We start from the raw sequence: 72089 nt of genomic DNA, 5'->3' as shown, positions 1-72089 counted from the left end.
TTTAATCTTGTTCAATCTGTGTCTGGTCCCACACAAGAACGGGGACACACACTTGATCTTGTCTTATCATATGGTTTGCCCATTCTTAACCTAGAGATATGTGACGCAGTGTTTTCTGACCATATGCCTGTATTATTCGAGGCTGTTCTTGCCTGTGAGACATTTAAACCTCGCGCTGCTGCTCGGAGCTGTCGCATTATTAACCCTTCCACTGCTGTTCAGTTCTCGGCCGCTTTCAATCAGAACTCCATCATTCCTGAGTCTGTGTGCAACACGGAGGAGCTTAGCTCATGGTTTCACTCCACCTGCCAAACTGTTTTAGACACTGTGGCTCCATTAAAAAACAGGCAGCCTAAAACTAAATCTGAGCCCTGGCTAAATGACACGACTCATGCTGTCAGACGTGAGTGCCGTAGAGCTGAGCGCAAGTGGAAGAAGGACAAACTGCAGGTGTCTTTTCAAATGTTACGGGACTGCTGGCGTCATTATCAGGAAACTGTAAAAGATGCTAAAAGAAAACACTTCTCTGATATTATCCTGTCAAACTGTCACAAGCCTCGTGTTTTGTTTAACACTATTAACTCAGTTCTTAATGCCCCGCAGACTGTCTGTATAGAGGCCTCCCCTGCTGTGTGTGAAAATTTCCTTCATTTTTTTATTGATAAGGTTTCCTCTATTAGGGCCATTATCAATCTCTCAATCTCTGTCCCCTGCTCTGTTGTCTTGGACCAGTTTGAGCCTGTGACTCTGTCCTTTTTACAGGAGATTGTTGGTCACTTGAAGCCCTCAGGTTCCCCAAATGATGCTGTCCCTCCTCGACTATTTAAAGAGGTTTTTCCCACTGTTGGGCCATCTGTTATTGCAGTCATTAATAGCAGTCTGTCCTCAGGTGTGGTCCCTGAAAATTTTAAACATGCAGTAGTACAACCTCTGATTAAAAAACCTGGTCTAGATTCTGCAGTTCTTGCTAATTTCAGGCCTATCTCCAAACTGTCATTTCTTTCAAAAACCCTGGAGAAGATCGTGCACAGTCAAGTAATGGCCTTCCGAGAAGAGCATAATATTCTAGAGGTTTTCCAATCTGGTTTTAAAACCCTGCACAGCACTGAATCAGCTCTTTTAAGAGTTTTTAATGATATCTTTTTAGCTACTGACTCTGGTGACTGTGTTATCCTTGTGCTTTTAGACTTAACTGCTGCATTTGACACAGTGGACCATGAAATATTGATCTCACATTTGGAGCAGTGGGTGGGCATCAGGGGCATAGCACTGGAGTGGTTCAGGTCGTACTTGGCTGATCGAACGTTCTGTGTCAGCCTTGGTGACTCTGTGTCCTCCTCTGCTCCTCTCTCGTGTGGAGTCCCACAGGGCTCAGTTCTTGGCCCTCTCCTCTTCTCTCTCTATTTGCTCCCGCTTGGTTCCATACTTAGGAAGCACGGCATTTCATTTCACTGTTATGCGGACGACAGTCAGATTTATGTGCCTCTTAAAAAGAAAGATGAATACGATGTCAGGCTGTTACATAAGTGTCTCGACGACATAAAGGCCTGGATGGCAAATAACTTTTTAAAATTTAATGATAAAAAGACGGAAGTGATGGTTTTTGGTGGCACCACAACTATCTTTGTGTTTTATATGTAATTTTGGGCCTCATTATTTATTCTTCTGTACAGCACTTTGGTCAACTTTGGTTGTGTTAAAGTGCTTAACAAATAAAGTTGGATTGGATTGGTGTCCTGCAGTCGTTACACTGCAGAGTGTGGTGAGTTTTATCTGGACCTGAAGTGAACCAGCCGGCTCATCGAGGGAAAAACACAGCAGCAGACTCATCAGTGTGATATTCAGTGTTGTATCATCACTGAAGTGGACAAACAGGCTTCTTCTTCTTCACTCTACAAACACAGCAGCTCGTTTACTGTCATTATATCACAGTTCTACTTCTGTTCTGGTTTATTGTTCATACTTTACATATTAAAGGAGCAGTCTGTAGCTGTGGTGAAGAAATGTTAACGAGCAGAACTAAATAATCAAACTCTCTTTGTGTTCATGACTGAATAAACTGAACAAACAAACTGACCTTAAAGGACAAAAACACAGTTTATACTGTTTACTGTGTTTATATGTGGCGGACCCTGCCACCTTTCTAGTTCTTTAGTGCTACAACTGTCTGGATGTGGCCGAGACACAACAAGTGTCCCAAGCAGACGCAGAGACAGATTACTGAGTGCGGTTCAGTTTAATCCCAACTGGAGATGAAAAATACAGCGAGCAGAGACCAACACAACAAATCATACTGAGGAGGAAGAGAACATAACCTGAGGACCTCCAAAGAAACCAAGTAACACAGACTGACCTCCCTCACTAACATGGACAGGAGAACACACACCCCATACACATCATGCATAGTGTCACAGTGATGGAAAGAGACACACACCTGCCATACAACATGACCACAGTTATAACAGAGCCCCTTTCCTGTGCCTGTACGCACTGACATGTTCATATACCCTCACTTTAATGCACCACACCAGCAGCTCAGACTGACACAAACACAGGTTGTGAACTTGATTCAATAAGCACCTCACAGTTTTGCAGGGTGCACATACAACTCTGGCACAAACAATGCTTGTCACATAGATATTCAGACCGGTGACTCAGTACATAGCTGAAGTGGGTTTGGAGAGTTTCTGCCACTCCTCTCCTCAGATCCTCTGAAGCCGTCAGGTTGGATGAGACGACCTCTCAGCGGAGACGTTTGCTTGGGTTCGAGGTCGCTCACAGATTTGTCCCTGAGCCACTCCCGCGGTGTCTCGGCTGTGTGCTCGGGGTCATTGTGCCGTTGGAAGGTGAACCTGTAGCCCAGTCTCAGGTCATGAGTGCTTGAACCCTGACCAGTCCTCCAGCGTCTGATGTTGAAAACCCCCCACATCATGATGCTGCCGCCCCGTCCTTCAGTGTTAAGATGAGCAGGTGATGACACTTGGAGCTGAGGTCAGCAGTTCAGTCCACAACAGAGAATCTGGATTCCTTTCACAAACCTACAGGAGGCTTTTCCTGTGTCGTTAGAGGAGAGGCTTCCACCTGGACACTCTGCCATGAAGCCCAGATTGGTGGTGCTGCAGTTGTTCTTACAGAAGTTTCTCTCATGTCCACACAGGCTCTCTTAAGCTCAGCCAGAGAGTCAGCAGAAAGTCTGAATACTTGTGTAATGTGACATTTCAGAGTCTTTATGATACATTTGCAAAAATGTCTAAGATCCTGTTTTCACCTCGTCATGATGGCGCACTGTGCAGATTGATGAGGAAAAGATCATCTGAACTATTTGAACATAACAACATGTGATAAAAGTCTGACTGCTTTCTGAACGCACCGTACAACCTGAAGAAATCAAGACACCGAGTCACAATGAATAATCTCACTCACTAACACAGATACAAAAAGAGAAAAGAAAACAGGGTTAACAAAAACTGGCAACCCATCCTTGTTTCCTCCAGAAGAGAGGCATGTTGGCCCTGTGCACTGGTGGTGCCAGTTGTTTAACCATAGAACAAGTCTGTCCACATACATGCACACGCCCAGTGTCACATCGTACTTTCATACTGACGACCTGAAACACAACATGACCACAGTCCTGACAAGCCCTCTTTCCCAACAATGAAACACCACCCTATAATGTCACAGTCACACGCACGCACGCACGCACGCACGCACACACACACACACACACACACACACACACACACACACACACACACACACACACACACACACACACACACACACACACACACACACCAAAGAAACAGACTCACTCAAAGATTTGTTTCAAAGCAGCTGACTGATGGGAAACGACCCTCATCAGTCAACAGAGAAAGCCCCGAGACGTGAAAGGTTTTAAAGAGCATCTACTGAGTTAAATCTGAATCACACCCACAGCTGGCACATCTGCGACACTGAGAGCAGCGACTTAGTGTAAGTGTTGGTTATAATAAAGCAGCAGCAGCAGCAGAGATAGGCGCCCTCAACAAACCATTCATCAACAAACTTCTGGTTGGCAGTTTTATCAATATCTCTAACTTTTTGCCGACAAGATCATTTGTCGTAAATACAGTTTAGGGGCAGTTTAAAGCGGCAGCTATTAGAGTCAACTCAGGAAAGGTGGGACTAACGCTGTGCGTCTGGAGCTGATGCATGTGAAGATGTAGGTGAAGATGCAGGTGAAGATGCAGGTGAAGATGCAGGTGAAGATGCAGTGGGTGAACCTGTTTCAATTAGAAGATGCTCGACACTGCGATACAGAGCTTACAAGGCAAACGCCCATAATACGTTGATTAGTTCATCGGGGTCGTACCTGTATTATCGGCAGAGACCGGTTCAGGGTTCACGCCAGCGTCCACCGCTTGAGCATCAGCGACCGCTGCAGCTGGTGTGTACAGCTCCACCGCTCTTAAGATGAACTCATTAATTGCGTTTTTCTGTCGGGCAATTATGGATTTTGTCAGGGGACACTCGATTCCAAGTGACCTGCCAACCAGAAGAAAGATTGTGAAGGCAGACACCAGTGACTGTTATAAGCTGCCTGGGAGGGGCTGGGAGGGGCTGGGAGGGGACTCATGTGTCCTCATGTGTCCTCATGTGACGTCTTTACGACTAGTGGTGTGCGGTACTGCAAGATCTGGTATCGATTGGATACCAAGTAAATACAGGGCCAGTATCGCTGATACCGATACTTTTTAATAATTAAGGTGGATGCATCATCAAATTGCTAAATCTGAATGAATTTTCATGACCTTGAAGTGTTTTTGTGACTTTTCCTTTGGATTATTAATTAGTTAAAACCCAGGACAGAGTTTGGAGGTAAATAGAAAATACTTTATTATCATAATGAAGGTTTTTGTTCAGAAACAACAGAACAGGAACAAAACAATTGTTCCCCGTACATCGTCATGTCTGGATCTTTTTCTTAAATAAACAAAGTGCACAGAATTATCACTCCAGAACAAATGTTATAAACATGTAAAACATGTTTTTTCTTTCGCATGATTTTTCATATGCTTGTATACATTTGTTGTTACTTTTCTTCATTAGTTGTTCCTTCTTGTTATTTCAGCAAATGTTCTGCATGAACTTCTTTCTGTCTTTGAGTAGAAACATGGAGTCTGTTTGTCTCACTGATGTTTATTTGAATATGGAGCAGGAAGTGACATCTGATCCCAGGTGGTCACTCAGGACAGGTGTGAATGGATGTTCCTGCTGCTGTGGACTGAAGGTGTCCTCTGTGCTCTGATGCCACTCTGCCCTCTAGTGGTGTCCTGCAGTCGTTACACTGCAGAGTGTGGTGAGTTTTATCTGGACCTGAAGTGAACCAGCCGGCTCATCGAGGGAAAAACACAGCAGCTGTTTATTATCATTAACGAGCAGAACTAAATAATCAAACTCTCTTTGTGTTCATGACTGAATAAACTGAACAAACAAACTGACCTTAAAGGACAAAAACACAGTTTATACTGTTTGCTGTGTTTATATGTGGCGGACCCTGCCACCTTTCTAGCTTCAAACAGTGTTCTGGGACCTTATTTTCCTCTGAGAGCAGCTGGTTTATTCACTGATGGAGAAAGTGTTTGTATTATTACCTCATTAATATTGTGAATATTAAAATTCTTCTACAAAACTACGTAGTGTCCCTTTAAAGTTACAACAGTTCATCTATATGAACCTCGCCACTATTTACACTTTATAAGTATGATGCTAAACTGTATTTTGTTGTACTTGTACTTTGTGTAGTGACAATAATCTAAAGTAATCCACACAACTAAAAATCAAGTGTTACATTTCAGTGCTACAGCTGTCTAGATGTGGCGGACCCTGCCACCTTTCTAGCTCCAAACAGTGTTCTGGGACCTCATTTTCCTCTGAGAGCAGCTGGTTTATTCCCTGATGGAGACAGAGTTTATATTATTACCTCATTAATATTGTGAATATTAAAATCCTGACACAACAAGTGTCCCAAGCAGACGCAGAGACAGATTACTGAGTGCGGTTCAGTTTAATCCCAACTGGAGATGAAAAATACAGCGAGCAGAGACCAACACAACAAATCATACTGAGGAGGAAGAGAACATAACCTGAGGACCTCCAAAGAAACCAAGTAACACAGACTGACCTCCCTCACTAACATGGACAGGAGAACACACACCCCATACACATCATGCATAGTGTCAAAGTGATGGAAAGAGACACACACCTGCCATACAACATGACCACAGTTATAACAGAGCCCCTTTCCTGTGCCTGTACGCACTGACATGTTCATATACCCTCACTTTAATGCACCACACCAGCAGCTCAGACTGACACAAACACAGGTTGTGAACTTGATTCAATAAGCACCTCACAGTTTTGCACATACAACTCTGGCACAAACAATGCTTGTCACATAGATATTCAGACCGGTGACTCAGTACATAGCTGAAGTGGGTTTGGAGAGTTTCTGCCACTCCTCTCCTCAGATCCTCTGAAGCCGTCAGGTTGGATGAGATGACCTCTCAGCGGAGACGTTTGCTTGGGTTCGAGGTCGCTCACAGATTTGTCCCTGAGCCACTCCCGCGGTGTCTCGGCTGTGTGCTCGGGGTCATTGTGCCGTTGGAAGGTGAACCTGTAGCCCAGTCTCAGGTCCTGAGTGCTTGAACCCTGACCAGTCCTCCAGCGTCTGATGTTGAAAACCCCCCACATCATGATGCTGCCGCCCCGTCCTTCAGTGTTAAGATGAGCAGGTGATGACACTTGGAGCTGAGGTCAGCAGTTCAGTCCACAACAGAGAATCTGGATTCCTTTCACAAACCTACAGGAGGCTTTTCCTGTGTCGTTAGAGGAGAGGCTTCCACCTGGACACTCTGCCATGAAGCCCAGATTGGTGGTGCTGCAGTTGTTCTTACAGAAGTTTCTCTCATGTCCACACAGGCTCTCTTAAGCTCAGCCAGAGAGTCAGCAGAAAGTCTGAATACTTGTGTAATGTGACATTTCAGAGTCTTTATGATACATTTGCAAAAATGTCTAAGATCCTGTTTTCACCTCGTCATGATGGCGCACTGTGCAGATTGATGAGGAAAAGATCATCTGAACTATTTGAACATAACAACATGTGATAAAAGTCTGACTGCTTTCTGAACGCACCGTACAACCTGAAGAAATCAAGACACCGAGTCACAATGAATAATCTCACTCACTAACACAGATACAAAAAGAGAAAAGAGAAAAGAAAACAGGGTTAACAAAAACTGGCAACCCATCCTTGTTTCCTCCAGAAGAGAGGCATGTTGGCCCTGTGCACTGGTGGTGCCAGTTGTTTAACCATAGAACAAGTCTGTCCACATACATGCACACGCCCAGTGTCACATCGTACTTTCATACTGACGACCTGAAACACAACATGACCACAGCCCTGACAAGCCCTCTTTCCCAACAATGAAACACCACCCTATAATGTCACACACACGCACACAAACACCAAAGAAACAGACTCACTCAAAGATTTGTTTCAAAGCAGCTGACTGATGGGAAACGACCCTCATCAGTCAACAGAGAACGCCCCGAGACGTAAAAGGTTTTAAAGAGCATCTACTGAGTTAAATCTGAATCACACCCACAACTGGCACATCTGCAACACTGAGAGCAGCGACTTAGTGTAAGTGTTGGTTATAATAAAGCAGCAGCAGCAGCAGAGATAGGCGCCCTCAACAAACCATTCATCAACAAACTTCTGGTTGGCAGTTTTATCAATATCTCATAACTTTTTGCCAACAAGATCATACTTATGTCGTGAATACAGTTTAGGGGCAGTTTAAAGCGGCAGCTATTAGAGTCAACTCAGGAAAGGTGGGACCAACGTTGTGCGTCTGTAGCTGATGCATGTGGAGATGCAGGTGAAGATGTAGGTGGGTGAACCTCTTTCAATTAGAAGATGCACAATACTGCGATACAGAGCTTACAAGGCCAGCGCCCATAATACGTTGATTAGTTCATCGGACTCATCGGTCGTACCTGTATTATCAGCAGAGACCGGTTCAGGGTTCACGCCTGTCAGGCCTGGACTAAAATGAGGACTCAGATGCAGAGGATATCACGTACAAGCACACTTTATTGATTTCAGATCCTTCTTTGAGGAGTGACAAACAATTGGGCTATGAAAAACTCACTTAACTAGACTAAGGCCTGGCAAGATGACTCACGGAAGAAAACTTCCTAATAGGGGAAATCTCCAAAAAGGAGAGACAAAAAAACACACTAGAATAAGGAAAAACCCTAAAACATAAATCGCTCCCGAAAGAGGAAAAACCAAAACTAGACTAAAAATCAAAACGCTCCCGAAGGAGGAAAACCAAAACTACTGATAAACAGGACAAAAGAAAAAGGCTCACCTAAACAGGAGACAACTACTACAACTATCTAATACTATCTAAACACAAAATCACTCCAAAAGGGAGGACAGAAAACAGTTTACAAAACAATACAAAACAGACACTAAACTTGAAAACTTTAACAAACGAAAAATCACTCTCAAAGGAGGAAACAGAAAACAACTTAGGTGGCGAATCAACACTCTTGGCAAAACTGACTATGACTGTGGTAAAGGGCTTGGGTGCACGGACCAGGACGAAACACTTTGGCACAAGACAAAGGGAAGACGCAGACTATAAGCACATGAGGGTAATGGGGAACAGGTGGAAACAATCAGGGATCAGGTGAGACAATCAGTCCGGTGACACATGAGGAAGGGCAAGTGACCTGAAACGAGAGGAGAGTTAGATTTCAAAATAAAACAGGAAGTTACGAGACAAAAAACCCAAGACAAGACAAACCTCACCGCGGTGTGACAGTACCCCCGCCCCCTCTAGGGCCGACTCTTGACGGCCCAGGCTGGTCAGGGTGGTCCCTGTGGAAGTCCGTGATGAGCGTAGGGTCTACAATGTAGCGAGGGGGAACCCACTGCCTCTCCTCAGGACCATATCCTACCCAGTCCACCAAATATTGTTTACCTCGGGCCCGGTTACGAACTGCCAGCAACTGCTTGACCTTGTACACCAGACCGCCGTCTATCACTTCTGGGGGCGGCGGAGGGGCAGCGGCTGGGACCATCGGACTCTCCTTGGCGGGCTTGACCCGGCTTACGTGGAAGGTCGGGTGAACACGGAGGGATCGGGGCAGGCGAAGGCGAACTGCTGCAGGACCGATGAGCTTGGTGATGGGAAACGGACCGACAAACCGCGGTGCCAGCTTCTTGGAAGGAACTTTGAGGTGTAGGTCCTTGGCGGAGAGCCATACTCTTTGTTCTGGCTGGTAGGCGGGGGCGGGCCGTCTCTTGCGGTCCGCAGTTTCCTTGACCCGGTCACCTTAACGAATCAATACCTGCGTGGTGGCTGCCCAGATGCGGTGGCAGCGGCGAACCATGGCATGGGTGGAGGGGACAGACACCTCCAGCTTGTTGTCTGCGAAAACAGGAGGCTGGTAACCAAACACACACTTGAACGGTGAAATACCTGTGGCTGAGGTGGGCAGTAGGTTGTGGGCATACTCAACCCAGACCAGGTGTTTGCTCCATGTCGAGGGATTCTGAGAGACCAGACACCGGAGGCCGGTTTCCAGTTGCTGGTTGAGGCGTTCGGTCTGGCCGTTGGCCTCTGGGTGGTAACCCGAAGTCAGGCTGGCCTTCGCTCCGATGAGCCGGCAGAACTCCCTCCAGAACCGGGAGACGAACTGGGGACCCCGGTCTGAGACAATGTCTTTGGGAAATCCGTGAACCTTAAAAACATTGGTCATCATGATCTCCGCCGTTTCTTTGGTGGAGGGCAGTTTTGGCAGAGCAATGAATCTAGCCATCTTGGAGAATCTGTCCACCACTGTGAGAACAGTGGTGTTACCTTGGGAGACCGGAAGCCCCGTGACAAAGTCCACCGAGATGTCGGACCACGGTCTGGAGGGGATGGGAAGTGGCTGCAGGAGACCCATGCGTGACCCGGACGATGTCTTGTTTCGGGCGCAGACCGAACATGCCTCTACGTACTCCCGGACCTCCGGCTCCATGGAGGGCCACCAGAACCTCCGGGAGATAGCGAACATTGTTCTTCGAACTCCCGGATGGCAGGAAAACAGTGAGGTGTGGGCCCAGTGGATCACCTGTGGGCACAAATCAACCAGGACAAACAAACGATTCTCTGGGCACCCACTAGGTGATGGAGCCTCACCATTAGCCTGCTTAACCTCCTTTTCTATCTGCCAGGTCAGTGCTCCAACCACACAGGTAGGTGGGAGGATCGTTTCTGAGTCCTTGGCAACAGGTTCGGGGTCGAAGAGACGAGACAGTGCGTCTGGCTTGACGTTTTGGGACCCCGGCCTGTAGGAGAGAGAAAAAGAGAATCGGTTAAAAAATAGCGCCCACCTGGCCTGGCGAGAATTGAGTCTTTTGGCTTTCTTGATGTATTCTAGATTCTTATGATCGGTCCAGACAATGAATGGATGGTCAGCCAGTGTCTCCACTCCTCCAAAGCGAGTTTGACCGCCAGCAACTCCCAGTTACCAACGTCGTAGTTCCGCTCCGCCTTGGATAGCCGCCGTGATAGGAAGGCACAAGGGTGCATTTTACCATCCTGCTCTGACTGCTGTGAGAGGATGGCCCCGACCCCTTCGTTGGAGGCGTCCACCTCGACCACAAACTGTCGTTGAGGGTCTGGCAGGGTGAGGATGGGGGCCGAGGTAAAGCATTGCTTGAGGATCCGAAAGGCAGCATCCGCTTCTGGAGACCAGTGGAACTGCACCTGTGTGGAGGTAAGAGCATGGAGAGGAGCAGCTATTGCGCTAAAGCCTCTGATGAACCGCCTGTAAAAGTTAGCAAACCCAAGGAACTGCTGAACCTTTTTGCGGCTATCAGGTGTGGGCCACTCGACCACAGCGCTAATTTTAGCCGGGTCCATCTGTATTCTTCCAGGAGCTACAATGAAGCCCAGGAAGGAGACAGTGTCGGCATGGAATTCACTCTTTTCTGCTTTGACATAGTTTGTTTTCTAGCAGTCTTTTCAGTACCTGAGTTACATGGTCTTGGTGTTTAGTCAGGTCAGGGGAGTAGATAAGTATATCGTCCAAATAAACATACACAAAGTGGTCGAGAAAGTCTCTTAGCACATCATTAATCATGGCCTGGAATACGGCAGGAGCATTTGTGAGACCAAACGGCATGACTTTGTACTCATAGTGTCCACTAGGGGTATTAAACCCGGTCTTCCACTTGTCACCTTCTCTTATCCGCACCAAGTGATAGGCGTTGCGAAGATCCAACTTGGTGAAGACCTTGGCCTGTTGGAGCTGGTCAAACACAGATGACATAAGACGAAGTGGGTAGCTGGTGATGATGAGGGGCGAATCAGCCCTGCTTTCAGGTAGGTCTCAATGTACTCCCGCATGGCCTTCCTCTGTGGCCCAGAAACCGCGTACAGGCGGCCTTTGGAAATGGTGGAGCCTGGAATCAGCTCAATGGCACAATCATAGGGTCGGTGAGGAGGGAGTGATAGGGCTTTGGCTTTTTTAAAAACCTCTTTGAGGTGGTGGTAGTAGGAAGGCACGGAGCTCAGGTCCGGGTAATTGGGATCTGTGGCTGGATTAACAGAAACCAAATTAATACCTGTGACTTCCTCCTCCCGCACCGAGAGCTTCAGACAGTCGCTCACACAGTCCCCTCCCCAGCCCAGGATCTCTCCTGATCTCCAATTTATATGGGGATTGTGACGATGTAACCATGGCTGTCCCAAAATTAGAGTCTGGGAAGGTGACTTGAATACATAAAAGCGAATGTTCTCCTGGTGATTGTTAATGCACAATTTGAGAGGTGCTGTGATGTGTGATCGTGAAAAGTTCCTGTCCATTAAGGGCTTTAGCTCTGATGGGCTTAGCTAAAAGTTCTGTGTTAAGGCCCAGCTGTTCTGCTAGTTCCCAGTCTATCAAGCTTTCATCAGCCCCCAAGTCTATGAGCGCCTTGAGTTCAGTAGTGGTGTGATGCTTTACCTGGACTGTTGTGAGAGTACGTGAGGTGATGCCTGAAACCTTGAATTCACTCACCACCATAGTCCTTTTGGCAGTGCAGTAGGCGACGAGATGACCGGGTTCACCGCAGTAGAAGCAGCGGCCCTCCTGTAGACGTCTCTGTCGCTCCTTGGGTGTTAGTCGGGCTCTCCCCAGCTGCATGGGCTCTCCCTCTCCTTCTGGAGGGGAATAATGACGCTGCTCTGGTGGTGATCAACGGTTGGTTGACCATCCTGGAGCTTGAGTGCGTAGGGGTCTCTCCATCGTTGTGGGTCTCGTGATGCGTTGCTGCCTGAGTTGGCGGGTTCGGTTATCTGTCCGGATTGTGAGTGCGATGAGTGAGTCGAGGTCTGTGGGTAGGTCCAAGGGAACCAGAATATGGAGTTATAATTGTTGCAAAACTATTTGCAAATGCGTATCTCAATCTGTGTGTGTGTAGTCAGATCTTTGTGTGCGTGCTTTATCATTTGTGTGTGTGTAATCTGATCTGTGTGTGCGTGTTCAGATCTGTGTGTGCGTATTCAGATCTGTGTGTGCGTGTTCAGATCTGTGTGTGCGTGTTCAGATCTGTGTGTGCGTGTTCAGATCTGTGTGTGTGTAAAAACAATCCGCATGTCTGTATTCTGTAGTCTGTAAATGTGTATATAGATCTGTAAATGTCTGTCATCAGTTACAACTCAGGCAGGAGCTCTCGATTGGCTGTCTTTTTACACGTGACTTTTGCTACACTTCTCCCGTGGCAGGAAACAGAAAACAACTTACGTGGCGAATCAACACTCTTGGCAAAACTGACTATGACTGTGGTAAAGGGCTTGGGTGCACAGACCAGGACGAAACACTTTGGCACAAGACAAAGGGAAGACGCAGACTATAAGCACATGAGGGTAATGGGGAACAGGTGGAAACAATCAGGGATCAGGTGAGACAATCAGTCCGGTGACACATGAGGAAGGGCAAGTGACCTGAAACGAGAGGAGAGTTAGATTTCAAAATAAAACAGGAAGTTACGAGACAAAAAACCCAAGACAAGACAAACCTCACCGCGGTATGACAGCCAGCGTCCACCGCTTGAGCATCAGCGACCGCTGCAGCTGGTGTGTACAGCTCCACCGCTCTTAAGATGAACTCATTAATTGCGTTTTTCTGTCGGGCAATTATGGATTTTGTCAGGGGACACTCGATTCGAAAATATTCAGCCATTTCGTCCATCTCATTATTTCTGAAAGTATCCATTTGACCCTTAGGATCGGCGAGAAATGTGGCTGCTGAAAAAGGCATAATTATTCCTCTTTAAAACCAAGTGACCTGCCAACCAGAAGAAAGATTTGTGAAGGCAGACACCAGTGACTGTTATAAGCTGCCTGGGAGGGGACTCATCTGTCCTCATGTGTCCTCATGCTGTTGTGGACTGAAGGTGTCCTCTGTGCTCTGATGCCACTCTGCCCTCTAGTGATCTTGCACGTCTCTAAGGTGAGGGAACAAGATGGCGCCAGTGTGTGTGGCCTGCCGTCTGTCACTACCAGTGCTGTGTGTGTTTATGCTGTTCGTTTCGTTTCTTGCTCTGGATGTTGACTCTCTACTGGTGTATGATCACTTAACACTGCTGGATATTCGACTTTCTGCAGAAGATGTAGTAAAATTGGATGATGGTGGACGTGAAACTTTGCCCCCGCTCTTGGTGAGGGTCCCGGCTCACCTTTGCCACGTCCCAGCTCCACCTCCTCGGCGTAAGCGCCCCCACCACCGGGGAAAACGCAGCGGCCGGCTGGTGAAGCTGAAGGCCCGTCTCGCGCGCTTTTCTACGCCTTCTTGATCTGAGATTGGAGCCGTGCCTGGCCTCGTTATTCCTCGACGCTCGCTGGACCCTGTTGACGCCTGGCTGGTACCTGTCATCGGCCCGGAAGAATTGTTCCAGCCCCGCGGCCCCTGCTTTCCTCGTCCCCGCTGTCGCAGGATGAATCACCGCAACTTGCGGCCTCTGTGTCGGGCTCCCCGGACAGCCAACGCCGCGGACCCGCCGGTTCCTGCCAGGATTGGCCTGGTAAATGCTAGATCGCTAGCGAACAAAACTTTTGTCTTGAAGGATTTCTTCACGTCCCGAGGATTGGATTTCCTCTGTGTGTCTGAGACATGGCTGAAGACATGGCTTTTACCACATGATTGCTGCTATTTTAACTCCCCGTGGACGTCGGGCCGAGGAGGAGGAATGGCGACTGTCTATAAGAGTCATTATAAATGTAAGCAGCTATTGCTTTCATCCTCTTTCACCAGCTTTGAACTGAGCTTATTTGAGCTGGGTCGCTCCCACACAGTGTTGTGTGCTGTGGTTTATTGGCCTCCCAAGTACAATAAGGACTTTTTAAATGACTTTTCGGATTTCCTGGCTGAAATCATGCCTAAATATGACCGTGTTCTTATTGTTGGGGATTTTAATGTTCATGTGTGTTGTCCTGATAAGCCAATGGCAAAGGACTTTTTAAACCTCATTGATTCTTTTAATCTTGTTCAATCTGTGTCTGGTCCCACACAAGAACGCGGACACACACTTGATCTTGTCTTATCATATGGTTTGCCCGTTCTTAACCTAGAGATATGTGACGCAGTGTTTTCTGACCATATGCCTGTATTATTTGAGGCTGTTCTTGCCTGTGAGACATTTAAACCTCGCGCTGCTGCTCGGAGCTGTCGCATTATTAACCCTTCCACTGCTGTTCAGTTCTCGGCCGCTTTCAATCAGAACTCCATCATTCCTGAGTCTGTGTGCAACACGGAGGAGCTTAGCTCATGGTTTCACTCCACCTGCCAAACTGTTTTAGACACTGTGGCTCCATTAAAAAACAGGCAGCCTAAAACTAAATCTGAGCCCTGGCTAAATGACACGACTCATGCTGTCAGACGTGAGTGCCGTAGAGCTGAGCGCAAGTGGAAGAAGGACAAACTGCAGGTGTCTTTTCAAATGTTACGGGACTGCTGGCGTCATTATCAGGAAACTGTAAAAGATGCTAAAAGAAAACACTTCTCTGATATTATCCTGTCAAACTGTCACAAGCCTCGTGTTTTGTTTAACACTATTAACTCAGTTCTTAATGCCCCGCAGACTGTCTGTATAGAGGCCTCCCCTGCTGTGTGTGAAAATTTCCTTCATTTTTTTATTGATAAGGTTTCCTCTATTAGGGCCATTATCGCACCTTCGGCTTATGACCCCTCAATCTCTGTCCCCTGCTCTGTTGTCTTGGACCAGTTTGAGCCTGTGACTCTTTCCTTCTTACAGGAGATTGTTGGTCACTTGAAGCCCTCAGGTTCCCCAAATGATGCTGTCCCTCCTCGACTATTTAAAGAGGTTTTTCCCACTGTTGGGCCATCTGTTATTGCAGTCATTAATAGCAGTCTGTCCTCAGGTGTGGTCCCCGAAAATTTTAAACATGCAGTAGTACAACCTCTGATTAAAAAACCTGGTCTAGATTCTGCAGTTCTTGCTAATTTCAGGCCTATCTCCAAACTGTCATTTCTTTCAAAAACCCTGGAGAAGATCGTGCACAGTCAAGTAATGGCCTTCCTGGAAGAACATAATATTCTAGAGGTTTTCCAATCTGGTTTTAAAACCCTGCACAGCACTGAATCAGCTCTTTTAAGAGTTTTTAATGATATCTTTTTAGCTACTGACTCTGGTGACTGTGTTATCCTTGTGCTTTTAGACTTAACTGCTGCATTTGACACAGTGGACCATGAAATATTGATCTCACGTTTGGAGCAGTGGGTGGGCATCAGGGGCATAGCACTGGAGTGGTTCAGGTCGTACTTGGCTGATCGAACGTTCTGTGTCAGCCTTGGTGACTCTGTGTCCTCCTCTGCTCCTCTCTCGTGTGGAGTCCCACAGGGCTCAGTTCTTGGCCCTCTCCTCTTCTCTCTCTAGTTGCTCCCGCTTGGTTCCATACTTAGGAAGCACAGCATTTCATTTCACTGTTATGCGGACGACAGTCAGATTTATGTGCCTCTTAAAAAGAAAGATGAATACGATGTCAGGCTGTTACTTAAGTGTCTCGACGACATAAAGGCCTGGATGGCAAATAACTTTTTAAAATTTAATGATAAAAAGACGGAAGTGATGGTTTTTGGTGGCACCACAACTATCTTTGTGTTTTATATGTAATTTTGGGCCTCATTATTTATTCTTCTGTACAGCACTTTGGTCAACTTTGGTTGTGTTAAAGTGCTTAACAAATAAAGTTGGATTGGATTGGTGTCCTGCAGTCGTTACACTGCAGAGTGTGGTGAGTTTTATCTGGACCTGAAGTGAACCAGCCGGCTCATCGAGGGAAAAACACAGCAGCAGACTCATCAGTGTGATATTCAGTGTTGTATAATCACTGAAGTGGACAAACAGGCTTCTTCCTCTTCACTCTACAAACACAGCAGCTCGTTTACTGTCATTATATCACAGTTCTACTTCTGTGTTCTGGTTTATTGTTCGTACTTTACATATTAAAGGAGCAGTCTGTAGCTGTGGTGAAGAAATGTTAACGAGCAGAACTAAATAATCAAACTCTCTTTGTGTTCATGACTGAATAAACTGAATAAACAAACTGACCTTAAAGGACAAAAACACAGTTTATACTGTTTACTGTGTTTATATGTGGCGGACCCTGCCACCTTTCTAGCTTCAAACAGCGTTCTGGGACCTTATTTTCCTCTGAGAGCAGCTGGTTTATTCACTGATGGAGACAGAGTTTATATTATTACCTCATTAATATTGTGAATATTAAAATCCTGACACAACAAGTGTCCCAAGCAGACGCAGAGACAGATTACTGAGTGCGGTTCAGTTTAATCCCAACTGGAGATGAAAAATACAGCGAGCAGAGACCAACACAACAAATCATACTGAGGAGGAAGAGAACATAACCTGAGGACCTCCAAAGAAACCAAGTAACACAGACTGACCTCCCTCACTAACATGGACAGGAGAACACACACCCCATACACATCATGCATAGTGTCACAGTGATGGAAAGAGACACACACCTGCCATACAACATGACCACAGTTATAACAGAGCCCCTTTCCTGTGCCTGTACGCACTGACATGTTCATATACCCTCACTTTAATGCACCACACCAGCAGCTCAGACCGACACAAACACAGGTTGTGAACTTGATGTTACGCTGTGTGGTGCTTGGTAGGACCTGAAAGTGGACAACGAGGCAGGAGTGGAGATTTACACAAGAAATATGCAGGTGAAGAAGAGACTCTGTCGGAGAGGAGAGAGGTGCTGGAGGAGAGGTTGCTCGCAGTGGCACTGGTGGATAGTTATACTGGTGGCTCGTGGAGGCTCAGGTCAGCTCAGGGCGAGGGTGTTGACTGCAGAGGTGCTGAGCTGGGTTGCGGGGTGCGTAGCCACTGGTAGCAGGTGATCGCTGGAGGTAGAACACACGACAATAAGATCTCAAAGAGAAAACACGAAAACACTGACAAGAGGCTTCGTGAAGCGACTTAGCAGGAGCCATACACCACGCTGACCTGACGAAATCATCTGGCAGCAGGTAGCGTGGAGACCAGGGCTTTTCAGCCAACCTGCCGCAGGTGTGTGTGTGTGTGTGTGTGAGAGAGAGAGAGAGAGGGAGAGAGAGAGAGAGAGTGTGTGAATCTGTAAGCACACACTGATCATTTCAGGGGTGAAAAAATGGCATCTTTTGAGGGATGTGTTTCGTGTTTCAACAAAGCAGAAACAACTGTCACTGTGTTTATGCACCTGTATTTCACACACAAAGATCACTCTCGGGGCCCCTGGTAGTCACACGGCTCCATAATATAACTGGCAGTGTTGGGGAGACTTAAACTACATGTAGTTGAGCTACATAGCTTAACTACAATTTGCTGTAACTTGGCATCTAGTTCTGGTGCCAAAGTGTTAGAGCCTCTGAAGCTCCTGTGGTGTTGACCAAACATGTCAGCTTTGGTTCTTTAAAAAATAAAACTTGAGTTGAGAGGCATATTTCTGCATGTGAAGTTTTTGTAGCCTATTATATTTTGTTTCATATACACCATATGTTGATTTATTTAACGCTGAGTTAAATGAGTATAATGAGTATAAGTAGTTGCTAAAGCTACTTTTTTTAGCAGTAGTTTTACAAAGTACATTTCTCCAGGGGTAGAAATGTACTTTGTTCAAACTACTGCCAGGCTGAACTACATGTAGTTTTACAAGTTACGCTTGCAAAGTAGCTTCCCAACACTGACAACTGGACAAGAATACGAGGATTTCATGCCTCGGCCTACAATGGGAACATGGTTGAATCTGGTGGAAAACAGTAAAAATGTCAAATATCACTGCTTTTCTTCAAAGTGAAACGCTGACATTAGGTAATGCACGGTTTTATACTGTAATGGCAGTGAGTATCTGTCAACACATACAAAATACTAATGCAATCTAATCAATGTTGCTGCTAATCTTTGACATTTCCAAGACTCTAATCACCACCAGAGCCCATCTCCCTACTATTTATTACATGGAAAATCATCACGTTTTTGTGTTTTTTGAAATGAAATAATTCAAATAATTAAACTGGCATTTATCCTGAAAATGATTGAATGTTTGGTAGTTTTGAATAAGTTTGAAGTTGTTTAAGACATTTATGAAAAAAAAGCAGAAAAAAATATTGATGTATGAGGATTTTATAGCGGTTTTTAGAGTCAACTCACAGAAAGGTGGGACTAACGCAGGGAGTCTTCATCCGCCACAGGTGGAGGTGCAGCTGGAGATGCAGCTGGAGGTGCAGCTGGAGATGCAGGTGGAGGTGCAGCTGGAGATGCAGCTGGAGGTGCAGCTGGAGATGCAGCTGGAGGTGCAGCTGGAGATGCAGGTGGAGGTGCAGTGGATGAACCTGGACCAATTTCAAGAACCGCGGTCCTGCGACACAGAACTTCCAATTCCAGTTCAGGGTTCCCTGTTTGAGCAGCAGCTTCCACTGCAGCTGGTTGGTACAGGTTCAACGCTATTTTGATGAACTCATCAATTAACTCTCTCCTTAGGGGCTCTCGTCTGCGTTCTTCAGACAAGGTGATTCCATACGATCGAGCCAAATCTCTCAACTTTTGACATGAGCATTTTTTAAGTTCCTCTTGAGGATTTCTGCGAAATTTAATTTCTGAAAACGGCATAATTCTTCTTCTCTCAAAACAAAGTGAACTGCAGACCAGAAGGAAAAGTGTGAAGGCAGACACCAGTGACTGTTATAAGCTGCCTGGGAGGGGCCTCGTGTGGCCTCATGTGACCTCATCTGTCCTCATGTGTCCTCATGTGACGTCTTTTCGACTAGTGGTGTGCGATACTGCAAGATCTGGTATCGATTGGATACCACGTAAATACAGGGCCAGTATCGCCGATACTGATACTTTTTAATAATTAAGGTGGATGCATCATCAAATTGCTAAATCTGAATGAATTTTCATGACCTTGAAGTGTTTTTGTGACTTTTCCTTTGGATTATTAATTAGTTAAAACCCAGGACAGAGTTTGGGGAAAGTTTAGAGGTAAATAGAAAATACTTTATTATCATAATGAAGGTTTTTGTTCAGAAACAACAGAACAGGAACAAAACAATTGTTCCCCGTACATCGTCATGTCTGGATCTTTTTCTTAAATAAACAAAGTGCACAGAATTATCACTCCAGAACAAATGTTATAAACATGTAAAACATGTTTTTTCTTTCGCATGATTTTTCATATGCTTGTATACATTTGTTGTTACTTTTCTTCATTAGTTGTTCCTTCTTGTTATTTCAGCAAATGTTCTGCATGAACTTCTTTCTGTCTTTGAGTAGAAACATGGAGTCTGTTTGTCTCACTGATGTTTATTTGAATATGGAGCAGGAAGTGACATCTGATCCCAGGTGGTCACTCAGGACAGGTGTGAATGGATGTTCCTGCTGCTGTGGACTGAAGGTGTCCTCTGTGCTCTGATGCCACTCTGCCCTCTAGTGGTGTCCTGCAGTCGTTACACTGCAGAGTGTGGTGAGTTGTATCTGGACCTGAAGTGAACCAGCCGGCTCATCGAGGGAAAAACACAGCAGCAGACTCATCAGTGTGATATTCAGTGTTGTATCATCACTGAAGTGGACAAACAGGCTTCTTCTTCTTCACTCTCCACCACAGCAGCTCGTTTACTGTCATTATATCACAGTTCTACTTCTGTGTTCTGGTTTATTGTTCGTACTTTACATATTAAAGGAGCAGTCTGTAGCTGTGGTGAAGAAATGTTAACGAGCAGAACTAAATAATCAAACTCTCTTTGTGTTCATGACTGAATAAACTGAACAAACAAACTGACCTTAAAGGACAAAAACACAGTTTATACTGTTTACTGTCTTTATATGTGGCGGACCCTGCCACCTTTCTAGCTCCAAACAGTGTTCTGGGACCTTATTTTCCTCTGAGAGCAGCTGGTTTATTCACTGATGGAGACAGAGTTTATATTATTACCTCATTAATATTGTGAATATTAAAATTCTGACTTTGAATTTCTTCTACAAAACTACGTAGTGTCCCTTTAAAGTTACAACAGTTCATCTATATGAACCTCGCCACTATTTACACTTTATAAGTATGATGCTAAACTGTATTTTGTTGTACTGGTACTTTGTGTAGTGACAATAATCTAAAGTAATCCACACAACTAAAAATCAAGTGTTACATTTCAGTGCTACAGCTGTCTAGATGTGGCGGACCCTGCCACCTTTCTAGCTCCAAACAGCGTTCTGGGACCTCATTTTCCTCTGAGAGCAGCTGGTTTATTCACTGATGGAGACAGAGTTTATATTATTACCTCATTAATGTTGTGAATATTAAAATTCTGACACAACAAGTGTCCCAAGCAGACGCAGAGACAGATTACTGAGTGCGGTTCAGTTTAATCCCAACTGGAGATGAAAAATACAGCGAGCAGAGACCAACACAACAAATCATACTGAGGAGGAAGAGAACATAACCTGAGGACCTCCAAAGAAACCAAGTAACACAGACTGACCTCCCTCACTAACATGGACAGGAGAACACACACCCCATACACATCATGCATAGTGTCACAGTGATGGAAAGAGACACACACCTGCCATACAACATGACCACAGTTATAACAGAGCCCCTTTCCTGTGCCTGTACGCACTGACATGTTCATATACCCTCACTTTAATGCACCACACCAGCAGCTCAGACTGACACAAACACAGGTTGTGAACTTGATTCAATAAGCACCTCACAGTTTTGCAGGGTGCACATACAACTCTGGCACAAACAATGCTTGTCACATAGACATTCAGACCGGTGACTCAGTACATAGCTGAAGTGGGTTTGGAGAGTTTCTGCCACTCCTCTCCTCAGATCCTCTGAAGCCGTCAGGTTGGATGAGACGACCTCTCAGCGGAGACGTTTGCTTGGGTTCGAGGTCGCTCACAGATTTGTCCCTGAGCCACTCCCGCGGTGTCTCGGCTGTGTGCTCGGGGTCATTGTGCCGTTGGAAGGTGAACCTGTAGCCCAGTCTCAGGTCCTGAGTGCTTGAACCCTGACCAGTCCTCCAGCGTCTGATGTTGAAAACCCCCCACATCATGATGCTGCCGCCCCGTCCTTCAGTGTTAAGATGAGCAGGTGATGACACTTGGAGCTGAGGTCAGCAGTTCAGTCCACAACAGAGAATCTGGATTCCTTTCACAAACCTACAGGAGGCTTTTCCTGTGTCGTTAGAGGAGAGGCTTCCACCTGGACACTCTGCCATGAAGCCCAGATTGGTGGTGCTGCAGTTGTTCTTACAGAAGTTTCTCTCATGTCCACACAGGCTCTCTTAAGCTCAGCCAGAGAGTCAGCAGAAAGTCTGAATACTTGTGTAATGTGACATTTCAGAGTCTTTATGATACATTTGCAAAAATGTCTAAGATCCTGTTTTCACCTCGTCATGATGGCGCACTGTGCAGATTGATGAGGAAAAGATCATCTGAACTATTTGAACATAACAACATGTGATAAAAGTCTGACTGCTTTCTGAACGCACCGTACAACCTGAAGAAATCAAGACACCGAGTCACAATGAATAATCTCACTCACTAACACAGATACAAAAAGAGAAAAGAGAAAAGAAAACAGGGTTAACAAAAACTGGCAACCCATCCTTGTTTCCTCCAGAAGAGAGGCATGTTGGCCCTGTGCACTGGTGGTGCCAGTTGTTTAACCATAGAACAAGTCTGTCCACATACATGCACACGCCCAGTGTCACATCGTACTTTCATACTGACGACCTGAAACACAACATGACCACAGTCCTGACAAGCCCTCTTTCCCAACAATGAAACACCACCCTATAATGTCACACACACACACACACACACACACACACACACACACACACACACACACACCAAAGAAACAGACTCACTCAAAGATTTGTTTCAAAGCAGCTGACTGATGGGAAACGACCCTCATCAGTCAACAGAGAAAGCCCCGAGACGTAAAAGGTTTTAAAGAGCATCTACTGAGTTAAATCTGAATCACACCCACAGCTGGCACATCTGCGACACTGAGAGCAGCGACTTAGTGTAAGTGTTGGTTATAATAAAGCAGCAGCAGCAGCAGAGATAGGCGCCCTCAACAAACCATTCATCAACTAACTTCTGGTTGGCAGTTTTATCAATATCTCTAACTTTTTGCCGACAAGATCATACTTGTGTCGTAAATACAGTTTAGGGGCAGTTTAAAGCGGCAGCTATTAGAGTCAACTCACGGAAAGGTGGGACTAACGTTGTGCGTCTGTAGCTGATGCATGTGGAGATGCAGGTGAAGATGCAGCTGGGTGAACCTCTTTCAATTAGAAGATGCACAATACTGCGATACAGAGCTTACAAGGCCAGCGCCCATAATACGTTGATTAGTTCATCGGACTCATCGGTCGTACCTGTATTATCAGCAGAGACCGGTTCAGGGTTCACGCCTGTCAGGCCTGGACTAAAATGAGGACTCAGATGCAGAGGATATCACGTACAAGCACACTTTATTGATTTCAGATCCTTCTTTGAGGAGTGACAAACAATTGGGCTATGAAAAACTCACTTAACTAGACTAAGGCCTGGCAAGATGACTCACGGAAGAAAACTTCCTAATAAGGGAAATCTCCAAAAAGGAGAGACAAAAAAAACACACTAGAATCAGGAAAAACCCTAAAAATCAAAGCGCTCCCGAAGGAGGAAAACCAAAACTACTGATAAACAGGACAAAAGAAAAAGGCTCACCTAAACAGGAGGCTCTACAACTATCTAATACTATCTAAACACAAAATCACTCCAAAAGGGAGGACAGAAAACAGTTTACAAAACAATACAAAACAGACACTAAACTTGAAAACTTTAACAAACGAAAAATCACTCTCAAAGGAGGAAACAGAAAACAACTTAGGTGGCGAATCAACACTCTTGGCAAAACTGACTATGACTGTGGTAAAGGGCTTGAGTGCACGGACCAGGACGAAACACTTTGGCACAAGACAAAGGGAAGACGCAGACTATAAGCACATGAGGGTAATGGGGAACAGGTGGAAACAATCAGGGATCAGGTGAGACAATCAGACCGGTGACACATGAGGAAGGGCAAGTGACCTGAAACGAGAGGAGAGTTAGGTTTCAAAATAAAACAGGAAGTTACGAGACAAAAAACCCAAGACAAGACAAACCTCACCGCGGTATGACAGCCAGCGTCCACCGCTTGAGCATCAGCGACCGCTGCAGCTGGTGTGTACAGCTCCACCGCTCTTAAGATGAACTCATTAATTGCGTTTTTCTGTCGGGCAATTATGGATTTTGTCAGGGGACACTCGATTCGAAAATATTCAGCCATTTCGTCCATCTCATTATTTCTGAAAGTATCCATTTGACCCTTAGGATCGGCGAGAAATGTGGCTGCTGAAAAAGGCATAATTATTCCTCTTTAAAACCAAGTGACCTGCCAACCAGAAGAAAGATTTGTGAAGGCAGACACCAGTGACTGTTATAAGCTGCCTGGGAGGGGACTCATCTGTCCTCATGTGTCCTCATGCTGCTGTGGACTGAAGGTGTCCTCTGTGCTCTGATGCCACTCTGCCCTCTCGTGATCTTGCACGTCTCTAAGGTGAGGGAACAAGATGGCGCCAGTGTGTGTGGCCTGCCGTCTGTCACTACCAGTGCTGTGTGTGTTTATGCTGTTCGTTTCGTTTCTTGCTCTGGATGTTGACTCTCTACTGGTGTATGATCATTATCAGGAAACTGTAAAAGATGCTAAAAGAAAACACTATTAACTCAGTTCTTAATGCCCCGCAGACTGTCTGTATAGAGGCCTCCCCTGCTGTGTGTGAAAATTTCCTTCATTTTTTTATTGATAAGGTTTCCTCTATTAGGGCCATTATCGCACCTTCGGCTTATGACCCCTCAATCTCTGTCCCCTGCTCTGTTGTCTTCGACCAGTTTGAGCCTGTGACTCTTTCCTTTTTACAGGAGATTGTTGGTCACTTGAAGCCCTCAGGTTCCCCAAATGATGCTGTCCCTCCTCGACTATTTAAAGAGGTTTTTCCCACAGTTGGGCCATCTGTTATTTCAGTCATTAATAGCAGTCTGTCCTCAGGTGTGGTCCCTGAAAATTTTAAACATGCAGTAGTACAACCTCTGATTAAAAAACCTGGTCTAGATTCTGCCGTTCTTGCTAATTTCAGGCCTATCTCCAAACTGCCTTTTCTTTCAAAAACCCTGGAGAAGATCGTGCACAGTCAAGTAATGGCCTTCCTGGAAGAACATAATATTCTAGAGGTTTTCCAATCTGGTTTTAAAACCCTGCACAGCAGTGAATCAGCTCTTTTAAGAGTTTTTAATGATATCTTTTTAGCTACTGACTCTGGTGACTGTGTTATCCTTGTGCTTTTAGACTTAACTGCTGCATTTGACACAGTGGACCATGAAATATTGATCTCACGTTTGGAGCAGTGGGTGGGCATCAGGGGCATAGCACTGGAGTGGTTCAGGTCGTACTTGGCTGATCGAACGTTCTGTGTCAGCCTTGGTGACTCTGTGTCCTCCTCTGCTCCTCTCTCGTGTGGAGTCCCACAGGGCTCAGTTCTTGGCCCTCTCCTCTTCTCTCTCTAGTTGCTCCCGCTTGGTTCCATACTTAGGAAGCACGGCATTTCATTTCACTGTTATGCGGACGACAGTCAGATTTATGTGCCTCTTAAAAAGAAAGATGAATACGATGTCAGGCTGTTACTTAAGTGTCTTGACGACATAAAGGCCTGGATGGCAAATAACTTTTTAAAATTTAATGATAAAAAGACGGAAGTGATGGTTTTTGGTGGCACCACAACTATCTTTGTGTTTTATATGTAATTTTGGGCCTCATTATTTATTCTTCTGTACAGCACTTTGGTCAACTTTGGTTGTGTTAAAGTGCTTAACAAATAAAGTTGGATTGGATTGGTGTCCTGCAGTCGTTACACTGCAGAGTGTGGTGAGTTTTATCTGGACCTGAAGTGAACCAGCCGGCTCATCGAGGGAAAAACACAGCAGCAGACTCATCAGTGTGATATTCAGTGTTGTATAATCACTGAAGTGGACAAACAGGCTTCTTCTTCTTCACTCTGCAAACACAGCAGCTCGTTTACTGTCATTATATCACAGTTCTACTTCTGTGTTCTGGTTTATTGTTCATACTTTACATATTAAAGGAGCAGTCTGTAGCTGTGGTGAAGAAATGTTAACGAGCAGAACTAAATAATCAAACTCTCTTTGTGTTCATGACTGAATAAACTGAATAAACAAACTGACCTTAAAGGACAAAAACACAGTTTATACTGTTTACTGTGTTTATATGTGGCGGACCCTGCCACCTTTCTAGCTTCAAACAGTGTTCTGGGACCTTATTTTCCTCTGAGAGCAGCTGGTTTATTCACTGATGGAGACAGAGTTTATATTATTACCTCATTAATGTTGTGAATATTAAAATTCTGACACAACAAGTGTCCCAAGCAGACGCAGAGACAGATTACTGAGTGCGGTTCAGTTTAATCCCAACTGGAGATGAAAAATACAGCGAGCAGAGACCAACACAACAAATCATACTGAGGAGGAAGAGAACATAACCTGAGGACCTCCAAAGAAACCAAGTAACACAGACTGACCTCCCTCACTAACATGGACAGGAGAACACACACCCCATACACATCATGCATAGTGTCACAGTGATGGAAAGAGACACACACCTGCCATACAACATGACCACAGTTATAACAGAGCCCCTTTCCTGTGCCTGTACGCACTGACATGTTCATATACCCTCACTTTAATGCACCACACCAGCAGCTCAGACTGACACAAACACAGGTTGTGAACTTGATTCAATAAGCACCTCACAGTTTTGCAGGGTGCACATACAACTCTGGCACAAACAATGCTTGTCACATAGATATTCAGACCGGTGACTCAGTACATAGCTGAAGTGGGTTTGGAGAGTTTCTGCCACTCCTCTCCTCAGATCCTCTGAAGCCGTCAGGTTGGATGAGACGACCTCTCAGCGGAGACGTTTGCTTGGGTTCGAGGTCGCTCACAGATTTGTCCCTGAGCCACTCCCGCGGTGTCTCGGCTGTGTGCTCGGGGTCATTGTGCCGTTGGAAGGTGAACCTGTAGCCCAGTCTCAGGTCCTGAGTGCTTGAACCCTGACCAGTCCTCCAGCGTCTGATGTTGAAAACCCCCCACATCATGATGCTGCCGCCCCGTCCTTCAGTGTTAAGATGAGCAGGTGATGACACTTGGAGCTGAGGTCAGCAGTTCAGTCCACAACAGAGAATCTGGATTCCTTTCACAAACCTACAGGAGGCTTTTCCTGTGTCGTTAGAGGAGAGGCTTCCACCTGGACACTCTGCCATGAAGCCCAGATTGGTGGTGCTGCAGTTGTTCTTACAGAAGTTTCTCTCATGTCCACACAGGCTCTCTTAAGCTCAGCCAGAGAGTCAGCAGAAAGTCTGAATACTTGTGTAATGTGACATTTCAGAGTCTTTATGATACATTTGCAAAAATGTCTAAGATCCTGTTTTCACCTCGTCATGATGGCGCACTGTGCAGATTGATGAGGAAAAGATCATCTGAACTATTTGAACATAACATGTGATAAAAGTCTGACTGCTTTCTGAACGCACCGTACAACCTGAAGAAATCAAGACACCGAGTCACAATGAATAATCTCACTCACTAACACAGATACAAAAAGAGAAAAGAGAAAAGAAAACAGGGTTAACAAAAACTGGCAACCCATCCTTGTTTCCTCCAGAAGAGAGGCATGTTGGCCCTGTGCACTGGTGGTGCCAGTTGTTTAACCATAGAACAAGTCTGTCCACATACATGCACACGCCCAGTGTCACATCGTACTTTCATACTGACGACCTGAAACACAACATGACCACAGTCCTGACAAGCCCTCTTTCCCAACAATGAAACACCACCCTATAATGTCACAGTCACACACACGCACACAAACACCAAAGAAACAGACTCACTCAAAGATTTGTTTCAAAGCAGCTGACTGATGGGAAACGACCCTCATCAGTCAACAGAGAAAGCCCCGAGACATAAAAGGTTTTAAAGAGCATCTACTGAGTTAAATCTGAATCACACCCACAACTGGCACATCTGCGACACTGAGAGCAGCGACTTAGTGTAAGTGTTGGTTATAATAAAGCAGCAGCAGCAGCAGAGATAGGCGCCCTCAACAAACCATTCATCAACAAACTTCTGGTTGGCAGTTTTATCAATATCTCTAACTTTTTGCCGACAAGATCATTTGTCGTAAATACAGTTTAGGGGCAGTTTAAAGCGGCAGCTATTAGAGTCAACTCAGGAAAGGTGGGACTAACGTTGTGCGTCTGTAGCTGATGCATGTGGAGATGCAGGTGAAGATGTAGGTGGGTGAACCTCTTTCAATTAGAAGATGCACAATACTGCGATACAGAGCTTACAAGGCCAGCGCCCATAATACGTTGATTAGTTCATCGGACTCATCGGTCGTACCTGTATTATCAGCAGAGACCGGTTCAGGGTTCACGCCTGTCAGGCCTGGACTAAAATGAGGACTCAGATGCAGGGGATATCACGTACAAGCACACTTTATTGATTTCAGATCCTTCTTTGAGGAGTGACAAACAATTGGTCTATGAAAAACTCACTTAACTAGACTAAGGCCTGGCAAGATGACTCACGGAAGAAAACTTCCTAATAAGGGAAATCTCCAAAAAGGAGAGACAAAAAAAACACACTAGAATCAGGAAAAACCCTAAAACATAAATCGCTCCCGAAGGAGGAAAAACCAAAACTAGACTAAAAATCAAAACGCTCCTCAAGGAGGAAAACAAAAACTACTGATAAACAGGACAAAAGAAAAAGGCTCACCTAAACAGGAGGCTCTACAACTATCTAATACTATCTAAACACAAAATCACTCCAAAAGGGAGGACAGAAAACAGTTTACAAAACAATACAAAACAGACACTAAACTTGAAAACTTTAACAAACGAAAATCACTCTCAAAGGAGGAAACAGAAAACAACTTACGTGCCGAATCAACACTCTTGGCAAAACTGACTATGACTGTGGTAAAGGGCTTGGGTGCACGGACCAGGACGAAACACTTTGGCACAAGACAAAGGGAAGACGCAGACTATAAGCACATGAGGGTAATGGGGAACAGGTGGAAACAATCAGGGATCAGGTGAGACAATCAGTCCGGTGACACATGAGGAAGGGCAAGTGACCTGAAACGAGAGGAGAGTTAGATTTCAAAATAAAACAGGAAGTTACGAGACAAAAAACCCAAGACAAGACAAACCTCACCGCGGTGTGACAGTACCCCCCCCCCCTCTAGGGCCGACTCTTGACGGCCCAGGCTGGTCAGGGTGGTCCCTGTGGAAGTCCGTGATGAGCGTAGGGTCTACAATGTAGCGAGGGGGCACCCACTGCCTCTCCTCAGGACCATATCCTACCCAGTCCACCAAATATTGTTTACCTCGGCCCCGGTTACGAACCGCCAGCAACTGCTTAACCTTGTACACCAGACCGCCGTCTATCACTTCTGGGGGCGGCGGAGGGGCAGCGGCTGGGACCATCGGACTCTCCTTGGCGGGCTTGACCCGGCTTACGTGGAAGGTCGGGTGAACACGGAGGGATCGGGGCAGGCGAAGGCGAACTGCTGCAGGACCGATGAGCTTGGTGATGGGAAACGGACCGACAAACCGCGGTGCCAGCTTCTTGGAAGGAACTTTGAGGTGTAGGTCCTTGGCGGAGAGCCATACTCTTTGTTCTGGCTGGTAGGCGGGGGCGGGCCGTCTCTTGCGGTCCGCAGTTTTCTTGACCCGGTCACCTTAACGAATCAATACCTGCGTGGCAGCTGCCCAGATGCGGTGGCAGCGGCGAACCATGGCATGGGTGGAGGGGACAGACACCTCCAGCTTGTTGTCTGCGAAAACAGGAGGCTGGTAACCAAACACACACTTGAACGGTGAAATACCTGTGGCTGAGGTGGGCAGTAGGTTGTGGGCATACTCGACCCAGACCAGGTGTTTGCTCCATGTCGAGGGATTCTGAGAGACCAGACACCGGAGGCCGGTTTCCAGTTGCTGGTTGAGGCGTTCGGTCTGGCCGTTGGCCTCTGGGTGGTAACCCGAAGTCAGGCTGGCCTTCGCTCCGATGAGCCGGCAGAACTCCCTCCAGAACCGGGAGACGAACTGGGGCCCCCGGTCTGAGACAATGTCTTTGGGAAATCCGTGAACCTTAAAAACATTGGTCATCATGATCTCCGCCGTTTCTTTGGCGGAGGGCAGCTTTGGCAGAGCAATGAATCTAGCCATCTTGGAAAATCTGTCCACCACTGTGAGAACAGTGGTGTTACCTTGGGAGACCGGAAGCCCCGTGACGAAGTCCACCGAGATGTCGGACCACGGTCTGGAGGGGATGGGAAGTGGCTGCAGGAGACCCATGCGTGACCCGGAGGATGTCTTGTTTCGGGCGCAGACCGAACATGCCTCTACGTACTCCCGGACCTCCGGCTCCATGGAGGGCCACCAGAACCTCCGGGAGATAGCGAACATTGTTCTTCGAACTCCCGGATGGCAGGAAAACAGTGAGGTGTGGGCCCAGTGGATCACCTGTGGGCGCAAATCAACCGGGACAAACAAACGATTCTCTGGGCACCCACTAGGTGATGGAGCCTCACCATTAGCCTGCTTAACCTCCTTTTCTATCTGCCAGGTCAGTGCTCCAACCACACAGGTAGGTGGGAGGATCGTTTCTGAGTCCTTGGCAACAGGTTCGGGGTCGAAGAGACGAGACAGTGCGTCTGGCTTGACGTTTCGGGACCCCGGCCTGTAGGAGAGAGAAAAAGAGATTTGGTTAAAAAATAGCGCCCACCTGGCCTGGCGAGAATTGAGTCTTTTGGCTTTCTTGATGTATTCTAGATTCTTATGATCGGTCCAGACAATGAATGGATGGTCAGCCAGTGTCTCCACTCCTCCAGAGCGAGTTTGACCGCCAGCAACTCCCGGTTACCAACGTCGTAGTTCCGCTCCGCCTTGGATAGCCGCCGTGATAGGAAGGCACAAGGGTGCATTTTACCATCCTGCTCTGACCGCTGTGAGAGGATGGCCCCGACCCCTTCGTTGGAGGCGTCCACCTCGACCACGAACTGTCGTCGAGGGTCTGGCAGGGTGAGGATGGGGGCCGAGGTAAAGCATTGCTTGAGGATCCAAAAGGCAGCATCCGCTTCTGGAGACCAGTGGAACTGCACCTGTGTGGAGGTAAGAGCATGGAGAGGAGCAGCTATTGCGCTAAAGCCTCTGATGAACCGCCTGTAAAAGTTAGCAAACCCAAGGAACTGCTGAACCTTTTTGCGGCTATCAGGTGTGGGCCACTCGACCACAGCGCTAATTTTAGCCGGGTCCATCTGCACTCTTCCAGGAGCTACGATGAAGCCCAGGAAGGAGACAGTGTCGGCATGGAATTCACTCTTTTCTGCTTTGACATAGTTTGTTTTCTAGCAGTCTTTTCAATACCTGAGTTACATGGTCTTGGTGTTTAGTCAGGTCAGGGGAGTAGATCAGTATATCGTCCAAATAAACATACACAAAGTGGTCGAGAAAGTCTCTTAGCACATCATTAATCATGGCCTGGAATACGGCAGGAGCATTTGTGAGACCAAACGGCATGACTTTGTACTCATAGTGTCCACTAGGGGTATTAAACCCGGTCTTCCACTTGTCAACTTCTCTTATCCGCACCAAGTGATAGGCGTTGCGAAGATCCAACTTGGTGAAGACCTTGGCCTGTTGGAGCTGAACACAGATGACATGAGAGGAAGTGGGTTGCGGTTCTTTATAGGTATGTCGTTGAGTGGGCTGTAGTCAATGCAGGGTCTTAGGGAGCCATCCTTCTTGCCCACAAAGAAGAAACCGGCTCCGGCTGGTGATGATGAGGGGCGAATCAGCCCTGCTTTCAGGTAGGTCTCAATGTACTCCCGCATGGCCTTCCTCTCTGGCCCAGAAACCGCGTACAGGCGGCCTTTGGGAATGGTGGAGCCTGGAATCAGCTCAATGGCACAATCATAGGGTCGGTGAGGAGGGAGTGATAGGGCTTTGGCTTTTTTAAAAACCTCTTTGAGGTGGTGGTAGTAGGAAGGCACGGAGCTCAGGTCCGGGTAATTGGGATCTGTGGCTGGATTAACAGAAACCAAATTAATACCTGTGACTTCCTCCTCCCGCACCGAGAGCTTCAGACAGTCGCTCACACAGTCCCCTCCCCAGCCCAGGATCTCTCTTGTTCTCCAATTTATATGGGGATTGTGACGATGTAACCATGGCTGTCCCAAAATTAGAGTCCGGGAAGGTGACTTGAATACATAAAAGCGAATGTTCTCCTGGTGATTGTTAATGCACAATTTGAGAGGTGCTGTGATATGTGTGATCGTGAAAAGTTCCTGTCCATTAAGGGCTTTAGCTCTGATGGGCTTAGCTAAAAGTTCTGTGTTAAGGCCCAGCTGTTCTGCTAGTTCCCAGTCTATCAAGCTTTCATCAGCCCCCAAGTCTATGAGCGCCTTGAGTTCAGTAGTGGTGTGATGCTTTACCTGGACTGTTGTGAGAGTACGTGAGGTGATGCCTGAAACCTTGAATTCACTCACCACCATAGTCCTTTTGGCAGTGCAGTAGGCGACGAGATGACCGGGTTCACCGCAGTAGAAGCAGCGGCCCTCCTGTAGACGTCTCTGTCGCTCCTCGGGTGTTAGTCGGGCTCTCCCTCTCCTTCTGGAGGGGAATAATGACGCTGCTCTGGTGGTGATCGACGGTTGGTTGACCATCCTGGAGCTTGAGTGCGTAGGGGTCTCTCCATCGTTGTGGGTCTCGTGATGCGTTGCTGCCTGAGTTGGCGGGTTCGGTTATCCGTCCGGATTGTGAGTGCGATGAGTGAGTCGAGGTCTGTGGGTAGGTCCAAGGGAACCAGAATATGGAGCTATAATTGTTGCAAAACTATTTGCAGATGCGTATCTCAATCTGTGTGTGTGTAGTCAGATTTTTGTGTGCGTGCTTTATCATTTGTGTGTGTGTAATCAGATCTGTGTGTGCGTGTTCAGATCTGTGTGTGCGTGTTCAGATCTGTGTGTGTGTAAAAAAATCCGCATGTCTGTATTCTGTAGTCTGTAAATGCGTATATAGATCTGTAAATGTCTGTCATCAGTTACAACTCAGGCAGGAGCTCTCGATTGGCTGTCTTTTTACACGTGACTTTTGCTACACTTCTCCCGTGGCAGGAAACAGAAAACAACTTATGTGGCGAATCAACACTCTTGGCAAAACTGACTATGACTGTGGTAAAGGGCTTGGGTGCACAGACCAGGACGAAACACTTTGGCACAAGACAAAGGGAAGACGCAGACTATAAGCACATGAGGGTAATGGGGAACAGGTGGAAACAATCAGGGATCAGGTGAGACAATCAGTCCGGTGACACATGAGGAAGGGCAAGTGACCTGAAACGAGAGGAGAGTTAGATTTCAAAATAAAACAGGAAGTTACGAGACAAAAAACCCAAGACAAGACAAACCTCACCGCGGTATGACAGCCAGCGTCCACCGCTTGAGCATCAGCGACCGCTGCAGCTGGTGTGTACAGCTCCACCGCTCTTAAGATGAACTCATTAATTGCGTTTTTCTGTCGGGCAATTATGGATTTTGTCAGGGGACACTCGATTCGAAAATATTCAGCCATTTCGTCCATCTCATTATTTCTGAAAGTATCCATTTGACCCTTAGGATCGGCGAGAAATGTGGCTGCTGAAAAAGGCATAATTATTCCTCTGTAAAACCAAGTGACCTGCCAACCAGAAGAAAGATTTGTGAAGGCAGACACCAGTGACTGTTATAAGCTGCCTGGGAGGGGACTCATCTGTCCTCATGTGTCCTCATGCTGCTGTGGACTGAAGGTGTCCTCTGTGCTCTGATGCCACTCTGCCCTCTAGTGATCTTGCACGTCTCTAAGGTGAGGGAACAAGATGGCGCCAGTGTGTGTGGCCTGCCGTCTGTCACTACCAGTGCTGTGTGTGTTTATGCTGTTCGTTTCGTTTCTTGCTCTGGATGTTGACTCTCTACTGGTGTATGATCATTATCAGGAAACTGTAAAAGATGCTAAAAGAAAACACTTCTCTGATATTATCCTGTCAAACTGTCACAAGCCTTGTGTTTTGTTTAACACTATTAACTCAGTTCTTAATGCCCCGCAGACTGTCTGTATAGAGGCCTCCCCTGCTGTGTGTGAAAATTTCCTTCATTTTTTTATTGATAAGGTTTCCTCTATTAGGGCCATTATCGCACCTTCGGCTTATGACCCCTCAATCTGACCACCAGGTCAGTACAGGTTTGGACTGAGGAGGCCTCCTCTGCACTCCAGGACTGCTTTGAGCACACAGACTGGTCTGTGTTCAGCGAAGAGGCAGACCTGGAGGAGTATACATCATCTGTACTGGCCTATGTTCAGTTCTGCACTGACGCTGTCCTCCCAGTCAAGACCATCACTGTGTTTCCTAACCAGAAACCATGGCTGGACAGCACAGTGAGGTCCCTGCTGAAAGCCCGTGATACTGCCTACAGATCCGGAGACAGGCTGGCTTACAGCAGGGCCCGAGCAGAACTGAAGAAAGGAATCAAACAGGCCAAGCTCCGGTATAAGGACAAAGTTGAAGATCACTTCAACAACAACAACCCCCGGAGCATGTGGAAAGGCATCAGAACCATGACGGACTATAAGCCCAACACTCAGCTCGTCAGTCACGACTCCACCCTGCCTGACACCTTAAACAGCTTCTTTGCTCGCTTCGACACACCAGGCAGCAGAGAAGCTATACACCTATGCCGGCTGGAGGAGCAGCACCAGCCCCTCGTCCTGCAGCAGCACCAGGTGTCATCCACCCTGAGGAGGATCAACACCCGCAAAGCTGCGGGACCGGACAAGGTGTCAGGTCGGACTCTGAGAACATGTGCCGACAAGCTGGCAGGAGTGTTCCTGGACATCTTCAACCTGTCCCTGCAGCTGTCCATGGTTCCTGAGTGTCTCAAGTCCTCCACCATCATACCGGTACCGAAGAAGACATCCCCCACCTGCCTCAATGATTACAGGCCTGTTGCTCTGACCCCTGTAATCATGAAGTGCTTTGAGCGGATTCTTCTCAGGCACATCAGAGGCCTCATCCCCACGGACCTAGACAGCCTTCAGTTCGCCTACAGAGGGAATCGGTCCACAGAGGATGCTGTCTCCATCACCCTGCACACGGCCCTGACCCACCTGCAGCAGCCCGACACCTACGTCAGGATGCTGTTTGTGGACTTTAGCTCAGCTTTCAACACCGTCATCCCAGACAAGCTGGCGCTGAAGCTACACGCCGTGGGTCTGCCTGCGTCACTGTGCCACTGGATCAGAGACTTCCTCACCAACAGGCCGCAGGTGGTGAGAATAGGGAACAAAACATCATCCCCTCTGGTCCTCAGCATGGGCACGCCACAGGGGTGTGTGCTCAGCCCAGCCCTCTTCACCCTGTTCACTCACGACTGTGCTGCCATCCACCCCACCAACACAGTCGTGAAGTTCGCGGACGACACTACAGTAGTGGGCCTCATCTCAGAGAACAACGAGACCCACTACAGAGAGGAGACACACCAGCTCACACAGTGGTGTTCAGCCAACAACCTGGTGCTGAACACAGGGAAGACCAAGGAGGTCATTGTGGACTTCAGGAGGTCCAGGAAGACTGATCACGCCCCCCTCCTCATGGACGGAGAAGTGGTGGAGCGTGTGGACAACATCAAGTTCCTGGGCCTCCACATCACATCTGACCTCTCCTGGTCCATGAACACCTGCCGCCTGGTGAAGAAGGCCCAACAAAGGCTCTTCTTCCTCAGGAAACTGAAACAGGCTGGACTCTCCTCTCGGTTGCTCGTGAACTTCTACAGAGCGACAATTGAAAGCATCCTCTGCCACAGTGTGACAGTGTGGTATGGCAGCTGCACGGCACAGGAGAGGAAACAACTGGCACGGGTGGTTAAAACTGCACAGGGCATCGTGGGCTGCCCCCTCCCTGTCTTGGACTCTATATATGCAGGCCGAGTCAAGAAGAGGGCAAGAGCCATCGCCACGGACCCCAGCCACCCGGGCCACAGACTGTTTGTACCGCTTCCATCAGGAAAGCGGTACAGGAACATCCGCACCACCACCAATAGACTGAGGGACAGCTTCTTCCCCAGAGCTGTCAAAGCTATCACCCCCTGCACTGCAGGAAATAAGCTGCTGCACACTGCACTTTGTCCAACAGACTATTTAACTGCACCTTAGTGTATATATTACCACCCAACCGCACCAAATGTATATATATATATACAAACATATGTATATACACATACAGTTCCTATGTACATACTCTTTTATTATATTTATACATATTCTATTTTTTTTGTTGTTGCATGCTCTTTCTTATTTTACTATTTTATTATCTTATTACACGGGGGTTGCAATGAAAATTTCATTGACATGTTAATGTCCAATGACAGTAAAGGCAATCTTGAATCTTGAATCTTGAATCTTGAATCTCTGTCCCCTGCTCTGTTGTCTTGGACCAGTTTGAGCCTGTGACTCTTTCCTTTTTACAGGAGATTGTTGGTCACTTGAAGCCCTCAGGTTCCCCAAATGATGCTGTCCCTCCTCGACTATTTAAAGAGGTTTTTCCCACTGTTGGGCCATCTGTTATTGCAGTCATTAATAGCAGTCTGTCCTCAGGTGTGGTCCCTGAAAATTTTAAACATGCAGTAGTACAACCTCTGATTAAAAAACCTGGTCTAGATTCTGCAGTTCTTGCTAATTTCAGGCCTATCTCCAAACTGCCTTTTCTTTCAAAAACCCTGGAGAAGATCGTGCACAGTCAAGTAATGGCCTTCCTGGAAGAACATAATATTCTAGAGGTTTTACAATCTGGTTTTAAAACCCTGCACAGCACTGAATCAGCTCTTTTAAGAGTTTTTAATGATATCTTTTTAGCTACTGACTCTGGTGACTGTGTTATCCTTGTGCTTTTAGACTTAACTGCTGCATTTGACACAGTGGACCATGAAATATTGATCTCACGTTTGGAGCAGTGGGTGGGCATCAGGGGCATAGCACTGGAGTGGTTCAGGTCGTACTTGGCTGATCGAACGTTCTGTGTCAGCCTTGGTGACTCTGTGTCCTCTTCTGCTCCTCTCTCGTGTGGAGTCCCACAGGGCTCAGTTCTTGGCCCTCTCCTCTTCTCTCTCTAGTTGCTCCCGCTTGGTTCCATACTTAGGAAGCACAGCATTTCATTTCACTGTTATGCGGACGACAGTCAGATTTATGTGCCTCTTAAAAAGAAAGATGAATACGATGTCAGGCTGTTACTTAAGTGTCTCGACGACATAAAGGCCTGGATGGCAAATAACTTTTTAAAATTTAATGATAAAAAGACGGAAGTGATGGTTGGCACCACAACTATCTTTGTGTTTTATATGTAATTTTGGGCCTCATTATTTATTCTTCTGTACAGCACTTTGGTCAACTTTGGTTGTGTTAAAGTGCTTAACAAATAAAGTTGGATTGGATTGGTGTCCTGCAGTCGTTACACTGCAGAGTGTGTTGAGTTTTATCTGGACCTGAAGTGAACCAGCCGGCTCATCGAGGGAAAAACACAGCAGCAGACTCATCAGTGTGATATTCAGTGTTGTATCATCACTGAAGTGGACAAACAGGCTTCTTCTTCTTCACTCTACAAACACAGCAGCTCGTTTACTGTCATTATATCACAGTTCTACTTCTGTGTTCTGGTTTATTGTTCGTACTTTACATATTAAAGGAGCAGTCTGTAGCTGTGGTGAAGAAATGTTAACGAGCAGAACTAAATAATCAAACTCTCTTTGTGTTCATGACTGAATAAACTGAACAAACAAACTGACCTTAAAGGACAAAAACACAGTTTATACTGTTTACTGTGTTTATATGTGGCGGACCCTGCCACCTTTCTAGTTCTTTAGTGCTACAACTGTCTGGATGTGGCCGAGACACAACAAGTGTCCCAAGCAGACGCAGAGACAGATTACTGAGTGCGGTTCAGTTTAATCCCAACTGGAGATGAAAAATACAGCGAGCAGAGACCAACACAACAAATCATACTGAGGAGGAAGAGAACATAACCTGAGGACCTCCAAAGAAACCAAGTAACACAGACTGACCTCCCTCACTAACATGGACAGGAGAACACACACCCCATACACATCATGCATAGTGTCACAGTGATGGAAAGAGACACACACCTGCCATACAACATGACCACAGTTATAACAGAGCCCCTTTCCTGTGCCTGTACGCACTGACATGTTCATATACCCTCACTTTAATGCACCACACCAGCAGCTCAGACTGACACAAACACAGGTTGTGAACTTGATTCAATAAGCACCTCACAGTTTTGCAGGGTGCACATACAACTCTGGCACAAACAATGCTTGTCACATAGATATTCAGACCGGTGACTCAGTACATAGCTGAAGTGGGTTTGGAGAGTTTCTGCCACTCCTCTCCTCAGATCCTCTGAAGCCGTCAGGTTGGATGAGACGACCTGTCAGCGGAGACGTTTGCTTGGGTTCGAGGTCGCTCACAGATTTGTCCCTGAGCCACTCCCGCGGTGTCTCGGCTGTGTGCTCGGGGTCATTGTGCCGTTGGAAGGTGAACCTGTAGCCCAGTCTCAGGTCCTGAGTGCTTGAACCCTGACCAGTCCTCCAGCGTCTGATGTTCCTGTGTCGTTAGAGGAGAGGCTTCCACCTGGACACTCTGCCATGAAGCCCAGATTGGTGGTGCTGCAGTTGTTCTTACAGAAGTTTCTCTCATGTCCACACAGGCTCTCTTAAGCTCAGCCAGAGAGTCAGCAGAAAGTCTGAATACTTGTGTAATGTGACATTTCAGAGTCTTTATGATACATTTGCAAAAATGTCTAAGATCCTGTTTTCACCTCGTCATGACGGCGCACTGTGCAGATTGATGAGGAAAAGATCATCTGAACTATTTGATCATAACATGTGATAAAAGTCTGACTGCTTTCTGAACGCACCGTACAACCTGAAGAAATCAAGACACCGAGTCACAATGAATAATCTCACTCACTAACACAGATACAAAAAGAGAAAAGAGAAAAGAAAACAGGGTTAACAAAAACTGGCAACCCATCCTTGTTTCCTCCAGAAGAGAGGCATGTTGGCCCTGTGCACTGGTGGTGCCAGTTGTTTAACCATAGAACAAGTCTGTCCACATACATGCACACGCCCAGTGTCACATCGTACTTTCATACTGACGACCTGAAACACAACATGACCACAGTCCTGACAAGCCCTCTTTCCCAACAATGAAACACCACCCTATAATGTCACACACACACACACACACACACACACACACACACACACCAAAGAAACAGACTCACTCAAAGATTTGTTTCAAAGCAGCTGACTGATGGGAAACGACCCTCATCAGTCAACAGAGAAAGCCCCGAGACGTGAAAGGTTTTAAAGAGCATCTACTGAGTTAAATCTGAATCACACCCACAACTGGCACATCTGCGACACTGAGAGCAGCGACTTAGTGTAAGTGTTGGTTATAATAAAGCAGCAGCAGCAGCGGCAGAGATAGGCGCCCTCAACAAACCATTCATCAACTAACTTCTGGTTGGCAGTTTTATCAATATCTCTAACTTTTTGCCGACAAGATCATTTGTCGTAAATACAGTTTAGGGGCAGATTAAAGCTGCAGCTATTAGAGTCAACTCAGGAAAGGTGGGACTAACGCTGTGTGTCTGGAGCTGATGCATGTGGAGATGCAGGTGAAGATGCAGGTGAAGATGCAGGTGAAGATGCAGGTGAAGATGCAGGTGAAGATGCAGTGGGTGAACCTGTTTCAATTAGAAGATGCTCGACACTGCGATACAGAGCTTACAAGGCCAGCGCCCATAATACGTTGATTAGTTCATCGGGGTCGTACCTGTATTATCGGCAGAGACCGGTTCAGGGTTCACGCCAGCGTCCACCGCTTGAGCATCAGCGACCGCTGCAGCTGGTGTGTACAGCTCCACCGCTCTTAAGATGAACTCATTAATTGCGTTTTTCTGTCGGGCAATTATGGATTTTGTCAGGGGACACTCGATTCCAAGTGACCTGCCAACCAGAAGAAAGATTGTGAAGGCAGACACCAGTGACTGTTATAAGCTGCCTGGGAGGTACTGGGGGGGGCTGGGAGGGGCTGGGAGGTACTGGGAGGGGCTGGGAGGGGCCTCATGTGTCCTCATGTGTCCTCATGTGTCCTCATGTGACGTCTTTCCGACTAGTGGTGTGCGATACTGCAAGATCTGGTATCGATTGGATACCAAGTAAATACAGGGCCAGTATCGCTGATACCGATACTTTTTAATAATTAAGGTGGATGCATCATCAAATTGCTAAATCTGAATGAATTTTCATGACCTTGAAGTGTTTTTGTGACTTTTCCTTTGGATTATTAATTAGTTAAAACCCAGGACAGAGTTTGGGGAAAGTTTAGAGGTAAATAGAAAATACTTTATTATCATAATGAAGGTTTTTGTTCAGAAACAACAGAACAGGAACAAAACAATTGTTCCCCGTACATCGTCATGTCTGGATCTTTTTCTAAAATAAACAAAGTGCACAGAATTATCACTCCAGAACAAATGTTATAAACATGTAAAACATGTTTTTTCTTTCGCATGATTTTTCATATGCTTGTATACATTTGTTGTTACTTTTCTTCATTATTTGTTCCTTCTTGTTATTTCAGCAAATGTTCTGCATGAACTTCTTTCTGTCTTTGAGTAGAAACATGGAGTCTGTTTGTCTCACTGATGTTTATTTGAATATGGAGCAGGAAGTGACATCTGATCCCAGGTGGTCACTCAGGACAGGTGTGAATGGATGTTCCTGCTGCTGTGGACTGAAGGTGTCCTCTGTGCTCTGATGCCACTCTGCCCTCTAGTGGTGTCCTGCAGTCGTTACACTGCAGAGTGTGGTGAGTTTTATCTGGACCTGAAGTGAACCAGCCGGCTCATCGAGGGAAAAACACAGCAGCAGACTCGTCAGTGTGATATTCAGTGTTGTATCATCACTGAAGTGGACAAACAGGCTTCTTCTTCTTCACTCTACAAACACAGCAGCTGTTTATTATCATTAACGAGCAGAACTAAATAATCAAACTCTCTTTGTGTTCATGACTGAATAAACTGAACAAACAAACTGACCTTAAAGGACAAAAACACACAGTTTATACTGTTTACTGTGTTTATGTGTGGCGGACCCTGCCACCTTTCTAGCTTCAAACAGTGTTCTGGGACCTTATTTTCCTCTGAGAGCAGCTGGTTTATTCACTGATGGAGAAAGTGTTTGTATTATAACCTCATTAATATTGTGAATATTAAAATCCTGACACAACAAGTGTCCCAAGCAGACGCAGAGACAGATTACTGAGTGCGGTTCAGTTTAATCCCAACTGGAGATGAAAAATACAGCGAGCAGAGACCAACACAACAAATCATACTGAGGAGGAAGAGAACATAACCTGAGGACCTCCAAAGAAACCAAGTAACACAGACTGACCTCCCTCACTAACATGGACAGGAGAACACACACCCCATACACATCATGCATAGTGTCACAGTGATGGAAAGAGACACACACCTGCCATACAACATGACCACAGTTATAACAGAGCCCCTTTCCTGTGCCTGTACGCACTGACATGTTCATATACCCTCACTTTAATGCACCACACCAGCAGCTCAGACTGACACAAACACAGGTTGTGAACTTGATGTTACGCTGTGTGGTGCTTGGTAGGACCTGAAAGTGGACAACGAGGCAGGAGTGGAGATTTACACAAGAAATATGCAGGTGAAGGTGGAGAGAAGCTCTGGCTGGAGACTCCGTCGGAGAGGAGAGAGGTGTTGGAGGAGAGGTTGCTCGCAGTGGCACCGGTGGGTAGTTATACTGGTGGCTCGTGGAGGCTCAGGTAAGCTCAGGGCGAGGGTGTTGACTGCAGAGGTGCTGAGCTGGGTTGCGGGGTGCGTAGCCACTGGTAGCAGGTGATCGCTGGAGGTAGAACACACGACAATAAGATCTCAAAGAGAAAACACGAAAACACTGACAAGAGGCTTCGTGAAGCGACTTAGCAGGAGCCATACACCACGCTGACCTGACGAAATCATCTGGCAGCAGGTAGCGTGGAGACCAGGGCTTTTCTGCCAACCTGCCGCAGGTGTGTGTGTGTGTGTGTGTGTGTGTGTGTGTGTGTGTGTGTGTGTGTGTGTGTGTGTGTGTGAGAGAGAGTGTGTGTGAATCTGTAAGCACACACTGATCATTTCAGGAGTGGCATCTTTTGAGGGATGTGTTTCGTGTTTCAACAAAGCAGAAACAACTGTCACTGTGTTTATGCACCTGTATTTCACACACAAAGACACTCTTGGGGCCCCTGGTAGTCACACGGCTCCATGATATAACTGGCAGTGTTGGGGAGACTTAAACTACATGTAGTTGAGCTACATAGCTTAACTACAATTTGCTGTAACTTGGCATCTAGTTCTGGTGCCAAAGTGTTAGAGCCTCTGAAGCTCCTGTGGTGTTGACCAAACATGTCAGCTTTGGTTCTTTAAAAAATAAATCTTGAGTTGAGGCATATTTCTGCATGTGAAGTTTTTTGTAGCCTATTATATTTTGTTTCATATACACCATATGTTGATTTATTTAACGCTGAGTTAAATGAGTATAATGAGTATAAGTAGTTGCTAAAGCTACTTTTTTTAGCAGTAGTTTTACAAAGTACATTTCTCCAGGGGTAGAAATGTACTTTGTTCAAACTACTGCCAGGCTGAACTACATGTAGTTTTACAAGTTACGCTTGCAAAGTAGCTTCCCAACACTGACAACTGGACAAGAATACAAGGATTTCATGCCTCGGCCTACAATGGGAACATGGTTGAATCTGGTGGAAAACAGTAAAAATGTCAAATATCACTGCTTTTCTTCAAAATGAAACGCTGACATTAGGTAATGCACGGTTTTATACTGTAATGGCAGTGAGTATCTGACACTACATACAAAATACTAATGCAATCTAATCAATGTTGCTGCTAATCTTTGACATTTCCAAGACTCTAATCACCACCAGAGCCCATCTCCCTACTATTTATTACATGGAAAATCATCACGTTTTTGTGTTTTTTGAAATGAAATAATTCAAATATGTACACTGGCATTTATCCTGAAAATGATTGAATGTTTGGTAGTTTTGAATAAGTTTGAAGTTGTTTAAGAGATTTATGAAAAAAAAGCAGAAAAAAATATTGATGTATGAGGATTTTATAGCAGTTTTTTTGTGCGTGTACATTTTTGCCAGAGGGTTCTATGGTTATCACACACACACACACACACACACACACACACACACACACACACACACACACACACACACACACACACACCAAAGAAACAGACTCACTCAAAGTTTTGTTTCAAAGCAGCTGACTGATCAGCTACTAGAGTCTAACGACCCTCATCAGTCAACAGAGAAAGCCCCGAGACGTAAAAGGTTTTAAAGAGCATCTACTGAGTTAAATCTGAATCACACCCACAACTGGCACATCTGCAACACTGAGAGCAGCGACTTAGTGTAAGTGTTGGTTATAATAAAGCAGCAGCAGCAGCAGAGATAGGCGCCCTCAACAAACCATTCATCAACTAACTTCTGGTTGGCAGTTTTATCAATATCTCTAACTTTTTGCCGACAAGATCATACTTGTGTCTGAAATACAGTTTAGGGGCAGTTTAAAGCTGCAGCTATTAGAGTCAACTCACGGAAAGGTGGAACTAACGCTGTGTGTCTCCAGCCGCCGCAGGTGGAGATGCAGGTGAAGATGCAGCTGGAGATGCAGCTGGAGATGCAGCTGGAGGTGCAGCTGGAGATGCAGGTGGAGATGCAGCTGGAGATGCAGCTGGAGGTGCAGCTGGAGATGCAGGTGGAGATGCAGCTGGAGATGCAGCTGGAGATGCAGTGGGTGAACCTTTTGCAATTCGAAGAAGCTCGGTACTGCGACACAGAGCTTCCACTTCCAGCTCTTTCTGTCTGGTTTCCTCCTTCTTTATATCGAGGATTATGCGGAGACCTTCATCAGACATACCTGCATAACCAGGGTTCACGCCAGCGACCGCCGCCGCTTGAGCATCAGCGACCGCTGCAGGTGGAGATGCAGCAGCAGCAGCAGCAGCAGCAGCAGCATCATCATCAGCAGCAGCAGCAGCAGCCACTGCAGCTGGTGGGTTCACCGCTTTTAAGATTAAGTCATTAATGAACTTTTTCTTTTTTTCATCTTTTTTGCCTGACTTGGGAAACTTGAGTCCATAAAATGTAGCCAACTCTTCCATGTCTTTAACTCTGCAATTATCAAGGTAACCCAGAGGATCTTTGGTAAATTTGTCTTTTGAAAATGCCATAATTATTCCTCTCTCAAAACCAAGTGACCTGCCAAGCACAAGAAAGATTGTGAAGGCAGACACCAGTTACTGTTATAAACTGCCTGGGAGGTACTGGGAGGGGCCTCATGTGTCCTCATGTGTCCTCATGTGGCCGGATGTGACTGGTCCAACCCAGTTAGTAAAAACAGATCCAGACATGTTTTCGACGTCTTTGCCGACGTTGAACAGACGTCCTGTGAGTGAGTAAGTGTAATGTTAGACATGCGTGAATTTTATCACGGCGACTCATAGTGTGACTCAGCAGCGTGTCTGGCCCCGGCAGGCCTGTATGCAGTCCCCACAACATCTGGGAAGGCTCCTGATGAGTCGGCAGATGCTGTCCTGGGGAATCTCCTCCCAGACCTGGATCAGGGCATCAGTGAGCGGCTGTCGGTACTTGGATGCGTCGGATGCACCGATACATAATGTCAGACATGTGCTTAATTGGATTTAGGAGAACAGAGGGCCAGTCAATGACATCAATGCCTTCATCATCCAGGAGCTGCCTTCTCACTCTGGCCCCATGAGGCCGGGCATGTCCTGCACCAGGAGGAACCCAGGGCCGCTGCACCAGGAGGAACCCAGGGCCCGCTGCACCAGGAGGAACCCAGGGCCGCTGCACCAGGAGGAACCCAGGGCCCGCTGCACCAGGAGGAACCCAGGGCCCGCTGCACCAGGAGGAACCCAGGGCCGCTGCACCAGGAGGAACCCAGGGCCGCTGCACCAGGAGGAACCCAGGGCCCCCTGCACCAGGAGGAACCCAGGGCCCGCTGCACCAGGAGGAACCCAGGGCCGCTGCACCAGCGTAAGGTCTGACAACCGCTCTGAGAATTTCATCCCGGTTCCTAACAGCAGTCAGGGTACGTTGGCTATGACATGGAGGTCAGTGACAGGTGTTAATGGATGTTCCTGCTGCTGTGGACTGAAGGTGTCCTCTGTGCTCTGATGCCACTCTGCCCTCTAGTGGTGTCCTGCAGTCGTTACACTTCAGAGTGTGATGAGGAAGAGAAACACAGCAGCAGACTCGTCAGTGTGATATTCAGTGTTGTATCATCACTGAAGTGGACAAACAGGCTTCTTCCTCTTCACTCTACAAACACAGCAGCTGTTTATTATCATTATATCACAGTTCTACTTCTGTGTTCTGGTTTATTGTTCGTACTTTACATATTAAAGTCACAACAATTCATTCTCCACGCTAGTTTATAGTCGTACTGTATCTACACGTACCTCACTACTGCTCACGCCTCATGCTTAGATGCTGAAACAGGACGTGGTGCTGTAGTCCGTATTTACAGGTTTGAGGTTACTGATCAGAGTTTGAACCAGATAAGTCTTCACTGGACCAGGTTTCTGTTTTCTTATTTTATCTGACTCTTCAGTTTGGATGAGCTGCTCAGATAATTCTCAGGAGTCTGCAGTTTCTGAAGATGTCATGAGTCATAAAAATGGTCCAGGTGCAGCTTTAAATGATGAGTTTGAGATTGTAAATATGAAAACAGCAGCAGCAGCTGTACATTTCCACTGCTGCGTTATGTTGCATAAGTACAACGCTGCCAAGTTGGCAAACAGGTGAAATACCTTCTCATTCATGTTCATTCACGAAGTCGTTCCACAGGAAACAGTGTGTGTGTGTGTGTGTGTCTGTGGTTGTTGTCTTTTGTTTTTAATGTCAACAGGTTTCTTTTTGTCGCTTATTAAACAAAGAAATAAAATAAAAATACAAACCACACATTACTCACATTAAATCCACATTACTGATGATTATTGATCACAAATCTCATTGTGTTTGTATCGTGTGAAAGTACAGAATCATCAACACAACCTGGTTGCAGTATCGATATTGAAGTACGGCCTTTTGGGTAAAAAATATTGTGATATTTGATTTTGTCGCCCAGTCCTCACGTTAATGAAGTGCTCAAAGTATGGAGGCATATATCAGATATACATAAACCCTGTGTTCAGGTCTGCGTTCAGGTCTGTGTTCAGGTCTGTGTTCAGGTCTGCGTTCAGGTCTGTGTTCAGGTCTGCGTTCAGGTCTGTGTTCAGGTCTGTGCAGCTGCACGGTGAATGTTTCTCCTTCCTGAAACCAGCTGGCCCACAGTAAGATTATGTAATTTGATTTGAGTCTTATGACATTTTTCTATAAATGAGAGAGAGCTCACAAATACAACTGCAGCTTTTCTATTTTTATCCCTCGTTTGTGATGCGTTTGCGTCAGCGGAGCCGTGTGGGAGGCCGACCCGCAGAACAAAGCTGCCGCCCACAGAGACGAGCTCATTCACATCCACAGCGCTCTGCCGCCGAGGAGACGAAGCTCAGAGCAGGTTTATCATTTCACACTTTATACTACGAAACAGGGACGAGTCCCACTTCACACATCCCTCTCTGCACAGCTCGGACTGTTGACATGTTTTATGGTATTTGTATCACACTGTTGCATACAGATTGTAACATTTGACCAAATAATTGATGGTTAAAGAAGAAATCTTATTACAGGCGCTGATTGATGCACCATTAAAGGAGCAGTCTGGAGTTTAGGTGAAGAAACGTTAATGAGCAGAGAAAAATCTTCACCGACTAAAACAAACTAAATAATCAAACTCTCTTTGTGTTCATGACTGAATAAACAAACTGACCTTAAAGGACAACACAGTTTATACTATTTGACTTATGTCCGCCACATATATGACTATATGTGGCGGACCCTGCCACCTTTCTAGCTTCAAACAGTGTTCAGGGACCTTATTTTCCTGCACATGTAATTGTTTTACACATTCATACTAAATTCTACGATGTTGCATCCATATTGCAATGAATTATGGGTAATTAAATCAGTGAAGTCTGCAGGAAGTCCACTCGAGAGCCCCTGTGGACTCGTGGACTTCCTGTGAACGGGCCCAGAAAGTCTGCGGGTCTGCAGGTGCGATGAAGTCCGGACGTTTGGCCGTGACGTATCTGTCGCTCTGCAGAGGATTGTGGGTCAGAATAGCCAGAAAAAACCTGCTAGTTTGCCGTATTGCAAAATGTGAACGGATATGGTAGAACAACCTCGTATTTTGGTGTTCTGCCTTTCACATACTTCATATTGGGACTTATAAAAGCTTTCTGTCGTACTAAATAATATTGCAGTGTGGGTATTGTAACACAGGGAAAGTCTCAAGAAGCCCCGAGATCCCAAATTGAGTTGAAAAGACAGTTTATGCACCGTGTGGCCAACGGTTTGCAGCTACAGTGAAGATTTCAGCTTAAAAAAAGGTGTAAATAACTTCTTTTCAGATCAGTTTGAGGTCTCTGGGCTTCTGGAGAGTTGGATCACAGCAGTACGGAGCCATTCCATGTTTTCTTTTGGTTGTTTCTCCGTTTTAAATCAAGTCTCCAGCTGCTTCAGCTGTTCAGCAGAACGCTGCAACTCTGTTTTACTGTGAAGCTCCAGAAATGTTCTGTGGACTACGAGACTTCACCTGACTTTATATCATCAGGAGGAGATGATGGCTGAGCCTGACTTTATATCATCAGGAGGAGATGATGGCTGAGCCTGACTTTATATCATCAGGAGGAGATGATGGCTGAGCCTGACTTTATATCATCAGGAGGAGATGATGGCTGAGCCTGACTTTATATCATCAGGAGGAGATGATGACTGAGCCTGACTTTATATCATCAGGAGGAGATGATGGCTGAGCCTGACTTTATATCATCAGGAGGAGATGATGACTGAGCCTGACTTTATATCATCAGGAGGAGATGATGACTGAGCCTGACTTTATATCATCAGGAGGAGATGATGGCTGAGCCTGACTTTATATCATCAGGAGGAGATGATGGCTGAGCCTGACTTTATATCATCAGGAGGAGATGATGGCTGAGCCTGACTTTATATCATCAGGAGGAGATGATGGCTGAGCCTGACTTTATATCATCAGGAGGAGATGATGAGTACATTTTCATTTTTGGGGTTTAGGTGCCGTTTAAATTTGAGGTTTTCTACCTGCTCCTTTTCCTCAGTAAAAGCACCTTTTTACCCGTTACTGTAAAGTCCTATGTGAATTAACTTTGTTGTGATTCATTTCTAGTTGACCTGAACACTAAATTAAAATAAAACCTCATGTGTGGCTGCTTTTAATCTGCAGTGGGACACAAAAACTGCCTTTTGTCTTTCAAGCATGTGATTATTGGAGGCAACTGTGTGTGTGTGTGTGTGTGTGTGTGATCTCACTATGAATGGGGGATTTGTCTGTGCTGAACATCCACCCAGAGACCTGAAACATGTCGTCAGCTGCCCCGTCAGCTCCTGTGACGGATGACGACACACACACACTCTCAGTAACGGAGCAGCGGCAGCAGAGGGAGCCGCCATAAACAAAGTGTAGGACCCGGCCGGACGCAGCCGGGCCTGAGTGAGCAGCCGCCGGAGCAAAACATGTTTTTCAGCACCGGGGTTGGCCTGCCTGCTGTGACCCACCAGAGGGGGGAGGGGGGTATTTATAGGCTGATAATGAGCATGTGTCCTTCAAGACCACGTTGTCCACACTCACAGGCCCAGAGGAGGAAACAGGGGAGGGGGACACACAAGTAGACAAACTCAGGACAAAACAAGTGAGAGAAGAGTCTGGAGACACCGGCAATAAAACTCTACAGAGGGTTTGGAAAAACAAAAATGAGTTTATTAAGACAACAAAAAAGGCCCTGAAAACTCAGGAACATTATCAAGATACTTCGTTACGAAGCGGTCGTGGCGATTTTTCTTGTACACAGAGAAGAAACAAATAGAAAATAAACTGAACTCCGGGTCGGAATTCCCAAAAAAGTGAAAGCACCACAGAAGTGTTGTCATGTGACGGCCGACCTTTCCCCAAAACCTTACAAACAAACAGCCACACATCAGCAGAGCCGGTGGGAACAGGGCGTGTTTACTGTTTCCCATGACCCCCCCACCACACACACACACACACACACACACACACAGCTCCCCTCCACGTGCTGGTGTCCATGTTCCCCTTCACGAGGAAAAACAACATGAAGAGGAGAAAGTGGAGCCGCTGCTGCTGACAGAGCTGCAGTGAGTCGTCCTGTAACACCCTGGAGTCAAACATGAGCCACAATAATCATCTTCATGAGCAGAAAGCAGCTCAACTAAAGGCTCATTCCACCAAACTGCTGAGTTAAAGGACAACACACTGAACAACACGAGGAGCGATGGAGGCTGAGCTCTGTGCAGCAGATATTCACACACAGCTTCAGACTGTAAACAAAATGGACATCCAGACCCCCCCTCCCCTCCCCTCCCCTCCCCCCCGACACGGACTAATCCCGGGATGCAGTGGGAAAATAAGAAATGAATGAGCCGGGACTTCCTGCCGCCTCTCCCCGTGACTCGACCCTCCACCGGGCTGAAGAGAAAGTCTTTTGTTCGGGACTAAAAAAAACAGCCTCACACCGGCACCAGCCTCTAAATCAGGCCGACACTTGTCTTTTTCTTTCTCTCTCCGGTGAAAATGGCGGTCAGGTGAGTTTCTGGCGGCTCGGAGCTCCACTGCGTCCGGACCCGTCTGACCCACACGGCGACATTCAAACATAAACAACACGGCTCATTAGCCGCGCGGCTAGCTAAGCTAAGCTAAGCTAAGCTAAGCTAACCGCTAGCCGACAGCCGTTACAGGATAATGGATGAAATTAGAAAACGTAGCTACCAGTCCCGGGAAATGTTCAGCTCTAAACAGTCTCGTGTGTGTGTCTGTGTGTGTGTGGACAGCCTCCGTGTCTGTGTCCACCCGGGAGGGAGACCTCGGGTCCCGGTATCAGCACGGCACATTGTCCGCCGCCTTGGGGAAATCTCCACAGTCTGCGCCGGGGAACTGCAGCCTCCTCACGGCCTCTTTGATCAGGTTCCCCGATAGTATCAACTCCTGGAGCAGCCGGTGCGGGTCGTCCTCCTCCACCGTGATCCTCTTCCTGCTCCACGGTTTGATCTGGTCCCAGTCCTGCTCGCCGTTAGACCCGGGGATGCTGTACGGGCTCGCCCTGCTGCTGCCCCGGTGTCCCCGGTTCCGGAGCCGCATGCAGCAGCCGTTGCGTCGCTGCGCCGGAGCCGCCGCCGCGCTGCCGCCGATGACGGCCGCCGGTTTGATGCCGCCGCCGGTGGTGCCGCCGCCGGTGAGTCCGTGCAGACACGACACGGACACGGACACTGTCTTCTGGTGGCCGCCGCTGTTGTTGTGCAGCTGCAGCGCTTCGCCGATTCTCGTCACCAGCGCGTCCACCTCTTTGGAGTCGACGGTGACGGACTGCTCCAGAAAGATGTAGTTCTCCTTCCGACACGGCATCGTGGCGGGTTCTGCGTGTCGGTTCTGAGGGGTGTTCTGTCGGTGTGTTGTTGTCGGGCTGACTGAGAGCCGCCGGGCCGCTGCTCGCTCTCTGCACGCCGCTCGGCACTGACCAACAAGCCCAGTTGATTTGTAAACAATGGGTGACGCGTCGTGGACCGTACCACATCTCCTCCACGGGGGAGGGGTGTTCTTTCAACCAAAATAACCGGCACGACGACACGTGAGTCACGCAGCGGATCACCGACATCATATTTTACAATGTTTTAAAATCAAACACAGTTTTAAAAAGCAACAGCTGATTTACAGGAGCTCCTTTACGTTTCTGTGCCGGTGTTGTGAGTTCCGTCTCACCCTGAACGCACCGCGGCTTTGGACCGCTCCCTTCAAATGGACATTACATAAGTCCCAACTGTCTGCTGCTTCTGTGCGGCCACACAAACAAAAGCGCGTTTTCTCCACGAAACAAAATGGTGAAGTCATGTTGAACCCGCCGCACACAAGCTCTCACCTTCATTTATCATCATTATCATTATTATTATTAATTATTATTATAATTGAACCGACCACACGCTGAAATCCGAACACATGTTTAAAAAAAGCAGCAGAATATGTTGTGTAACTCAGTGTTGCACCAAATCCTGTGACCCAATAAGGAATTCCAGTTTCAAAGCCTTCACATACTTTTATTTTGAGAGCAGCTGAAACCAGAAATGATGCACAAAGATGGTGTGACACATTTTTGAAAGCAACGCACAAAGAACAGAGATTTGACCCAAAAGATGTAGAGCTGGGCTCAGAGTTTAATCCCAGCAGATCTGTGGGTCAGATAGTAAAAGGTAGTGCACAGTGATACAGGATGATAAAACATGGTTTAGCTCGGAGGTAAAGAATATGCTGTAACACATGGATCAGGATGAAGCCTCTTTCTAGAAACACAGACACGTCTCTAGATAATCTAATAAATAACATCTACATCCATGGATGCAGTTAAAATAGCTGTCTGTGGTGTGTGAGCGCGTGGATGCGCCTCTGGCATCCAGCGTGTATACACTAACAATAAGGGTGGAGGGTGTGTGTGTGCGTGTGTGTGGGAACACAGTGTACATTTCTGTTTCTGAGAAACAGCACCCGGGCTAAACCTGATGCTCCAGTCAAAGAGAGAGTCCTCATGGCCATATAAGGAGCTACTATCACTGCCACCACGTGGTACGTCAGCCAATCAGGGGCCCCCCGGCTGATGCTTCCTGTGAGTCTCAATGGCAGCAGCAGTGAGTCCAGTCATACTGGAATCCAGCGAGGTTGTGGCCGTTTGGAGCGATACCAGAATGTGAAACCGAGATAAACTGTCATCGCTTCCTGAAATAAAAACAATGACTTCAGTCCTCCTCGCGGTCAAAACAAGCAGCTCACAGCCTCCTCGTAAATACACGTCCTGGAGAAACACTCACAATAATACGACACTGTTTATGTTAATGGATCATTTATAGGTTTGTGCAGTGGAGATTAGATTAATGTGGGTGTGTCTGTTATCTGTGTTTGTCTGGTTGTAAAAGTGCTAAATAAAAACGTAATAAATCAAACTTCACCTTTCACACGTTAGTGCAGTTTAAAGTGCGACACAGGTGACGGATAAAATGTTAATAATTTCACTGAGCGCTGAAATTCTCAATTTCCTTATTGAGAAATTATCATTATGATTTTTGTGGCTCACTTTGCAGATCAGAAAACTTTACGTTTGAACAATATGAAGATTGTGTTTTATTTTGGAAGGAGCTGCTGAATGACCTTCAGTAGTTCCTCTCCAGCTTTTGATGATAACACGAAGTCTTTCTCAGCAACAGAACAGCTGCCGACCGGGCCGAGAATGAACCTTTAACCTGAACTGACTTCATGACGTTCAGAGGACTGTTGAGATCATTGAGGCATGTAGAGATTTTTAAATCACGTAGCCATTAAAGCTAAAAGTAAAAACTACAGACACCTTGTGGTTCTTCTTCTCTAACTTCAGTGGGTAGACACGATAAAATTAACACCTCACAAGTCACTGCAGCGACCCCAGAAACTTCACTGTTAGAGCCCCGAAACACCCAACTGACGATGGAGAACGTGCAGCGACGACGGCCAAAGAGTTCACACAAAGCAAAGACAGCAGCCGACGGTCATCCAGCTCGCACGTTCTGCGGCTGCATGAGAGGAAATAACTCTCCGTACCACCAAGTAGCTGGAGTCTGTATCCGTCACTTGGTAAAGAAACCAGACGATCCCTGAATGTGGAGACAGAAACTGTTTGATATGACGAGGCAGCGTTTGTGTTGTCAGACCGCTCTCACTAATATCATCACTTCCTTTGGTTGTGGAAGAATCAGAGGTGGAAAATAAGGAGAAGTCGTGGATACAACAGGGACAGCCTGTGTGTCGGCGCCCTGAGTGTTGACTTAAAGGGCTGGAAAACACAATCTCATAAGCTGCTGTATGGACTGCCATGTATTAAGGTGTTCCTGTTATTGTGTCCACGCCCAGTACAGTGTGTCTGCTTGTGTTTCATCACTGGATGTAGAGGACAGTGACTGTGACCGTCCTCGTAAACAACAATTATATCTCAAAGTGTCTGTGCGTCAGGCGGGTCATGTTTTTTACAGCCCTCCTCCGGTCCAGCTCCCAAAGCTGGAGTCTTTTCTTTACACTGAAAAGTGGGTCCACAACACGAGGAAGTGAGCTGGCAGAGAACTGGGTCACACACTTCCTCGGTCTTTCATGTTTTCCTGTATGTGAGTCAGCGGCGGTTGTAAACAGCGCTGCAGTTACAATTCCTGTTTGTCTGCAGCAGCAGCTGCTCTCACAAGTTCCCTGAAGCGCCGCCGCCGCAGGAACGCTGTTAGTGTGTGACCTCATCCTCTCTTTGTTCGAAACCTACTGTAATCCTTCAGTGTGAGAGATAAACACGGACGTCAGCTGAACTCAAGAGGAGATTAAGAAACGTTATAAATACCAACACACATGGACAACAGCGTACAGCCCTGTAGGGACCCTGAGGTGGCCACAGTGTGGGTCAAGTTCTGGAGCTGGTGAGGACTGAACCCGTCACACTCACAGCTGCAGAGGGTCCGCTGTATTTAGAGACGGGGTATAAATAAAGAGGTAAACTGTGGACCAACAATAGTCCTCCAGTTGGTGTTGAAATACAAACCAGGAAGTTGACAGTCTGAAGGCTTATCAGGCTTATCTGTGGAGTCCAAACAGTCGTGTTAGCAGCTCTGCGGGGCTGTAACTCAGCTTAGAGCTAACGGCTAACACCAGTGACCGAGTCAACATGTTGATGGAGCTCATGTGATGTTTACATTCACACATTTACGTTCACTCACGTGTGTCCGAAGCGACACGAGGTGCAATACAGCCCACGTATAGACACCTTGTTGTTGGCAACAGTGGCAGCTAGCTCCTGCTAATTTAGCATCATTTGAATGTTTTAGCTGTTAGAAGAACGTGCAGGTCGTGACGATCACTTCTCAGAGAGGGGATAAGAGCCGCGCTAATGCAGAGTGGATCTAAGGCTGCTCCTGGCTCACGTCCAGCCGCAGGACAGTGAAATGGACAAGAGAGTCTGTTGTGCCCACATCTTTACGGAGACCTGTCTCCACCACGACATCATGGATCAATATATATATATAACTTCATACCTGTATGTTCTGTTTGTGTAGCATGAAGGAGTTACAAACTTTTATTTTGTTATGCAACCCCCGGGTTGTGTAATGACAGATACATTTGCCTTGAACCATTTTAGTTTAACCTGTTAGGATGGTAACTAACTAGCCCTACACACAGTGTACCATTGGAAAAGCTGGTTCTGCTGGGCTGGTTCTGCTGGGCGTGTGCTCTACACAGATCGGGTAGTGACACACCAACCTGCTGCCCCAAATACTCACCAGAGCACCAAATGTGGATTAATCCACCACTGAAAATAGTCCCCAACAAACGCTCCAAATTCTCCTGCTTGTGTGAACAAAAACTACAGTGAGCAGCTGTTTGAGGAAATCACTGAACCTTTCTAAAACTTAAACTATATATTAGTGAGGTGTTTTTAAAAAAAAATATTTATGTCTCCAGGAGGAACCAGTGGGCTTGGACCTGCTCCTTTAAAAGCTCGTTCTTGTAAAACTTCACACACTTTCTGAAGTTTATTCCTGTGAAGCTCCGTGCAGTTTGAGCAGTGTTACTTGGAAAGTGTATCTTTTAAATTTGTTGCTACAAATCCTGTAAACTTTCCGTTTGTACTGATTATTGTTTAACCGTCTACACTTTACTTTAACAGGCGCACATGTGGTGCCACTGAAGCCGGCTGAGCTGAATGGAGAGTGAGCAGAAAAGAAAACAGGCCTTTCAGCCAGAGGATCAACTTTGACAGCAGTTGGTCGGCTGCCAGCGGCTCGGGTTCACCGAGTTTGTTTCCTCCATTCAAAGAGAGCGAGAGCGAGAGAGAGGCCATTTTTATACGGCCTCTCTCTCAGACACACCTCTCTCTCTCTCTAGGAGGAATGTGAGGAGGTGGCACATGGCAGGAAGTCATATCAAAGGATTTATTTGTTGCTGTGGTGCGAGCCTGCAGGCCCGCGGGCCGGTGTCGTGAACACGCACAGAAACATCATCACAGCCTCCATTATTAACAGCAAATTAAATAGAAGAGTTATTGTTGTGTTGTTCAAACATGTTGCCGAGCCGGACTCAGAGTCACTCAGCTGACGTGAACCAACAAAGTTCAGACATGTCTCGTCTGCGTGGTGGGAAAGCAGTGACATGGCCTCGGCTACATGCTACATGCTACATGCTACATGCTAACCACCCGGACTTACTGGAAGCAGTTTGTGTTTGTCCTGTTTTCTGCTTCAACATGACAAAGTGCATGAAGCAGCTCTGAAAGGACACTTTTCTTTTCTTCTTCTTTTTTTCCTCCAGCTTTCATCAAACTTCTCTGGAAGAGAACAAAACTGTGCCGTAGTTGTGTGCACACAGTCGTTCTGTGTAGGCGTTATTACAACATTATTACAACATTTCGGGCGTGTGCTCACTTTCAGTTCAAAAACAATCTATCTGACATGACTCAGACACAAACGTCCTCTCTGACTCTCTCCTGGAAGTTAAAGGCGACCAGACTGAACAACTGATCAAAATATACAACACAAGTCCACTTTAAAGACACTTTAATGCAGAAATGTGACATATTACATCTTCAGCTTGGTGAGAAAATGTTATTTAGACACGTGGAAATGAAGTCAAATGATGGATCTGATTAAACTGTTTTATAGTTTATCGTGACTTATAATTCTAAAAAAGTTTTAAAGGGATATTCCTGTATTTTCAAACCCGTGTTTACGTGTTTTTGTGTGTAAATGATTAAAAATTGTTAGAGTATGTCCGGTAGATCTCGTCAGCCGGCAGCCGCAACGCGACTGCAACGTGATCCTTTGGGGCAACTCCAACTGTGAAAGTCACGTCTCCTAAAAGTCTTTGTTTTGTCTCTGACAGACGAGGTTGTTATTCTGACGACATCGTGTAAAAGACAGAATGAGAAACCTTTTGTTAAATAATAACATCTTGTTTTATAACCAGAGACAAGTCTCGCTCTGAAATCTCGTGAGAGGTGAGTTGTTGCAGGAAGACGACGGAGGAGACGCGAGTCACAGTATTTACAAAGTCATGACTGAACTTTTTTAAGGTCCTATTTGTAAAAACAATATTTTTGAGTCTCCTTATTCGTCAAAAACTGAAGCTTCAGGATGGAAAATCTACTTTTCCCACAAATAGGTCCTGTAACGACTCACTGTGCAAGATTTCAGAGCGAGTCTTGTGTTTCTGGTCTCTTATAATACGGTTTCTGTAACGCTGTCGGACACGAGCTCAGCCTGAGAGACAAAAACAAGCTCTTTTAGTGGACGTAACTTTGACGGTCGCAGTCGCCCCAAAGGATTATGTCGCAGCCGAGGAGATCTGCTGGACCGAACCCAAAACTTTTGGTAAGTTTGAATCATTCACACATTAACAACATGTAAATACAGAGCCCAGGTTTAACAAGTTAAAATCACAGGTGTCCTGTACTGTGACTTTAAGTTGATCTCACTCAGCAGTAACTCCCCTCAACATGTGCTGACTTCAGTGTTTGTTATGAGGAATAACTCAGATGAACAGAGTCAATATGGAGATCTCCTCACTGACCATGTGACCCGCTTCATATAGCAGCAGCTCAGCGAGCCAACCAGCGTTTCTGAAGGAAACGTTACATAATCTCAACTCACAGAGACACCATGTGCTCGCTGTGTGTGTGTGTGTGTGTGTGTGTGTGTGTGAGGAGCGTAAAGCAGTTTCTCTGAACCCTCCTTCCTCCTTCACAACCCTCCTCCGCCCCTGTGGCATTGTGGGATTGAAAAAACATAGATTACGTGACGACGGTTTGTAAAAACTCCTGCTGGGGCACCGTGACCCGATCGCCTCCCCTCAAGTTACTGATTCTCTGAATGTACAGAGTTACATAACACTGTACGGTACACATGTGTGTGTGTGTGTGTGTGTGTGTGTGTGTGTGTGTTTAACTTCGAGCTGACTGTAAGTCTTTGTGTTCAGAGGCAGTCACTCCCACGCTGCACACACACACACACCAGCTCTTTAATCCAAGTCATTTATCAGGTGTCTGGACCCCAGATGGAGTTTTTATTTCGCGCCGTCAGCTTTGTGTTGAACTCGCTAACATGGCCGCTCTCTTCTCTGGAGCGCTGACACACTTTATTGTTATCATCAAAGCTGCAGAGAGCAGTTAGCTGTTGTGTCGAGTCAGGTATTTTTATTTCAGTATTTATATTCTATGCTAAATTGTATTTTATACTTTTCCTTCACTACATTTAGAGAAATCTTGTTTTTGCTTCACTTTATTTGGCATCAAACGACTCGACAGTAAACAAAGTAAGAGTGCTCCGCCTCTTCTGTGCGGTCGCTCAGAGGCGCTGGTGATGTCGCCGCCATTTTTCTTCATGCAACCAGTCGTATGTTAGTGATGATAATGAGGTCGGGATCTTTACATCTAAAGTTCGACATCAGCTGTGACCGTGTGTGAGCACCAAGCATCAATGTTACAAACACAGAGTCCACCTCTCCTCGTCCAGCTAGTCCTGCCCTCTGTGGGTCAGAACACGGTCCGATCCGAGACGTTGTGGTGGAGACGGGTCTCTGTGGAAACAACAGTCTCTGATTTCATGTCGATTTGCAGCCTGAGTCCCATTTTTGTCTGTTTCCTTTTCCTGTGAGTAGACATGAGCCAGGAGCCTCAGACCCAGCTGGATTAGTGTGGCTCTTGCGACTCTCAGGGCGGTCCGGTTTGTCAGGTCGGATGGTTGAAAGACACCGTGTGCTGCGACGGTCTTAAAGTCGACTGCTCTTAATCCAAAACAGACGCTTTCTTCTCCAGTGAAAAAATTCACAGGCAAAAAACCCAAAACAAAACCAAGACGTAGCAAAATTCAGAGGAGCTACTGCAACATATTTAATATAACACTATGAAAGAGGCCCGTCTGCGTCATGAGGGACTCTGTGTGACGGACCTCTGGCTCTGGCCCGGGGCTGCTGTTTGTGTTTGTGTCGTCCTTCAGGTTCTGGTAGGCAGAGTTTCAATTAGTGCAACTGGGTTCAGTCGGCCCAGAACACCTTTAGGATGAGCTGTCCTTCTCTCTCCTCCTGACACCACACGGTTTCCGCTCAGTCGCACCTCTGACCTGCTGATCGACTGTTTCACATCTTCAGTTTCTGTTTTGTTGAGATTTATGGTAGTAAATATGATTTATTGCTCTCACCACTACAGCAATGTGCAGGTCCCTCCTTTGTTTTGCCGCTTTATGACACTTTGACTACAGGCCTCGTGCTTCTAATGGAGTCATTTCACATGTATTTATATATTTATATTATATTTATATTGCGAATAATAGAGAATAAAACAATAGGTATATGTATAAATGTGAATAAGTGAAATTATAACTACAGACTGTCTCAGATCTCACAGTCCTCTCATCATAACAACAAATGCTCCATCAGACAGAATTTAAAACCATTCATTATGTTAAGCGGTCTAAAATTAGCATCACTTTATTAATGTGAAAACATTAATTTGCATAACCATCTGTGCTGCTGATTCATCAGTCGTCAGGTTATTTCAGCTGCGACCGACACAAACAGCCCCATCAGCCCCGGCTGTTTCCCAGAGGAGCCATTAGTTCCTAGCACCGGCGTCCCTCCGGGGACGTGTTTGATTGTTGCGCCACAGCGCGACAACACGACCGGGCGAACTCCTTCCTCCTCTGAGGAGGATGTTCGTAATGACTGACTCACATCGCGGACGTGACACCTGATGCTACCTCAATTATCAAACTGTTGTTGTCTGCAGTAGAGTCGAGTTTACAGCCGGCCTCCAGAACGGGTTTCTGCAGGAAGACAAGATGACACAATGATGTTTCTGTCTTCAGAGACACGGTGTTGAACCGTGATGCCCCGCTCATTTCAAAGGCGACTGGAAAAGTTCTCTGGACTTCTTCTTTCACGTTTCACTCAGTGTTTTAAAGATGGCAGTTTGAGGACAGTGAATGTCACGTGACCTGGAATCAGACTGTGACTCCACAGTCACCTCACAGTCCAGTTCTGTATTTCAATAAAGACTGACGCTGTGATGGCAGCTGGCCGTCCTGAAGCGTCAGTATTTCTTTTCCGCTGGTCAAAAATCCAACTTAAACCCACTAAGATCAGCTTTTGTGTGGGAATGTGTAAACTCTGCATTTACACCCGGTCAGCTGACTCTGCATAGACCCGGGTTTTTATCACCTCGGCTCTTCTGTTACAACTGTTTCAGGTACATTAGTGACGTACAACGTAACACTTCAGATAGAAATCAGCCTGTAGGAAGTGGGAATTGGCTCCATGCGCAATTTTTAGCAGGTGTACCTGCATTTAGAAAACCTGTGCAGGGTAAAGGCCTGTTTCCTACTCCAGGTGTGTGAAGACTGAGTGGAGGGCAGTGGATGTGATAAAAGACATTTCATAAACTAAAAGATTAACAGATTAATCACGAAAGCATTAAGCAGATTAATCATTAATTAAAATACTCGTTAGCTGCAGCTGTAATCACATCCTGCTGTGAGCGTCCACTACAACCACAGTAAAAACTATAAGTTAATATTTGACGATCAGAGCTGTGAGGTGTGTTTATAATCAGCCATCAGGATTCAGTCTGACTGTAACAGGAAGAAATTAGAAACATTACAGCTCGAGTAAGAAGTCGATTCACTGCTGCAGCAAAGTAATAAAGAAATGTACAGGGATGTTTTGAAAATGATTTGTTCCTGGAGCAAAACTTTAAAGAAAACAATCTTTAATGTCCATCAGTTCTTAAAAATACATAAAAATACAAGACTTGTATAAACAGCACTGCAGTAAAACTGAGGAGACGAGCCGGGGTGAGCAGAGGACGCTGACATGATGTGGCTCTGTGAGCCATTCCTCTTATGAAAGCTAATATTTGAGAGCAGCAGAACATCTGATCACTCAGAGTTTGATGAACTCGAGGGAAAGTTAATATTCCAGTGAACTCTGCTCGTTTCAGACAAAACTGATAAAACACACACAGCTGTTGTGTCATGTTCTGCTGAGCTGGGCACGGTCAAAACACCAGGGTGGTGTACTGTTATGTAACACACTCAGGACAGCACACACACACACACACACACACACACACATGAACACACACACTCTTCACGATGTGCAGATAATGGCTTTATTGCTGAAATGATTCAGTATTATTGGAACTTTATTACTTTCTGAAAATTTATGACTGTATGTGCAGTCATATAATAATATGCTGCACTATGAATACACACACGCACGCACGCACACACACACACACACACACACAGCAGTGCAGTGATTAGAGCAGGTACACTGTGTTTTCTGCTGAGCTGTTAAATGTCTTTTCTTTTGGTTTCTGTTGTTATCTGCAGTCAGTCGGCCATGTTTGAACACGCTCCTCTGAGATGAAGGATCGAAGCTGTGCACACACACACACACACACACACACACACACACACACACACACACACACACACACTAAACCACAGTGACACCCACACCACAGTCGAGCAACTGATAATAATGTGTTTGAACATACTGTATCTGGTTCCTCAATAACAAAGTCGAAGCTACGAGGCAGGAGACTCTGAAACTCACGGAGAGAAGTCAACTACGACTCCCAAGGTGCCTTTCAGCCAATCACAACCAATCACAGAGCTTTAGATCCGCTGAGGCCGAGCTGAAGCCAAAGATCAGAAACCTGCTGAAACATTCACCAACTTAAAACCAGGAGACACCTTCTGTTTGTAAAAGTTGTTCAAATTAAACATTTGAATCGAGGCAGTGAAACACACACACACACACACACACACACACACACACACACACACGTAAACGTGGTGTTGTTGTTATGTTACCGACCAGGATATTTCATCCTTCTTTCTCTGAGAGTCGTTGTTGTCAAAACATTGAGCAGAAATCTGCCAAGAAACCATGGAGATAATCCTGCACACACACACACACACACACACACACACACACACACACACACACACACACACACACACACACACACACACACACAAACGTGGTGTTTTCAGCCCTCGGTGTGTGTGTGTGTGTGTGTGTGTGTGTGTGTGTGTGTGTGTGTGTGTGTGTGTGAATGAATCACATTGAGCCTCTTCTTCTCTGCAGGAGGTCGAGCTCACACACAGTAAATAGCAGCGATTTCCTGAAAAACACAACAGACGTCCTTCTGTGTCTCTGCGGCTGCTGACGGACTCATGAGGAAGTTCTGTCCAAGGTTCTTCTTTTGGATGTTTTTACCCTCAAGGCCGACAAACGGGTCTGTAGAGCTACCGTGTAACACAAGAAGAATCCTGCTAGCTTCAGTTTTAAACACGGATCGTCTGACCGGCTAGCTTTAGCATCGCTCTTTCAGCATGAGTTGATGTATGTAGCCACCAGGTGCATGTTTAAAACACTATGATAATGTTTCCAGTCAACTCATGCAGCTAATGTTAGCCTAATCAGAAAGCTAGCGTAAAATCTGTTAGCGAAGCCTTGTTATGGATCCCGCTGCTTTCCTCGCTAAGACCCGCCCTTCTCTGGCTCTGATTGGTCACTTTCATTGGTTGGGTTGGTTAGGTGTAGTACTAAAACCCAGAAATCAGTTAGCATGTTAGCATGTTAGCACATCCGGTTCCCTCGTCTCAAAGTCAGTGAGTGTGTTGAATGTGTTTTCAGATAAATGTGTGTAATAAGGTGTGTGGTCACCACAGGCTGAACATATTTACACGTTTTGTGCAAGAACGACTTGGTGGGGGGAAAGATGGCGGACCTGGAGGACGCTCTGCAGCATTACATGTTGTGGAGAGAGTTTGCAGCTTCCTGTTTGAATACTTTGATTATCTTGATTTATTCAGCTCTATCTACGTATACATGTCATTTATGTAACTGTGAGATTGTAACCTGATATGTTTTGTTTCTTCTTTTCTCTTTTCAGTCTTCTGGTCATTATAACCATCATATTTTTGCCTCCCAGTGCCAAAGCCATGAAGCAAATCTTGTGTATCGGAGGTGTGACTCTGCTGTCTGCAGACGTCGAGTTCCTTCTTTGTTCTGTGATAAAGAACAAAAACAAAAGTTTGGATGGATTTATGTCTGGAAACTGAAGTGAGCTTTGATGACATGGCTTTTCAAGGATCCACTGATCCCTCTGTGTGTGTGTGTGTGTGTGTCTGTGTGTGTGTGTGTGTGTGTGTGTGTGTGTGTGTGTGTGTGTGTGTGTGTCTGTGTGTGTGGTACAGTGGATCAGGGTCACAGCAGGGTGCGGCTTGTTGCCATGAAATAACAACAGAGAGCCTGGAGATCAACCAGGAACCAGCTGCTATCGTAGCCAATCAGATGGGCGAGTCTTTGTTTGTCTGTGTGTGTGTGTGTGTGTGTGTGTGTGTGTGTAGAGAGAGTATTACTCCCTACAGGAACAAATGTGTCTTAATACTAACAGAGTTAAATGTGACCTGCTGACCACCACAGATGACTCAAGGTCCACTTACTAACATTTTCAGTGTCTCCAGCTCGTCCTCAGTCAAGTATCTGAGCCTCTCCTGGAGGACAGACTGTGAGGACTGTTGACACCTCGACCACACCATCGACTGGAGAAGTCAGCAGGATGTGGTGCCAGAAATAAATGACAGTAACGATTTTTAAAGATTTGGTTGAAAACAACAACACAAAAACAAAGAAACAGTGAGTGTGTCATGTTTCCTGTCGGAGCTGAATCATCGCACTGACTGTGTGTTTCCTCGTTTGCAGCAGCAGCAGTGAGTCTCCACGGCGTCAAAACAAAAGCCACGAGGAGCAGAGGATCATGGGAAATACTCCAGGGAGGAGGAGGGTGACACACTCCTAATCTGTTGGGAGCTGCTACAAATATGTGTGTGTGTGCGTGTGTGTGTGTGTGTGTTTGCCCTCCCTCTTGTTATTGTTTTATACCGGCTCAAGTGACTGATTACGTGTGTGTGTGTGTGTGTGTGTGTGTGTGTCTGTGTGTGTGTCTGTGTGTGTGTGTGTGTGTGTGTGTGTGTGTTACAGCAGTTATAAAACTATAAACTGGTGTTTACAGATGATCAGTCACGACCGGATCAACCTGATGATTTGATTCAATAGAAAACACTTAAAGACTCAGAACAATGTGCTTTAAAGGTTTTAACCTCTGGTCCCCCCTCCATGTGCCTCACAGTGGTTTGGTCCACTGTCCCATGAGGTCAACATTTTATATCTTTATTCAAAGTGAAATATAAGCAGGTTGTGTTCTGTGTGGTCCGAACAGAAACTACATAGATTCATGTTTCCTCTCGTCTCAAAGGGCTCGAGCACAGAAACCTGCTCAGTTTGTGTCAGAAACATCGGTTTTGTCTTTAAATAGCTTCCTGTTTTAGTCGCTGCTGATGTCCTGGTGTCTCGGCTGGAAAGTTTCCCCAGTTCTCCTTAAAAATATCCAGCTGTGTGACGTCTACGAATGTTGAAACACCTCGTCAGAAATATCCACCACCCAAATATTGGTACTCATGTCTTTTAACATGCTGAAACAACCCTGAAGTTATTTATCTTTCATTAGTTCAGTATCAGTATATACATCAGTACTTTTGGTTTCCCCTTCAGGAAACACTCTTGAGATGTGTTTCTGTGTATTGTCTGCTCTTGATTGTGGTTGCATGGTTCTGCACGCACGATCAGACTCTTCATGTTTGTTTAATAATTTCATATTCTTTCATATTAACTGTCTCAATACAGTTCATCATGTCCTGCTCCGTGCAGAGAGCGCCGTCATGTTTAAATGTACAGCGGCTGCAGACGTTGTAATCGGTGGAGTTTGGCTTTTATTATTGTTTCTCTAGATCTCAAATGACAGGAGGTGAATACGACTGCAACATGTGAATAAACGGCAGGTTGGAGGTTTATTTCTGTTTGTTATAGAAGAGAATTAAATCAAACTGGACTGTGTGTTCAGTCTGCAGCTGGCTTCAGTCTGCAGCTGGCTTCAGTCCAGTGTCTCTGACCTGCGCGTCTGGACTTCGTCTCTGTTTGCTTGTTGGTGGACGATGCACTTGTGGCAGTCAGTTACTATTTCTGAGAATCTCCCCCCCCCTCCTCCTGCTCCTGCTCCTGCTCCTCCTCTTTACTCACTCTCTCCTGGTAATGAAGCCCAAAGGCTTAATGTTGTTGATGTTGTTGAGAGAGAGAGAGAGAGAGAGAGAGAGAGAGAGAGGACAAACATGAGTGGCTGCTGCAGAGAGTTGGACGACTCCTAACATGATTTCAGCCTCGTCTCCTCCGTCCGACATAACGACGCTCTACAGAGGAAGACCATCAGTTTTGGATGCAGCTGCAGCGACATGAGACATATTAAAACATGCAAATGAGGCGTCATTAAACTGAAAACTCATTCATTTTCTCGATACATCAGAAAATACTGTTTCTAATAAAACCTTCAATAAATCAACGAGGCTGTGAATGATTTATGAACAAAGCCCTTCAGGAAATGATGATGAGGAAATGACTCTGTTTTGCTCTGAAGCTCCAGAAATGTTCTGTGGGAGATAATAATGACTGAATTTGACATTTTTTGGGTGAACTGTTCCTTTACGGAGAGGATCCGTTTATATCTGTGAAATGTATTTATTGTATTTTGTGACTGCAGACAGACCTGACTGCTGTGTGAACGCTAATAACTGCCCTGCTAAAAAAAACAAGAATAAGCAGCCAAACAAACCTCCTGCCCTCTGATATTTCATCAACTGTCCCTCCAGGAGCCAACTGGCTCTGAGCCCCGACTACAGCGGTCGTCCCCCTCTCCTCCTCCTCTTCCTCCTCCTCCTCATCCTCCTCCTCCTCCTCTTCCTCCTCCTCCTCCAGGTTCAAGAATCAACAGCAGCTCTGAGCAGTGACACATGAAACGACAGCTCCAGGTTTTTCCTCATTGATCGCACAAAGAGTTACTGGTTGAATCTTTTGTGAGTTTCTTTCAAAGGTCCAGCTGACCGGATAAATGAACGTTATCTTTCATCTTAATGCCATCTTTATTCCTATGAACGGTTTCTCATCGCGCAGCAGCGCAGGGAGAGCAACATCCTGTGATTTATGACAGGTGAGGCTGCCAGAGGCTACTTTAGTGCACACGTGTAAGAAAGTGGAAGGAGAGAGTGCTGCTAATTCAGGAAACACAAGTCTGCAGCGGAGCGCAGCCAGAAGTATTAAGTTAGGTGGGATATAAGATGTGCACGAACCACAGCAAGGAGCGCCACGTACACCTTTATTTTGAGATCTCATTAACATTATTTAAAGTGTTTTATTATTCCATCCATAGCAGTTTATTTTTCATTCAATGCTGCAAAAAATCCCCAACAACATGACAGCACGACATCTGCAGCAGTCAAACCTTCAGCCGTGGCGCCTGCGATGGTCAACTCACCAAACATCTGCACGTCCATCTACTGCTGATCGATCCGTAAAGTTTACAGCAGCGTCGTGTTCAGGCGCTGGAGGGTGGAGGAGCGACCCTGACGTCAGCATCCGAGTTGAACCAAGACGCCTCTTTCTGCGCTCCAGTCTCAGGATATAATGTCAGCAGACAACGTTTCTGCAAACCACAGATACGTCAGGTTCACATTTTAGACCAAACATTCCTCCACAAAACACCTTCATTTATAAACTTCCCTGGCTGAGATTCCTGCTGCTGCTTGTATTATTTGTGATGTGTCTCCTCTTATTCTGTGGCTTCATTAAGTCTTTGCTTTATTGTAAATTTAAAAAAGATTAGAGGAAAAAACACAGAAGCACATGGAGGCAGGCAGCTGGTCTGCAGAGGAGTGACTGAGAAGAACATTCAAACTCGTACTTCACTGTTTCTGATATTGTAGTCTACAGATCTGCAGGTGACCCTCTGTCAGCACTTGTGAGTGAACTTATTACATATTTAAATGTAATGGAGCATCAGTCAGAAGGTTGGACCGGCGGGCTCTGTGGCCTTGGAAGCTGACATGTTGTAAAACAGCCACTGCAGCCGTGTTTCCACATCGACACCCTCCCCCGTCTCTGCAGGGACCAAAGATCTCAAACAGAGCAAACAGTGACCGAGCGTCAGCCGGCATCGACCCGTCTCGTTTCCACGCAGCCGACCTGAAGTGAGGCTATTTCTGTCCCTCAAACTGTCTGCGTTCTTCTAGGAAGCTGGCAGCGTGTCGCTGCTGAAACATCACACTGCTGACTGACTGTTTGGACTCCCGATATAGAAGCTGAGCACATTCACAACGTGATGCTGCAAAGTCCACTGATCTGTTTGTTTAGTCTTCATCTCTGAACCGCTGCCCAGATTTCTGCTTTTTTCAGGGCTGCAAACAGCGTCGAGCTCATGGACAGCTGTTCTCCTGGTGGGAGAAATAACTGAGCCAATCAGAGCTTCAGAAGAAGATGGACGCCGTCCTCCCGTGGCAGAGACAGAAATATGGCGACAGGTGTGACTGAGATGTTTGCAGCTGCACAGGTCGCAGTATTTATAACGACTCTTACTCGTGCGTCTGAGTCAACATGTTCTCGAGTACAGCTGCTTAGTCAGCTTCAACCTTCCAACTATCTCTCTGCGGTCGAGTTAGCAATAACACTATTATACAACGTCCGATTTGACTTCCAAAATAAAGCTAGCTGACAAACAGTTCACATATTATCACAACTGAGGACTCTTGGACTGTTATTAATGCTAACAGGTTGGTGATTTAGCTGCAGCTCATTAGCGTTGAAAGCTGATTTTGTGTTGGTTTGCCTCGTTACTGTGTGACGCTGTTGGACAGAAACACTTCATTTCTTAACAAGGCTTTTATTGTGAAACATTTGTGTGTTGTGGAAAACATATTGATTTGTGAGATTCATTCTGTCATCTGTTCTCCAGTTTCACTCGGCTGAAGTATTATTTTATGATTATTTTGATGTTTAACTTTAAAATAAGACAAATTCAGCTGAACTGTTGTTGTCACAGTAGACCTGATGGACTGTAGCGCTGCGCTCAGTCATCGGCTCTCGTTATGTTCCTCTGAGCCTCGTGCCACAGCAGCTCTGGTATTAAGCCTCGTATCAAACCTGTTTGAATCATTTTAAATCAACCCAGCTCTAGACAACGCTAACACAGGAGCTTTGGACCAAGATGGGCCAAGGCTCGTAAACAAGATGAACATCACAATAAATCTGCTGACAACTGCAGTTCAGGAGACGACGTCACTAACGACTCTGTCGGCTGTGTCGTCTTTATAATGACGTATTTTCACAGTCTGATGACAAACTGACAAACATCATCTGTGTGATTCATGACACAGTTCAAACAGGATCAATACATCATCTGTCTCTCTTCATCACTACCAGACAAAGGTTTGATGAAATAAAACGAGGGAACATGAATCTATTGATAACTTCATTATCACGTACAGACTTAAACATGTATTACAGTCACAGTATCAGCGTGAGCAGAACCAGCGTCACACTGATGATTTATCTGATCAGCGGTGAAGCCAAAAGTGTAAATTTATAAGAAATGTGAGTGGAGTCTGGTGTGTAGACGAGCTCTCCCCCTGGGACAGTGTTACATTGTGTTACGTTGTGTTACGCTGTGTTATGTGTGTGAGCGGAGCTGCTGCTGTCGGCCTATAGCTGCAGCAGACATGTTCAGTATGTTTGGTATGTCAGTGAACCAGATGACCTGCTGCCATTACACTGAGGCAACACACACACACACACACACACACACACACACACACACACACACACGCTGACTGTCCTGTACAGATCTATAGCTGCAGGCTGTCACAGTATGTACGTTACGCATGCTTTTATTTTTCTAATCTAATCTTGGCGCTGCTGATGGGAGTGACCTCGCAGCCCTTCAGATGAGCCTCGAGGTGTCGGCGTAGTGTTTTACTCTGCTGCTGACATTTACTCAAGTACTGAAGTACAAATTTGAGATACTTTTACTTTACTTGAACCTGTCCTTTATGCTGCTTCTCCTCCGCTACATCTGAGAGGGAACTGTTACATTTACATATAAAGGTTTTTGCATATGAAACATACAAAGAGCTCATAAAACATGTTGTTTTGTTATTAATTAAATCATCATTTGGTAAAAAAAAAGTTTGAACCTGCCACAGCGACACGCAGCTGTCATGGCAACAACCAGCCGTCGTGTCGTGGTTTTATTCATTTCCTCGTTTTATGTTGAAAGTTCGCTCTCCTCGTGTCGTGTTCTGCTTCACACTTCCTGTCAGTCCCACCTTTTCTTTGTGATTGCCCTAATTTGTCTCACCTGTCTCAGATTATCCTCCTGCGCTCCAGACAACATGAGAGGTCAGCACTTCCTGGTTGAAACTTCCAGCTTCAGACTTTAATGTGTTCCAGGTGCAAGACGCCAAAAGTGAAGAAAAACCTTTGCTGACCGTAACAAAGTGACGCCTCCTCGCATGTAAACGAATCAGGAGGAAAAACAACATGAGGTAACAGATGCCATTTTATATTTTACTGTAAGACACTTTAATACTTTGAAACATATCTAAATACCAATACTGCTGTCTACACATGCATCCTCGCCCCTCCCCCGCGGGTGCTGCCATTGTTGGGTGACATCAGACGAACGGCCTCCTCATGAAGTCGGGTACAGCACGGCTCAAACTCAAATGGGCTTGTGTTCACTGCCGGTGTTGTAGAGTACTTTGGTCGGAGGATGACGCGGTGTAGGCTACGTGGCTACGTGGCTACGGAAGTGAACAGAGGCTGGAGGAAAACAAACCAACATTTGGATAAGAGAAGTTGTAATTGTTCTTGCACGTCAGCGAGCATCAGCCGTGTTGCGTGCTGTCTGGAGACGATGGAGACAGGAAATGATTATAATGCAGACAGGAAACAGCTGATCAGTCACGGGAGCTGAACGCTCGCTTCATTAGATGTTTCCATCAAACGTTTTACACATTAACTGATTCACAAAAGACAAAAAACACCTCAAGCGAGCGAACAAACTTATTTTGCTTGTTCAAGAAGTTTTTTGTTGAATTTTGCCGTTTACATAAAATTTCTAATGTGATATTCTTCAAAATGCTTCATGGAAACACGACTAATGAAGCTGAGTGCGTCCAGTTCACCTGTCACCTGTACCTGTACCTGTACACACCCTCATCAACACAGCCCTGTGTGTGTGTGCGTGTGTGTGTGTGTGTGTGTGTGTGTGTGTGTGTGTGTTTTAATGCAGTGCTGTTATGGTCTAAACACGTTGTAATGTTTTCAACTAAATGATACTAAATATCACAGAACGATGAAAACACGTGTTTAATCCAGTTATCATTGTATAAAAGATTGTACACGACCCCATAAAGCAATAATAATTATCAATCAATAAATCAATAAATCAATAAATCAATAAACAGCCATAAGACATAAAAACTATCAAACAGTAAACCAATAAAAGAAGCTGAGTATTTACAGCAGGACACGTTTAGTATCCACTGAAGCTTCACTTCAGCCAAAAACCAAGTCTCAGCCCCCGAAGACGAGGACAAAATGTCCTCACACACACACACACACACACACACACACACACACACACACACACACACACACACACACACACACACGCCTGCCTGGAGGAGTGTGTGTGTGTGCAGCGTGTTGTAAACATTAACACGTTTTCTGGACTCATACAAACAGCAGCAGGATCATATCCAGTCTGAGCCGTGATTGGCTGTTTCCTCATACCTTCCTGCGACCCGATTGGCTGGTTGAGGAGCTGTAGTAGTGAAAATGTGTGTGCTGCATGTGCCTCGGTCATGCTCCACCACACACACACACACACACACACACACACACAGATTACCCACAGCTCCCTACATGGTCCTCACTATATTTCTGTCCACATGTTGTCGAGGCAAAAACACACACAATGTTTTTGTTGTGTGTCTCATCAGTAGTTGTAGTAACAGTACTGCAGTAGTTGCAGTAGTTGTAGTAACAGTACTGCAGTGGTCACAGTAGTTGTAGTAACAGTACTTAGTAGTTACAGTAGTTGTAGTAACAGTACTGCAGTAGTTGCAGTGGTTGTAGTAACAGTACTGCAGTAGTTGCAGTAGTTGTAGTAACAGTACTGCAGTGGTCGCAGTAGTTGTAGTAACAGTACTTAGTAGTTACAGTAGTTGTAGTAACAGTACTGCAGTAGTTGCAGTGGTTGTAGTAACAGTACTGCAGTAGTTGCACTAGTGTTGGTACAGAATCAGTATATTTCGGTTGCTGTCATTTCCAGTCACGTTAGAACAAGTTATTAATAATTGTGGTGTTGTTGGAAGGTGTGTGTGTGTGTGTGTGTGTGTGTGTGTGTGTGTGTGTGTGACTCAGCAGTACCCCCTGCTGCCACATGAGGGCAGCATCGCTATATGAAATAAAAAGTGCAAATCTGCTGCTCAGCACAACAACAATGCTGTGTGTGTGTGTGTGTGTGTGTGTGTGTGTGTGTGTGTGTGTGTGTGTGTGTGTGTGTTACACTCTGTTATGTAACATGTTCAAACTGGCAGTAATAGAATGTAACACATTTACTCAAGCACAATTGTGAGGTACTTGTACTTTACCTGAGTATTTCCATGTTACTTTATACTTCCACTCCACTGCATGTGTTTAATAACTTTAGTTACTAGTTACTTTACAGATTACATCCTGCATCAGGGCCTAAACTAATACATTTTTTTATCAGCAGTTTACATTTAATATCAGATACTTTGAAACTCTTACTCCAGTACTACTTGAATGAGTAATATAAGTATGACTTTAAGTACTTTTTACAGCACTGAAACAAATCTGTGAACTACAGAATCAGAATATTTATTACATATTCATATTTTCTACTCGAGCACTTCAGATTTTTTAATTTAAAATATTAAAAGTTGAATCAAAGCTACTCAAAGTGTTTCTATCCTGAGCTCTGCTGACGACAACCTGTAATTTGTTGTTGACAAATGTCTATTTATCTGTTGATTTATAGTTATAATATAATCCTCCTGATGTTTGAGGGATTTGATTCTGAAGGCAGAAGTGAAAATCCTGTCGAAGTCTGAAGGATAAATGAGGACGATTATGAAAAACGTCTGACGGTCTTTGAAGCTTTTTCAGGGTCAGTGAAAATCTCCCGAGCTGCCGTTTATTTCACCTCCAGTTCTCTTTGATTCATGTTTCTCAGCAGGCTGCGAGGTCGTTACCGTCTCCTCTCCATCAGGGGATTTGAATGCTCTCCTTGATACGTTTCATAACCATCTTTCACATTCACTCGACTGTAAATCTGATGGAGCTGTAAATGTGTCGAACACAAACATCTTCACGTGTTCTCCAGTGAACGTCTGAGGAGGATCATTCATAAAGTAAAGCACAGGACACGTAGAATATTTGGATTTGATGGAGTGATGCATTAAAACTCAAGTCAGAGCGTCACATACACTGAAACTGAACGCAGCAGGTTTAAAGGAACAGTTCACCAAAAATGTCAAACCCAGTCATCATCTCCTCCTGATGATGTAAAGTCAGGTGAAGTCTCGTCGTCCACAAAACATTTCTGGAGCTTCACAGTAAAACAGAGTTGCAGCGTTCTGCTGAACAACTGAAGTAGGTTCATCAAGTGCCTCATCTCTCACAGCTTCAACTGATTTTATCATTTACAACATCATCATTTTATTGACGAATATATACAAACACAGTAATCAGTAGCTAACATAAGCTACTTCTTTGTCACTTTAGGAAAAAAGTCACCAGACTCCCTTAAGAAATTGCTCAATTTAGTGAGTTGTTGAGTTAGGAGCAACTTCATTAACTTTAATCAAAGCTGTCTCTGACAAATTCTTAAATATTTGGGCCGTCTGGTAAATTCGGCAAATCTTCTACATGAACTTTT

The 72089-nt window shown here is 45.9% G+C and overlaps 1 protein-coding gene and 2 long non-coding RNA genes across 4 annotated transcripts in view; all 3 read right to left on the bottom strand.

Annotated features, from left to right (window-relative positions):
* Positions 1–22864, bottom strand: part of LOC141011760 (uncharacterized) — a 45377-nt gene extending 22513 nt beyond the window's left edge. Inside the window, exons 1-2 of one of the 2 annotated variants that reach the window (XR_012180355.1) lie at positions 22837–22864; positions 17290–17484 (exon numbers count right to left, since the gene is read on the bottom strand). This is a non-coding gene — a long non-coding RNA (uncharacterized lncRNA). Of the gene's footprint in view, positions 1–17289; positions 17485–18769; positions 18962–22836 lie in introns of those variants that run through there. The other variant, XR_012180354.1, reaches the window with a different exon arrangement.
* An 18297-nt stretch (positions 22865–41161) lies between these two features.
* On the bottom strand, positions 41162–44235 carry LOC141011762 (uncharacterized). The gene is made up of 2 exons (XR_012180359.1): positions 43551–44235; positions 41162–41789 (listed from the first exon to the last, which is right to left on the bottom strand). It is a non-coding gene; the product is annotated as an uncharacterized lncRNA (long non-coding RNA).
* A 4617-nt stretch (positions 44236–48852) lies between these two features.
* Positions 48853–50637, bottom strand: gbp (glycogen synthase kinase binding protein). The gene has a single exon (XM_073485027.1). The coding sequence runs from the start codon at positions 50531–50533 to the stop codon at positions 50009–50011; it is 525 nt and encodes a 174-aa protein (XP_073341128.1). The 5' UTR covers positions 50534–50637; the 3' UTR covers positions 48853–50008.
* Positions 50638–72089: the final 21452 nt, after the last annotated feature.

This window comes from Pagrus major, chromosome 17 (genome assembly GCF_040436345.1).
Source record: "Pagrus major chromosome 17, Pma_NU_1.0".
Classification (NCBI taxonomy): domain Eukaryota; kingdom Metazoa; phylum Chordata; class Actinopteri; order Spariformes; family Sparidae; genus Pagrus; species Pagrus major.
This window is presented reverse-complemented; position numbering and strand designations above follow the sequence as displayed.

Bases quoted from the DNA above. Each gene is read 5' to 3' on its own strand.
- gbp (XM_073485027.1), bottom strand. From the start codon at position 50,533: ATGCCGTGTCGGAAGGAGAACTACATCTTTCTGGAGCAGTCCGTCACC.